Below are 72,089 nucleotides of genomic sequence, written 5' to 3' on the forward strand. Positions count from 1 at the left end.
ACTAAAAGAAAATAAGTTACTTGATTACTTGTTTTGAGCACACTTCATTATTTCATTTTAGTTCAGAATAGTTCAAATCTATGGATATTTAAGTGCTTGATTTCAATTACCAAACCAAAAATGGTTTACTTTATATTATACAGTATAAATACTTTATATGAAGTATAAATAATTTATAAAATCTAAAATATTGGATTAAGTTCTGTGAAAACAACTTATAATTTTATTGTCTATTTCTAGAGCAGAAAGATTATATATATAAATATATATATATACACACACATATATATAAGATTTTTAACACGTTAACAAGGTCATTACATTGTTTCCTACTTTGCTTCTTTTTATATTCACAGAGGGAGAATTGACCTGGCAGCATAGGCCAACTTACCATTTCTTGGTGTACTTGCAAATGACGCACATACTTTTAACTTGTTTACATAATGTGATTTATCAATACATTTTTAATCACAATTGTCTATGGCCATGCTTATTCCAGGACAATGATATCCAGGTGCAGACTTATAAAGATTTGCAATAATTATATATTTAGGATAGAACATTTCTCATACCAAATTGGAAAAAAGCAATCACATTTTTAATGCAAGGATTTTTCAGTGTAAGTATAGAGTAATATTACATACTTGGCTTATATAGTGCAAAGCACCACAAAAAAAAAAAAAAAAAGGCTAGTGAACATTTATACTTTCTAAACAATCTCAATTACAGTATTGCACATTTTAGTAAAACCATAAAATACTGAGCTTAATTACATATGAAAACTAAAAGAAAGAAAATTCCTACTGCCATTTGAAAGCTTAAAAATACTACTTTATAAAAAAACTGTATCAAAAAGATACGAAGTAATATCTGAAAAAGAATCCAGAAAATACCTCAAATTATTACAAAATGACATGACAAATACACAAGGTTACCTCTACTATCATGTCCGAAGTAGAAAATGAGGGAAAAAAAAGGAAATTTAATGATCTTCTAAAATGAAACCTGCAATCGCCTAACAGGAAAGCAATACAGGTAGAAGGGCTTTCATTGTTTGGGGAAAAAAATAAAAAACAAAAACAAAAGCCAAACTACTATAAACAGATAATGAATAAAATGAAAATGCCAAATGAACTTACTTGAACCTATCCTTTAGATTTATTAATACTTTTAAATATCTGTAAATACTATGGATAAACACTAGATTTTCACAGGCTGAGTAATTTTGCATTGCAGGGGGCAGATAAGGCTTCAAAATCCTTTCCCAATTGCTATTTTCAAAGTAAACACCTTTTTCCTATTAGCTAACTGTCATACCTATGCAACATTTTCTGAGCAGATGTCCAGTAAATGAATGATTGGACTTCTGTCACAATGCCACACATGAATAGGCCTTGTGTTCTTCCTTTATCTTCCTTACTTAAATAATATGTTGTTCTTTCTCACCCTATGGAGCTGTAACTCTGAATTTGTAGAATCTAAAGCTATTCAGAATGAGATCATACTTTATGCCTCTTCTATAACTCAGACAACAGAATTATATTATTAAAAATTAATTCTTAAAATCCTACTAACACAATAGTTTATCATAGAATCACCGAATGGCCTGGGTTGAAAAGGACCACAACAATAATCTAGTTTTGTCCCCCCTGCTATGTGCAGGGATGCCAACCACCAGACCAGGCTGCCCAGAGCCAAATCTGGCTTGGCCTTGAATGCCTCTAGGGATGGGACATCCACAATCTTCATGGGCAACCTGTTCCACTGAGTCACCACCCTCTGTGTGAAAAACTTCCTCTTAATATCTAACCTAAACCTCCTCTGTCTTAGTTTGAAACCATTCTCCCTTGTCCTATCACCATCTACCCTCAAACTGTCATACCCCCTCCTGATACTGGAAGGCCACAATGAGGTCTCCCCAGAGCCTTCTTTTCTTTAAGTGACCTGCAATTCCAATTTAAGTAACTTCAGACTCTAAAGACTCCATCATATTCCCACAGTGTTTATTCTATAGTGAGTATCCTCAATATAAAATTAAATCTTTTCAAATCTGGCAAATTTCATCTGATGTCCATTGATGTATTTAATCCTCTACTAGATGCAAAACTCTACTATCAGTTATCTCCTTTAGAAGTCTGCAAGTTTTAATTAAAGATTTTCTTAAACTTCTTTAGTCAAATCAGCTTTTATTTTCTCTCATTCATGGTGGGGTGGAAGGGATGGAGAAGGTATTAATCCAATTTAGCAAATATTTGGGAGAATCAGTAAATCCAAAGTATATGGAGAAAAAAATGGGAAAAAATATATAAACAAGAATACAAAGACCCAAATCTGAAAAATAAAAAATAAAAAATTGCTGCAAATAAATTTCTGCTTACAGCTAGTCAGTGGCAATGATCTTATATTATTTCATTTAGTAAAATCACAGAATCCAAATGTGTAATTTCATTACTGACCTCACTGTCAGAATCTTCAGCTGTTTGAATCTTTTTGTGATCATTTAAATCATTTATACAGAACTAAAATTTTTACTTACACATGAAACAGAAAAATTAAGCCTATAGCTTGTTCAACATACATTTATTTATATTTACCAATTTACCATGAACTAAAATACTCATTTGTTCCTTATCCTTCTACAGTACTTCATCTTTTTTTTTTTTTCTTTTTTTTTTTTTTTCCTTCCTAATTGTCATAATAAGCGTGCCCATGTAAGCTAATATGTATTGAAATAAAAACAACTTTGTGGAATTAAAATGCTTGAAAAAGTAGCCCCAAGGAACTGCTGAGGAAGAGGGCAAGTTTTCTTACTTTTTATTAGACATTTAGACTGAACTAGAGGTTAAAGGTTTTGTAACGTACTAACAACATGGTTTCCGCTAGGATATAGCTTTTGGAAGCCGACCAAAATAAATTTTAACTCCTTGTACAATTTTAACCCTGTTTTCTAAACAAACTTTTTTGCTCTATTCAATTCCTTCTATAAACTCATGACTTCCACAAAGACTGGAAGAAGTGAAATTGTTTTTATTTGCTATTCTAATTCGCTTAGAATATAATATTTTTACTTTCTTACAGCTCCATTCTTTTCCTCACATGAACTGGATTTCCTCTGCTGTGAAAAGCACAAACACACTTTAAAGTCATAAATAGTTATTACATGAATGTTTTAAAAATTGAGGCCCTATATAACATATATGTATGTCCTTACAAGCAATTTAAAACCGTATCATACTTGATCAAAACAGATTTAACATGCAAAAGATAATTACATAAAGTTATCTTTGAGGACTAACCCACCAAGAAAAGTACTGAAGTCTCACAATGACCAGAGCAATCACATTTCAACCAGAGGACAGAAACAGGAAATAAGTATAATATATATAAGTAATAAAATAATAAAATAAATAAAATAAAGTAATATATAAGTAGAAATTATATAGTTCAGATAGAGGGATAACATTTACAAAAGTAACGCATTAGCCTAATAAAGTAAGACATTCAAGAAAAGCCTGAGTGAACAGAAAGCTGTAAATTTTCCTGTTAAAATTACACATTCACCACATTTTTACATTCTTAGGGACTATGAGCCAAATGCAAATCTCAGCAATGTTTACTTATTTACATTTACCCAATTAGTAAAGTGTTTAATTATGAGTTAAATCAACAGTAAGATGGAATCACTTATTTAAAAATACAAGAGAGAATGGACCTCAACTGCAATTTCCCTTTTGTTTTTTGCTATCTAACACCAGTCTGCAAGGAATTCTCCTATTATATACAGAAATTTTCTCCCTTCCCAGTAAGTCTGTTATTCACCCCATGACTGATAATGTAAATATCTTGTATCTTGCCTTTCAACACACACACCGACACACACACACACACACACACACACAAATAAATAAATAAATAAGTGTCCTTCCTTTTCTTTCCCCCATAGTTCTACAAGGAAATATCAGAGATACGCTACTAGGTGGTCAACCTACTCATTCATTCAGTTTTTACCTAACAACAATGAGCAAATAACAGGCTTTAAGTAACAGGCTGGAAATCAGCATGGAAGGAAGTCATAATCACCTGTAACTTTCCAGTGAAACTGGCTCCAGCCTGTCCGAGAGCAGATGAAATTGGCAGAAAAAAACTTCCTTCAGAGAAGCACACAACATCTCAGCTCAGACTTACCTAAGACAGAGGCAGTCATGAAAGTCTGGAGACGCATGTGGTGCGGATGGGGCATTCCAAGCTATTTGCTTCTCGATTTCTTTTACTCATCAACTGAAACACTGATGAGAGAATCATGTTGCTTTGCAATCAATTATCTCAAGACAAATTTTAAAACTATAAACTGGTTCACACACCATCTTACCATAAATTTTAATTTCCTGACCAATGACCAAACAAGGAAGCCTTAGATTTTTATTTTTTTATTTTTTATAAGTATACTTAGATTTTACAGAGTCAGAATGTAGGGGATATGTGATACAAATAATAGTAATAAAAATAAAAATAAGTCAAAGAAAACATAATTTGTTACTTCTAACTGAACAAAGTATTGCACTACCCTAATAATGGAGCATTTACTTGGAAAAGGAGAGATACTAGTTATCTTTTCCATCTGAAGGGATATGCTTTAATTCCATTGCACTCTAGCCTCCAGGGCTGAAAATGGGGTACTACTCACTCCTCCTCCAGCAGTCATTTTATGTAGTCAGGAATCCAAGACACCTAGCACCATCACAAGATGTCTGCTTTATCCTTATTCCTAAGAATGCTTGATTAGCATTAGTATATTCACTCTTAAACTCTTTCAGATTTTGTTGTTAAATGACAGAAAGTGATCTTTGGTGCTAATTATGGCAGCTTCCTTTACCACTCACTTGCTAATTATTTTTTTAAAACTATTTCTATACTACTTCTAATTCTGCCCTTACTATTGGCAAGATGGCCCCTATAAGATTGCGATACATTTTTAAGTCTTACCAAGGAAGAAATAAGTATTTTACCAATAGAATATTTTAACAAACTAATTAGTAAGAACTTGAAAGCTATTAACTTATTGAAAAAGCTATTAACATATTTTCATTATACTATCTTGCAAATTAAATATTATCTATGAGACTAGAATCAGGTCTCTATGCTGAAAGAAAACCTCTCTGGTAAGAAGATTAATTAAAAAGAAAAAAAAAGAAAAAGAAAAAGAAGAAAAAAAAAAATATGAAATATACGATTGTGGTTGTTTCACCCTGATGGGCATCTAAACCCTACCACAACTGTCCTCTCACTCCCCCTCAAGGAAGAGCAAGAGAAACTAAGAGGGGAAAAAAAAAAAAAGGCTCAAGCAAGGGTTAAGATAAGGACAAGAAGATAACTCAACAGTTAACATCACAGGCAAAGCAGATTGGACATGGAAAGACAGATTAATATAGTTTATTGAATGTTAGTAGAGCAGTGAAAAAAACTAAAAGCAAACTAGAAACATGTTCCCCCCATCCACCCTCTTCTACTTCCTCCACCCAAGCCATGCAAGGGAATGAGTTGCAGTTATAAGACTCCTCCATGGTCTCTCTGCCCCTGCTCCATGTGGGGTCCCTCCCACAGATGCTGTCCTTCCCATACTGAACCCACACAGCCTTCCCACAGGCTGCAACTCTCCAAGCACAGCTCCAACACATCTGCATAATTTGGGCCCCTGCCTCCAGGAGTGCACTGCTCCACACAGTCCCCGTGGGCACAGCTCCCCCAGCCCTCCTGCCCCACCATGGACTGCTCTCCACAGGCTGCAGCTCCAGCAAGGGTGTCCATGGGCTGTGGCTCATTCAGATCGCATCCACTGCTGCCCTGTAGGCTCCTCAACGGCTGCACACAGAGATCTGCTCTTCCTGGTGCCTACAGGCACCAGGGAGACAGCCTGCTCCACCATGGGCCTCTCCTGGAGCACCTCCTGTCTTGCACTGACCTTGGTGCGGACACAGTTGCTTCTATTATATTTCTCACTCCTCTCTCCCATCTGCTGTTGCACAGCAGTGTTTTCCCCTCTTAAATCTGCACTCCCAGAGCACACCCACTGTTGCTCATGGCTCTGCTCTAGCCTCTGCTGACATGGGACAGCTGCTGGGCTCTGCTCACAGGGGCTACTGACTATGGCCACTTGCTACAAAAACCTTAACCTTGCCATGTAAAACCTATACATAACTTTACAAATTTCTAGATCTTTCTGTTATGCACAATTTGACTTTGTTCAATTCAAAAAAACTATTATTTCGGTTTAATAAATCAAAAACCCTAAATTTTTGTCTGGCATGTTCCTCAATGATTGTCCCAGACTGTATTTTTAAATGTTGACAATCAGAGAGAGAATTAGACATACGGATAGCAAGAAAAATCTCACATTCGCTTCAAAACATAGAGTACGCAATAAATGTTTTTATTAAAAATGTGAAAATATTTCAAATAAGTAAACCTCTTTCCTGATTAACATAAGGACTTTAAATAAGGCATATGGGATAAACCTATCTCAATACTCTGTTTTCACAAATCCTGCAAAAATCCTCCCAGTTTTGGCTATGTTGTGAATTTCTGACTATTATATTTTGCTTATATTCAGTAGGAACTTCATTCCAAAAGCATAAGTCTCTTAAAAATCTATCCCTGCCAAGTGTTCTGCAACTTTGAGATGAAGGAGCTAATCCAGCCTTTTGTAGCTGCTTCTGTTCCAGGATGTTATAATGCCAAAGACAAGAATAGACAGCAAGGGAACATCTCCTTCTGTTCATTCTGTTCCTTCACTAATTGAGCACTGAGAGTTCACAGATGACAAAAGCATAACAGAGGAAAAAGAGACCAAAAACAATTAGGCAGATTAGACAGACAACTGCTACTGGAGCAATGATGCAAAAGGTCAACGGGGAAAAAAAAAAAAAAAGAAAAAAAAAAAAAGAAAAAAAAAAAAAAAAGCAGATGAGGGAGAAACTAAGATGAGATGGTTTTAGACACATATTTACTCATGAAGGACAATGAGCAAAGTCAGGACAGAAGGTAAGGCAATGACAGCAAGAAAATGCCAGAAAAAACAGTAACACCTATGTTAAAGAATGATGCAGACAAATGTGGTCAGCTGAAAGGAACTAAAGTACAATTCTGTAATAATCTCAACAGTTTTCAGTGATCAACATAAGCACATGCTTCAACAACATCTAGAAGTTGTTCCAAATGCAGATGACTGCCATTAGTACTCTCTCAAATTAAGTAGCAGGTCTGCATTATCACAATGAATTATGTGAAAATCAATATAACTCCATATTATGAAAACTGTTTTGTATTTGTGGGTTTTTTTGAGCTGCCTTCACTTAAAAACTTAGCAGTTCATATTGATAAAGCTACAATTTTCCTAAGGGATCATTTTCTAACTAGAGATTATTTCTCAAATTACTTTTATCCCTTCCTTCATATTATAAATCACCGATGGAGAAGCATTGGTATTACATCTAAAACTGGCAAAGAGTTGAGCTAGCACCATAACAGAAGGCAAATATTTTTAAACTCTTTTCAGTGCTTTGCAGGAAATACCACCATCATTGCCCCAAGCCAATAAGCAAACCTGTTGTTGGATGAAAATTACTGAATTTATCCTTATAGAGAAAAAAACAGTTTTACAGAACTAACCTGAGTTACCAAGATCCTCCAATTGGACAGAACTGGTTGAAAAAAAAATCATCTACTTAATTCCCTTACCAAATAAAAAGTCATTTAAGAAAAATACCCTTCAGAGCAAGGCAATTTTAAAGATCAATACTGTAAAAGCAATCTTTGTATTTATCGTGTTTTTCCAGACTGGATAATCAGAAAGATAAGAGTGAGATTCATCTTGATAAGCGTGGCTCCATTTTTGTTTCATTTAATTTTTTAAGGCATTTCTCACTGGAAGAGTTATAAAATAGCATGCCTTCATTAGTTGCATACAACACTAAAGTAAAGTTTACAAAGTTTAAAGTTGATCTTTGTATAATCATTCAATATTATATAGACAGACGACAGTACCTCTGCTCCCATGAAAAATCAATTCAAAGGAGGACATCCATGCTTTGAGAAGCAAGTAGGCACACATAATTCTGCAAAGGTCTGAAGAACAATGGACACCATGAATTTGAAGTGAAAATCTTAAAATGTTAAGATACTACTAAAAGAAAGTAATTCCTCAAAAGAAAATAGGACAAATACCTAAATGAGAAAGAGCCTATCTTCCTTATCTCTGGCTGTTTTTCTGAAGAAGAATCTTTAGTCTCTTATCAGAGAAATGTTAACCGCAAAGAAAGAAATTTGTTGCACTAATAAGAACCATTTTAAACAGTAACTTTTCAGATTAAAACTGCATTTACAGAGATGCAAAGAGCTGCAAAGCTGAAAAGAAGGATTATAGAAAGAAAGGGTACTCTTCAGTTTAAGAAATATTTCTATTGCTCTCCAAGGAGATTTATTTCATCCACTATATAGCATGTGTCAGGAGTTATGCTGATCCTTCACTGGGAGCTAAGTACCCAATAGTTTTTACATTACCATGCACCACAATAGCAATCCTTGACATTGGTTATAAGTGTCAGACAGAGCCTTCATTAATTGTCATCATTTCCAAGACATAAAAGAACCCTCTCTTCTTGAATGTTATTACACAAAAAGTGTACGTTATCTATATACAGCAAGTGCAAAAATGCTTTGTACTGTAATAATAATCATTTAGAATATATGGGATAAAAAGTGTACTATTGTTAAACTGTCAGTCAAAACCCTTGTTATACAAGGATTGAACATCACATCCATCTATAACAGCCTTTTCTGTCAGTCAAATGTGTTGTTCTATACAAATGTAACATCCATTTGATTTTTAAATTGGCAGAGGCTGTAAAACATTATTCTGATGTGATACCAATGTGATCTAAGTCGCTGTTGATATCAGAATACAACAGACGTTCCCTCTAAAATCCAGTTCTCCTCCTGTTTTTAGGTGCCTGCATTACTCAGTTGATTCTGCATATACATTCACATGAATAATCACATGAATTTTTTCCTTCCGTTACAGGGCAAAGAATATGTTTGTTGATAATCTGTTCTAATTTTGAAATAAACTATAACTTTGAAAATTCCGTATCAGCTCAATGAAGTCATTATTAATATTCACCCTATGAAAAACAGCACACGTTTATCCATCACAAATCTTCACTCAGAACGATACTAGTCCCTTAATCCTAGTTATGAGCAACAGTGGCTTATGGAAAATGAGTTAAACAGCAACTGAATTTCTATAACAATTTTTCTGTGACATCAGCTTCAGGTGGAACTGAATGGGACAGAATATTCACTTATAAAGAGAACACAAAGTTGGACTCTTGTTGTCCCACAACAAAACCAAACACAAAAAGGAGAAAAAAATAAAATAAAATTGAATCACATTATAAAAGAACAGAAAAGAATAAATCATTCATATCCTTTTTAGCTTATTCCCAGGCATAGCTTGATGTCTGAAATTTTTGTAGTAATAAACTAATTTTTGTATATGGGATCAGCACAAGTAGAGAAAGCACATCAAATCAATTTCCCCAGTGACTACTAACAAATGAAACCACCTATGTTGTTCCATGTTTGAACTGTGAATGTACCTGTAATAAAATGTACAGGTTACCAAGAGCATTTCATGCTTTCATGTCTTTCTCTATTATTATTATTTATTAAGTTAATACAGGAATCGTTAGTCTAGAATGATTTATTATTATTCTCACAATTATTTGAGCACATGCACTGTAGCACACATTTCCCCAGTTAAAATTGGTGTCTTTTAATATATTTGGTATATACAACAATTCTGTGCAATACTATCTAATGACTGATAAGATTATAAAATCCTCAAGAGCTCTAAGGACAAGTTCAAGCAAATTGCTACTGAAATGACATCACCAATCTCTTCTCCACTTGGGGTAAGTTCAGATGAATTGCTACTGCGATGGTATCACAGATCTCTTTTCCACCAGTAACACCTACAGTCAAAAGTCAAGGGTTCCCATGCCTAAATCATCTGTTTTCAGATCACTGAAGCTTAAAACTGTTAACAAAAACAAAGAACTATAAAACAGAGAGGCTAACATGCAGGCTTATCCTTTAGCTTGACAATTCAGATACCTTTTTACAGAATTGGTATAAACAGAAACAAGCTTAGTGAATCAGCTGAAAGTTATAGATAGAACTACAGTGGATTTCAAAAATAGATCACAACTCAGAACTCCAGTATCTTGCTTTTTTAAATTAAAGTTTTTAACTTCTCACTAAGTTGCCTAATATTTCTGACTCAGCTAGAACTATACATAATACAATAACAATTTTAAGGCAATCGAGAGCTCGAGTACAATATTAAACAGATGTAATTAATGGAATTAATATTTATTGCATTATTTAACAGTATGTCAACTGAGACTAAAGTATTAAGCAGCTTGCATTAAAAACTTTAATGTCAGTTCTCTGTACAATCTTTCCATTCTGAGAAAAAAAAATGTATTAAGTACAGCACACTGCCTATATTCTACTAATTAGCTTGATGACATTCTAAATGGCTATCCATGTGATGCTGCCTACTGCTTTTAAATTTAAGATAGGGATAAAATAGGCATACTTATTCTCAATTACCATTTTTAATATTTGAAATGTTTTTTGAAAGTTGGTATACAATGCAGAAGTCTACAGAAGTCTACAGAATGGTTGAGGTTGGAAAGGACCTCTGGAGGTCATCTTGCCCAGTTGCCTGCTCAGTGTGGGGTAAAGTACAGCAGGCTGCTCATGTCTGTGTACAGTCAAGACCTGAAAATCTCCAGAAGTGGAGACTCAACAGCCTGCCTAGACAACCTGATCCAGCATTCAATCATCCTAAAATTATGGGGAATATAGTAAACTACTCAATTCACATCAGCCGTTATTCTGGCAAAAATTATTAAAGTCTCATTATTCTTGACAAAGGAAAAAAAGAATAGCTAAACCATTTTGAAGATGCTGATTACTCTCCTTAGAAAGCTGGTCTATGTATAGTAGCAAAAATGGATTTTATTTATTTAATTATTTTTTTTCCCCCAGTAGAAACTCCTTTAGCGAGAGGGACAGTGCTTAACACTGAAAAAATACATGGAATCCCGATGTCAGGTTCACCGTACGCCATCAAGGAAGGACAAAGAACCTCAAGTATACAGAGACACCTACAATCTTTGTAATTAGAAGGTATGCCTTTTGCAAGGGTTATAAAGTAGACCTATTACTTCTTTTTCTGGTTAAGCCTAAGTACAAAAACTAAAATAAGCTATGTTCAGCATTCATTTTCAATTTTCTTTAACAACATTCTATATATATTTAACATAACATTTAATTTATTTCTTCTTTAAAAGAGCAGTGGAGAAATAACTCCAGGTTACAAAGTGCAAATATACTTTTATTTTTTAAATTCACGTGATAAAGAACATTTTGATGAAACTGTACCACATATAGTATACATTACAGTCAAAAGTCAGGTAGCATATTTACAAAACCATTAACCATTCACATGATTTTTCTGGGCACATCCAGCTACAGAAAAGACATTAGCATCATAGTCCAAACAAAAGTTCACAGCTTTCTAATAAAGAATATGAACCATGGAAAGGCAAAATAAAATAACTACATCAATTAGAATAGACATGAGATCTATCTATTACCTCATAAATAGCAGAAGAGAATCACAAGATTGAGTTTATAGAGTGTTTTCATCTGACAGAGGAAAAACAGAAAACAAATTTAAGATGTGGAGTTTACCACAATCTTTCCCTCTGAAAATTAGATATTAAGACTCATTCTTTCCACAGCTTTATACCAACAAAGGAGACTACATTATGGTTGATTTTCAAACTTATGTATATAGTCATGGAAGACAACACACACACTTTAATAGTAACTGTCTAATTCTAATAATGATTTTGACTGATAAAAACAACAAATGATTTTCCAGACATAGCACTACTTCCACCAACCTCCTCCCACCCCACCCCCCCAAAAAAACAACAAAGATTTTTCACTACAATTACACTGTTTCATGAATTATAAAGCTATAAAAAAAGAATTAGTTGTGTCATCAGATCTACATTTCTACTAGGGCTTTTGCTATCTGTATTGGTGAGATACTTTGGGTTTTTTTTTTCCCACTTTCTGAGTTGTCATTATCATGCCAGTAGAACAGCGTTTGATGGACGAATCTCACACATTCAAAGCGTAGAACAGATATTAATTTATGTCTGTGATGCTACGAATCAAGCAGGTATTTTACATACGGGGAAATCAAAGAAAGGTGAAGTGCTTTGTCTAACGACACTTGGAAGAAATGAGTAACAATGCTATAATTAAAATTCAACATCAAAATTCATATTAATCCTCAAGACCTAACTGCATTTTTCAAAGTGCATGATTTGGAACATCAAAAAAAAAAAAAAAAAAAAGAATGATCAGATCAGTCTTCTTTCTCAATACTCACATAAATGATAAAACACTGCATTCATCTTCTTCCCCTGTATCGGTGTGAACAGTCATTTTTCTTAGAAATAAAATTCACAAAATCATTTGGATTTTAAAGAAATATTTATAAACAAATCCAGGTCACAATTAAAATTTAAGTTCTATATTTCATTTGGCCTATATCTGTATGTACTGAGTGTCTCAGGAAAAATCACATACATGCCAAGTATGTTAGTATACCAACTTATACCAGACTGATTTAATTAGTTTGCTTTCAATGCAAAGGTGCAGCACCTCAGCAATTATGAGATCGTTAATACAACAGAGCATAACAGCACCTTTAGAGGTCTTGTCTAACCTCTAGGCACACATATAACTCCCATTAAGGCTAATGGGAGTCACATGTGTGCAACCAAGGGAGAAGAGGCCCATTAAAACTGATACAACACATCCATTAATCTTCAGGTCACACTTAAGGTCAAACATTATAAAAATGTTTATGAACAGTACTTACTAGGTATGCACAGTGGCTACTTTGGTTTTAGGACAGACCTGTGAGCAGTTAAGGCCGTGGAAAATGTCTGCTTTAAAAGCATCACCACGTTTCAAGCAGTAGCATGAAAATTTGAAGATGCTTTTCTATAGCGAGAGAACATTTTGCTATCATCTCCTGAAAGAATTAGAAGGATAGGAGTGACAGGGAGGGTTAGACACGATAAAAACCTTGGACAAAGGTATGCTCTAGCTTTTCATTTTTCTTCCATCTCTCTCTCTTTCTTCATACTTCAGTGCTTTATTTGTGGTTTTCTGCTTCAGGAAGCACATTAACTGCACTGACTAAATTCCTAATCTGTGAAGTATGCTACAAAGACACTACAAATAAGATTTTGATTATTGAATCACTTGCAAACCACAACAATTCAAGCACTGACTGCACGGTGGAAGGAGTTCTTAAAGTGTTTCAGAAAAAGGTAATCTTAGTTTGCTACCCATTTCATTCTGCCTGTGTGCAAACTCTCTTCTTCAACACTGTAGAATAGTTCAGGCAAGGTTGGAAAAAGCTAAGTGTACCAGTTTCCAGCCATTTTGCCCACAAAAGTAGTCCAATCAGAAATGACTTCGCTGTCTTCACCCACACTGAATTCTAGAGGAGAAAGAGATTTCTCAGAAGCATGAGGTCAGATGACCTCCACATGAACAGAGCAGAAGGAACAGCAGGTGAGAATGCAATTGTTAGATGAGTACAGAAATGAAGACAAACTTCAGACATCTTTAGTGTTCAAGAATATAGGTGAGGAATGTTGTAGATGCTAACGAGGCTGACGAGGCTGCTAACGAGCTTGGGAGGGTTGTGGCAGCTGAACAAGATGATCCCTTTCACCCTGTGCATGGAATAGACATGCAAGAGGGAATTAAAGCAGAGTGCTTGGAATATAAGTTTAGCCCTGAGATGATGCAGCTGGTGGGTTTTGATATTCAACCATGTGTTAAGAAACTATGGAATATGCAGAAACTGGTAGGAGCCCTCCAGTGGGTTCGGGGTGCTTTGGGGATACCTGCTCGATTGATGAAGCCCTTGTATGGTCAGCTAAAGGGATCCGACCCAAAAGAACCCCAAAATCCGTCTAGCAAAATGGCTGCAGCTTGGCAAAAGATCTTACAGAGCTGCATGGAAGGATCGCTTGCACAGTGGGACACTGCTCGAGGCCTTGAAATGGCCCAGCTAGCTCAGTTGGTAGAGCATGAGACTCTTGATCTCAGGATGGTGGTTTGGCAGGATCCCAACCGTAGTTCACAGGCTGCTGTCTTCACAAACCGAATGGTCAGTGTGCAGATGCTTGAGGTGATGGCTGTGACGGTCGCAGTGCACCTCTGGCAAATGATACCCTCTAACACTGTTGCTGACTCCATCTTTGCAGCCAAGCTGTTGGCCCGCAGGGGCTGGGAGGACTTCCCAAGTTCAGAGGCTGCTGGAATTTTAGATGAGACCTTGGCCTCTCACACGGCTCCTGTTGCATCCTTACATGTGCATGGTCACTCTGAGGTGCCAAGCCTTTTTACCAGAGGTAATGTAATAGCAGATACAGTTGCCAGCACTCCTGTCTTTGGCCTAGGGTCACTGCAGATCTGGCAAACTGGTGTCATCTGGGAGCCTTGCTTGTCTCCCCGTCAATGGCTGGCTATTGCTGTGAATACCTCCTCTACTGTCATCACGGCCACTGAGCATGTCAGGTCTGGCTTGACTGCAGTCCGATACCATTTGGCAACCGCTGTTGCTATGGTCGGTTTGCCCAGTCACGTTGAGACTGACTATGGGTCCTGCTTCACTTCTCGTTTTACTCAAGAATGGTTGGTGAAGACTGACTATGGGAAGTGGGATAAGAGTTCTTTCCTTACAGGAGCAGTTGGTGGGGAGGCCGAATCTGGTACCTGAGACTGTTTTGCTGCTGTTGGTCTCGGTGATTAGTACCGCTCAAACAACAAGCGCGGGGACCTTCTGGATTCAGTCTAGAATTGTCGGGTCTCAGCCAACAGTAGATTCACACTTATCTGTATTTGCAACTTCACTTATCTTTTAGGATGTGTTCTTCTTATCCTATAGAGCGTGATTCTAGTTTCCTAGTCACTACATATCGATTACACGCTAATGTAATGATGGTGCATGTTGCCGTGTGCTGATGAGCTGATGGATGCTATCGAGGCTACGGACAGAAGACTTTGACTACTGTTCACCATACAGAGAAGATGCATCATGCAAGAATGATGAAGAATGGAAAGAAGAATGACGAAGAATGAAGAAGAATAGAAAACATCACGGATGAGAACTGTTTCTCGGATGGTTCCAGACATCAAAGGGACTATCTTAATATACACTTCATTTAGTTGTGGTATTGTTTTCTTTTGCACAAATGTAACTTGCACTACTCATTATATCGGATGAAGCTTTTAAGGTTTATATAAAGTTTATAGAGAGTAAGTTATATTAAGAGTAATATATTAATAGAGTAATAGAGTTATGATAAGAGTAATATATTAGTAATCGTAAGGATTGCATTAAGATCAATCTTAGTTTTGTTAAGGTTAAATTTGACTAAGTAGATGAGTAATTCAGTTAAGCTGAGTACAATAGTATAAGTATATTGCATAGAACATATAGAATAATATAAAATTTATAGTAGATTATACTTGGGATTTTAGTGTTCACATTGAAAAGGGATAAATTGTTGTCTTGGGGGGCGGGGAGATGTTGTAGATGCTAACGAGGCTGAACCTTGTAGTACAAGCATATAGGCGGTAGCGGGGCTTTTTCGGGATGTGACGGTGATAGTAAACCAGCCTCTTCCGTCCCCTATCTAGTGATGTACTTTGGGCGCGCGCATTTCAAACGTGCCCTAGGGGGCGTAGACGAAGTAGTAAGGTATATAAGGTATTGATTACTCCTAATAAACGCCATTTTGCCACCTTTCTTGATGAGTCACGGTGGTCCTTTTGGCCCTAGCGAGGGTTTCGCTAGCACCTGGGCAAGTATGGGGTTTGGATTATAATTGTGCACGGCAACAAGGAAAAGTGGCTTCATTAAGGTTACTAATAAAATATTCTGAAACTTGTCTTTCACAACTATTTTCAATACTCTTACACTGCACGTGAAATTCATTCAATTATTCTCTGGTTATACTTGTTACAGAATCTTTGTTTCAAGCACTGACAACTAGTTTATCTAAGCACTGCAAGCGTGCACACTGAGGCCTTACATAGCAGATGGAGATAGTCAATCTCTCACCTAGAAAATAAAGCTCCAAGGGAAAGCCAATAAATAGAAAGCCACAAACGAATGCTGTACAGTGTTTCAGTCTTGAGCTGCAGGTCACCTATTTACTCAGGGATATGATTTAGCAGAGGTTTTTTAGAGATAAGGTACTAGTTAGGCTGCGGTTGGACTTGATGATCTTCAAGGTCTTTCCCAACCTGGGTAATTCTATGATTCTATTGATTTATTGTGGTATGCCCACTGAATGTAGGGTCTCACTGCACGGAACCTTCATACACCAATATAGCTTTTTGTGCCCTGAACAAAAAGTGCTATATATATTTATAATTCAAACCTGCTTTCTAAACCAAAATCACAGAATCTTTTGAGTTGGAAGAGACCCTTAAAGGTCGCTTAGTCCTACTCCCATGCAATGAACAGGGATACCCACGGCTACATCAGGATGCTCAGAACCTGTCTCCAGGTGCAGAGTTGTCTCTGGAGGTGGCTCAACAACCACCTCTCAAGACAACCTGTTCCAGTGCCTCACCACACTTACTGTAAAAAAATATCTTCCTTGTCTTCAGTCTAAATCTCCCCTCTTTTAGCTTGAAATCATTTCCCAATGTCCTATCAATTACCACAGACCCTGATAAAGAGTCTGTCCCCTTCCTCCTCATAGCCTCCCTTTAGATACTGAAAAGCTATTAGCAGATTTCCCAAAAGACCAAGTTACCTAATGGACTACTACTCAGCCAATCATGCATTATGTTCAAACATTTTATACAGAAACAAAATCAGAAGCTGCAATACTATTTCAATACTCCCTTATATACTTTGCATGTTAATCACTATCTGAGAGGCCAAGAAAGAGACTACAATCTACTTTTAATACTTGCAAATATTACTCAGCAGTTCCTGTTCTTTTCACCTTTCCCCCAACACTCCTGTTGTGCTACTACCTGCATGTCCCCAGCAGCAGGTACCCTTCCCAGACAGAACAGAGAGGGCCTTTATGTCACTGTTACCAATGACCCATCTATCAGCTGTGCACCACACAGCACTGGAGTAAAGCACCACTGCCTGCAGTGCTTACAGACTGTTAACACTTTTTCATTCCAGTCTGCTATGTTCCTCCTCGCACAGGCCTGTGATCTGTCAGTAAGTGCTACATGCAGCCCTCAGCCCACCTGCACAGGCCGCAGCCGCAGCTCAAGCTGCTCTAGGCCTCAGGCTGCTCGGCCTCGGCTTCCTACGGGCCCCGCTCCGAGGGAACTAAGCACGGGATCCAGAGCAAACGGAGGCCGGAGCCCTCCGAGCACAGTTCCTCCTTCTCCAGCCTCCTGAATTGCCTCCGGGACCCAGCAGGAGAGCTCGCAGTCACTCACACGACTTCCAAAACAACCACCCCCAACAACAGCAAAAACTCCACTTTAACAGCGACTGAGTCGCCACGACTCGGCACAGCTGACGCTCCGCCTCCTGCCCTCTTCCATTGGCTCTTCGGCTTCATCCTTTGTCGCTTAATTTGCTCCGTGGCCTGTCAATCAACCATCCCCGCGGCGCGAATGTTACCCTGGTAGCCGTTCTAACGCGTCATCTCTATGCCCGAAGGTACTTCCTGTGCGGCCGCTCTAGGCGCTCACCTGTGGCATCTATCTCCTATGCTGCCGCCTCTCTAGGCAGTTGGAGCCAGCTCTGTGACCCGGCGGGGCGGGCTCGTAGGACGCTGTCCTTGGAGGCAGCCGAGTGGCGGTCCCAGCGGGGCCTCCGTCCGTGCTGGCCTTCGCTAGGAGGCCTGGGACAGAGCCGCAGAGGCCGTGCTGCCCGGGCCCCGCGGCGCAGGTCAGTCGGGGCGCGGGAGGGTCCGGCACGGGGTGGCTCTTGGGCCGGGTAAGCTCGGGGCCGGTGTCTGCTGGGGTCGGCCCCAGGCCCTTCTTGTAAACACTTCTCGTAATGGCCTCTCTGAGCCTTGCAGTTCCGTGAGTCCCATTGGTGTTCTTTCTGTGCTGCTTGCCTCGCTGCACAAGGAGGCTGTGAGTCTTCCAGCTAGGCCGAAAGTGTAAAATAAGAGAGGAGTGAGCCTTAAAACATGTTCTGTGGAGGGGACAGACCGCACTTTGAATTTTGGCAGAGATGGGTTTTTCATCTGGGTTGTTATGTTGGTGTCAGTTGAAATTGCAAAAGATTTATAGAAGACTTTCCTGTAACTATGATATACTTCAGTTCATGGCTGTTCTTTGCTGGGGGTGATAGTAAATCTTTTCCACATTTTTTTTTTAACCCAGTCTTGTGCAGCCTGCTAGCATTTAGTTGCCAACCAATGGCTTCTCCCAAAACTAATGCAGGTTTAGTCTGAATAGTCAAGTTATTTTGGCAGGAAGATGAATTCCAGTGCATGATACAGTTACTGCTGTGAACCAGAGAACTGTATATTTCTTTCCATCCAGATTTCTTGTATCGCCATCTGACTGCTGGCAGGAGGGAACAGTTCATAAGGGTCAAAGGTTGAAGTATGGCCACTAGCTTTGTAAAAGCTGATTCCAGTAAAATAAAATAAAACAAACTGTTAATTCTAATTATTTCTATTGCTGTTTTCATTCTTTACTCAGAGGTATTCTATCAGTGCTTTCTTCTACAGATGTTTTCTCTCTTTATATCTCGGTTTCATCTGAACAATTTTTCATCTTCTGCAGGGAGTCATCATCACTAGTTTATCTAATGAATGGGTTAGCAGGAAAACAGCTGAGGAAAGCATCATTGCTGGGATATGAGTTAGAACAGAAAGAAACTATTGAAGGGAGTAACAGTTCACACCTCTGAATTCTCTTGTTTAAATCTGTTCATGGGGCATGAAGTCATCAATTTCAGTTACTTGATCAGGAGTGCAGAGGATAACTTCACACCTATGGGATCTATAAATGAAATCTCTAGAAGATTTTTTCCATATTTTTTTTGTAAAAGCGGAATAGACCAGTAAGGCACATAATGTCAAGAGCATTGGAGGGATTTGACACTTACACTTTAGTGTTATGGAAATAGATGACTGTCATTATTAGAACACCTGCTTTGACAGCTAATGCTCTTATAGGAATACTTTTTGGAATTAAAAAGCCATATTATCTGTATATCCCATTTTGGGGAGAGTATTTCACCACTTAGATCTCTTCTGATGTTTGTGGACGGTGCTGTTCATGACATATTATGCCACAAATATGCTAGTTCAGAATAAATTCAATTTCTGAAAAGAACTTAAATCCTACTAATATCTTACTATCTTATGTTATAGTAATACTTTGAAAATAATACTTTTACTGCTGAAAGTTGTTAGAAGGTCATCTACCTGTGCAAATCTATTATTAAGAAAGAGCACTGTCATTGTTTGTATTTCTGATAGTGTTTTAATAGTTTGTGCATTTACACTTTAATTACACTCTAAGCAGCTGAAATAAGTTTTGAATAGAGTTTTGCCTTTACTTCTAAACCATTTAGTTTTTTCCTGACGTGATCCAAATGAGTGTTTTTTTCTTATTGAGGTCACCCTTTCTAGAGCTTAGATGGAGAAAAATAATTTCCATTAAAACCTCAGTGAAAATTCTAAAGTTGACGTAAGTGGGTAAACAGTTTAAAATCAGACATATAATTGAACGGCTAAATTTCTTTCATTTGTGTTAAACATGTTTTGAAACTGTGAAGTAATGCTGGTAAAATAAGACACTTCCAAATGAACTCATATTCTGGTCTCTCAAACCTGTTTTTAGAAACACTTAGAACAGCACGAGCGCATAAAATACCATCCTTTGAACTTAGTTAAGAAAAGTTTAATCTTTCAGATAATGGACCTTCAGATGCTATGTGAATGCTTTCACCAATTAAAAGACTGTCAGGTCATGTGAATGATATGCCCCATTTAATGTTGGGGGATTAATGAGGATTAAACTATCTGTAGAAAACAAGAATTTAAGGATTCAAACACTTATCAATGAAGTAAAACTGATTTAATTTCATTGTGTAAGGAGAACTGTTTATTTACAGATGATTATTTATAAATGAATGCAATCATTATAGAATCATAGAATTACCCAGGTTGGAAAAGACCTTGAAGATCAAGTCCAACTGCAGCCTAACCAGTACCCTACCTATAAAAATCCTCCACTAAATCATATCCCCGAGGACAGCATCCAAAAGGCTCTTAAACACATCCAGGGATGGTGATTCAACCACCTCCCTGGGGAGTCTATTCCAGTACTTAACTACCCTTTCTGTAAAGAAGTGGTTCCTAATATCCAACCTAAACTTGCCCTGGCGCAACTTGAGGCCACTTCCCCTCGTCCTGTCACTTGTCACTAGTGAGAAGAGACCTGCCCCACTCTCACTGTGAGAACCTTTCAAGTACTGGAAGAGAGCAATAAGGTCTTCCCTCAGCCTCCCCAGACTAAACAGCCCCAGCTTCCTCAGCCTCTCCTCGTAGAGCTGATTCTCCAAGCCCTTCACAAGCCTCGTTGCCCTTCTCTGGACCTGCTCCAGTACCTCCATGTGTTTCCTGTGCTGAGGTCCCCAAAATCGAACCCAGTACTCGAGGTGAGGCCTCACCAATTAATGGCTTTGTTGGCTGGTAAACTGTAATGTAATTTATTAGATTAATTAGATTAATCAATATTAGATTAATATGTGTAGATAAAGTGATCTGATTTGCTAGATTCACTTCCAGCTATTGAGCATTCTAAAAATTCTAAATGGAGCAAAATCAACTAGTCTGGTAAAATAACTGCTTTTGAGTGTCTAACTTTGTTTCATTCCGAACTGAATGTCTTTTGAGCAAGGAGAGTGCTAGTGAAGTAATTTTTTGTTGTTGTTTGCTTGAGAGGTCTGTGCCTTTATCTCCTTTAGGACATATATATATATATATATATGTGTGTGTGTGTGTGTGTATATATATAATTTTTCCTCCTGAGTCTGTACATGTCACTTCTTTTTGTTATTGAAGGAAGCGACTCACAGAAAAGCTTTGATACTTACTGTGATTCAGGACATGTAGGAAGCAAATGTTTCTTTGATAGACTAAATAAAACTCAATTAAAACTTGCAAACAGTTATTGATAATATATAAAGACTTCCTTAGACACTTTGTAGAATGGAATGGGAAAGGTAATTTCTATACTCCTGAAGATTTTTGACACTGTTCGTAATCTGAGGACCTCCGTTTGTGGTTTTGACATCAAATGCTGTGGTGCAAGTCAAGAAAAACATTTGATCTTCTCCAGTGTTTTATCTCTCATAGTCTTTTATAGTGACAGTTCTGAAAACTGCTGTAGATTGCAGCAACTCGTCAAACAATTGGGAAGGAAAGAATGAAGCACGTTTGCCTACAGAGTATCAATATCATATCTCTGTATAGCAATCAATATAGATTATGTATATATTGTAAAATGAATAAAGATGTAGATAATTGAGGGAGAAGGAATGATGTCTTGTAATCGGGTTATCTAGATTTATCCGTGATAGAGGCTGCTGCCCCTAGAAGGGGAGAAATGAACAAAAACAACGGCAGCAATCTAAGGAAAGAAATTATTTTACTAAATACGAGACACAATATGATACAATATAACTACAACTACTATATCAAACAAGGCAGAGAAAAAAGAAAGAGAGAAAAAGAGTCCCGGAGAACCGGGGGCCTACTGCAATCTCTAGGCGACAGGCTGGAACGTTGCTGATAGAGCGAGACAGCAGGGATGGAGCGCTCCAAAGCGAAAGACAGGGCGAAAAGAGGGACGTTCCAGCCTGGGAGCGAGATTATATGTGTGTCCTCCTCCTCTGGTGATTCATCTCTGGCCGCGTTGTCCCCTGGGATATGTAGTTTCCTCCAAGGGCTGAGTACTCGGGATGCTGCCATTCCACAGATCTGGAGCATGAACCTTCCACACTTCCACATACCCTCTGTTACACTTCCACATACCCTCTGTTACACTTCCACATACCCTCTGTTACACTTCCACATACCCTCTGTTACACTTTCTTATACCACCAAAACAGTTCATACCGCACATGATGTCATGATGTAGAATATTGACAGCACAAAACCATGACATTCCACCCCTTATTCTACATTATTACATCATGGTTACACAGATACATGGAATTACTGACTGCACTCCCCCAGCATCAATTTGCCCTGTGGTACACACTGAACATCCCCATCCTTCTGCATCACCCACCAGGTGCACCCAGGTCCCTGGGCAAAAACAGTTCCACGGACAGGTTTGCCATTTCCAGAGGCTGGAAGGACCCAAACAGCTTTTCCCAACATACTCTTCACATGCACAACAGGGACTTTATCTCCTTCTATGGTGTGTAGGGGACTAGATCGGCTAGGACCATCGCGATTGACAGATCCTCTAGTATTGACCAACCAAGTGGCTTCTGCCAGGTGCTTCTCCCAGTGCTTAAATGTTCCACCACCCATTGCTTTCAACATCGTTTTTAATAACCCATTATATCGTTCAATTTTACCAGAGGCTGGTGCATGGTAGGGAATATGATAAATCCATTCAATGCCGTGCTCTTTAGCCCAAGTATTTATAAGTGAATTTTTGAAATGTGTCCCATTATCAGATTCAATTCTTTCTGGGGTGCCATGCCGCCACAGGACTTGTTTCTCAAGACCCAATATGGTGTTTCGAGCGGTGGCATGGGGTACTGGATATGTTTCAAGCCACCCAGTGGTTGCCTCTACCATGGTAAGCACATAGCATTTACCACTGCGAGATCGTGGCAAGGTGATATAATCAACCTGCCACGCCTCCCCATATTTATACTTCTGCCATCGCCCTTCCTCCCAGAGAGGTTTCATCCTCTTGGCTTGTTTGATTATAGCACACGTTTCACAATCATGAATAATTTGCGCAATAGTGTCCATAGTTAAGTCCACCCCTCGGTCTCTGGCCCACTTATATGTTGCGTCTCTTCCTTGATGGCCCGAGGTCTCATGGGCCCATCGAGCTAGAAATAGTTCGCCCTTATTCTGCCAGTCCAAGTCAATTTGAGCCACCTCAATTCTGGCTGCTTGATCTACTTGGTGGTTATTTTGTTGTTCCTCTGTTGCTCGACTCTTGGGCACGTGGGCATCTACATGACGCACCTTTAGGGCCATATTCTTTGTTCGGGCAGCGATGTCCTTCCATAGTTCAGCGGCCCAAACAGGTTTACCCTTCCGCTGCCAGTTGTTTCGTTCCCATTGCTGCAGCCATCCCCATAAGGCATTGGCCACCATCCATGAGTCAGTATAGAGGTAAAGCACTGGCCATCTCTCCCGCTCAGCAATGTCTAGGGCCAGCTGGACAGCCTTTACCTCTGCGAATTGGCTCGATTCTCCTCTTCCTTCTGTGGCCTCTGCAACTTGTCGTGTAGGGCTCCACACAGCAGCCTTCCATCTGCGATGTTTCCCAACAAGGCGGCACGATCCATCAGTGAACAGGGCAAAATTCTTTTCGTTTTCCGGAAGTTCATTGTATGGTGGGGCCTCTTTGGCGCGTGACACCTCTTCTGCTGGTGATGTTCCAAACCTTTTACCTTCAGGCCAGTCCATGATCACCTCTAAAATTCCTGGACGATTGAGGTTCCCCATTCTTGCTCGATGTGTAATCAAGGTAATCCACTTGCTCCAGGTGACATCGGTAGCATGATGGGTGGAAGGAACCTCCCCTTTGAACATCCAGTTCAGCACTGGCAGTCGAGGTGCCAGGAGGAGTTGTGTTTCAGTTCCAACTACTTCGGAAGCAGCCCGAACCCCCTCATATGCGGCTAAGATCTCCTTCTCAGTTGGAGTGTAGCACTCTTCAGACCCCTTATATGCTCGACTCCAAAATCCCAGGGGTCGGCCTCGGGTCTCTCCTGAGGCTCTTTGCCACAAACTCCAAGTGGGACCTTTCTCTCCAGCAGCAGTGTAGAGGATGTTCTTTACATCCTGTCCCGTCCGTACTGGCCCCAAGGCCACGGCACGGGCTATCTCTTGTTTTATCTGCTCAAAAGCCTGCTGCTGCTCAGGGCCCCATGTGAAATTGTTCTTTTTCCGCGTTACGTGATAAAGGGGGCTTACAATGAGGCTGTAGTTTGGAACGTGCATCCTCCAAAAGCCCACCACACCCAGGAAAGACTGTGTCTCTTTCTTGTTAGTTGGTGGAGACATGGCAGTGATTTTGTCGATCACATCTGCTGGGATGTGACGACGTCCATCCTGCCACTTGATACCTAGGAACTGAATTTCCTGGGCAGGCCCTTTTACTTTGCTTCGCTTAATAGCAAAGCCGGCTTGTAGAAGAATGTGAATTATTTGCTTTCCTTTTGTAAAAACTTCCTCTGCTGTATTGCCCCACACAATAATGTCATCAATATACTGCAGGTGTTCGGGAGCACCACCTTGTTCCAGCACAGTTTGGACCAGTCCATGGCAAATGGTTGGACTGTGTTTCCACCCCTGGGGCAAACGGTTCCAAGTATACTGAATACCCCTCCAGGTGAAGGCAAACTGTGGCCTACATTCTGCAGCCAAAGGAATGGAGAAGAAGGCATTAGCAATGTCAATGGTGGCATACCATTTGGCTGCTTTTGACTCCAGCTCGTATTGGAGTTCCAACATGTCTGGCACAGCAGCACTCAGTGGAGGTGTTACCTCATTCAGGCCACGGTAGTCTACAGTTAGCCTCCATTCTCCACTGGCTTTACGCACTGGCCATATGGGGCTGTTAAAAGGGGAATGAGTTCTACTGATCACTCCCTGATTCTCCAGCTGACGAATCAAATCGTGAATGGGGAGCAAGGAATCCCTGTTAGTGCGGTACTGCCGTCTATGTACTGTCTTTATAGCAATTGGTACTTGCTGTTCTTTCACTCGTAGCAGCCCCACAACAGACGGGTCCTCTGACAGGCCAGGCAAAACAGACAGCTGCTTAATATTGTCTGTATCTACAGCAGCTATTCCAAAGGCCCATCGATAGCCCTTAGGATCCTTGAAATGCCCCCTTTTGAGGTAATCAATACCCAGTATACATGGAGCCCCTGGACCAGTCACAATAGGATGTTTCTGCCAGTCTTTACCAGTGAGACTTATTTCGGCTTCTAACACAGTCAACTCTTGAGAGCCCCCAGTCACTCCAGAAATATGGATTGGTTCTGTCCCTTCATGACTGGAGGGCATTAGAGTGCACTGTGCGCCAGTATCCACCAGTGCCTTATATTCCTGTGGTTCCGATGTGTCAGGCCATCGAATCCACACAGTCCAATAAATTCTATTATCCCTGTCCCTCCCCTGACTGAGGGTAGGGCCCCTCTATTGGTTACCTGTGATAACCGGAGCAGCTCTACTGGTGGTTGGTCTATTCTGTAGTTCTCTCACCCGTGCTCGCAGTACAGAAGTAGGCTGGTTATGCCACTTCCTCATGTCCTCTCCACAGTCACGTAGGTAGCGCCACATGGAAACACGTGGTGGAATTGTACTGTTATTCCTTGCTCGAGCTGGGAAGCGTGTGCGTCTAATTGCCGAGACTTCTGATCTTACAGGTGAGGAGTAGTGTTCATCACCTTTAATTAGTTTGATCAGTTCCTTTAATAGACTTCCTTGATCGTTCTGATCTTCATTGGACACTGCTGATACCTGTATGGGTTTGTCACGATTGGTCAATGGAAATAGTTTCTCGTGCATCTCATCCAGCCGGTCTTTTACTTGTGAGATGGCAGAAATAGTGGCGGTGTACAGTGGGGACAACTGATGTTCGAAGTATTGAAGTGTCCTAATCAGTTCACTAACTTCGGGCCTTCTGTTGTGGTCCACATATTCTTTACACGTTGTTGCCAGTGATGACGCGTATTTCTCTGGTGCTGTACTTGTAAGTTTCTGCCATATGTCAGGATCGGTCTTCACATTCTCAGGATCACGTTCGTTTAAATTCGCAGGGTTGTACAACAGTTCCACCATGGCCATTTCCCTCAGATACTGGATACCACTTTGGATTGTATCCCATTTAATAACGTTAAGCTTCAAAGCTGCCTTGTAGGGGTGCCTTACTTTCACGGCTGCTAAGAGTCGCTCCCAGAGGGTGGCATCTTCATCTGAACATCTGCTAATCTCTCTGTCGATAGCTGTGTCTCCGGAAATGTTTCCTAGCTGGCGTGCCTCATTACCATCTAGTGACAGGCTGTGGGCCCCGTTGTCCCAGCAGCGAAGCAACCAGGCAAGGATACCTTCGTTTTGACGCCGTATGAACTCCTTTCTTGAGCCTTGGATCTCAGTCAGCTTTAGAGGTCGACGATAAACAATTTCCTCCTCATCAGCCTCTTCTTCACGCCTCTTAGTCTTTCTTTTTGCCTTTCTCGGTGCCGATCCAGACGAGGTACCTTCTTCTGCTTCCTCTTCTTCTGCTCCTCCTTCTCTTCGTTCTAGACGCGTGGACACCCGTCTCCATTTCTTGCCTTCCACAGGGGCAACTGATATTGCTACTGATGCCTCCCGTGACTGATTAGAGTCGACCTGGATATTATCTTTGTTGGTCTGAATCTCAGATCGGAAACTCTCTCTCTCCAGAATAGTATTATACAGAGCACGGTATGCGTAAGCCAAACCCCAAATAATGTTTACCTCCTTAGATTTCTGACCCAAGTACTCACTTAATTTCTCAGGGTCCCTCAGGTGTTCAATAGTGAAATCCCACGACACTGCGGGTCCCCACGCTTCTAAGATCTTTCCTAAACCTTTCCATATTCCCTGCCAGTCAGCATTCTCTGGTTTTGGAGGAGACTTCTGCATAGAACGAATGTATAGGAATACATATACATTCACTGATATTGATAACATGAACATGAGTATGAGACCAAGAATTAATATTACCTCGGCTGTTGAAAAGCGTACGACAATCTGAGAGTACAGCCTGTACACTGGATTGAACATCGTGGTGTCTGTTAAATTAGCTATTCCATCTGGAATGTATGTGCCGACAATTAAATTATACCACACTGCATATAAGTACCAGGCAGGTGTCTCCATCACGGTTCTTATTAGGTTATATAGATACAGAATTCCGCAAAAAGAAAGCACGTATGGACAATATGTTGAGAGGATCATGATTGCTTTCAATCCCCTAAACAGAGCGACTGGAATGAAGAGTGGGTTCATAGCTGATAGTAGCTAGCAGGCCCTGTGAAAGTCAGAGCTAACTAGCTGTGCTCTGAGAGAGCAAGAAATCTCTTTGTTTTCTTTACAAAAGCAAGATAGTAATGCTCAGAGTGAGCAGCTAGCTCAGACTGTTGACAGTTCGTCTGGAATTTCAAGGTCACGCTCTCAGTGAGCAGCTATGAAAAAATAACACTCCTGTAACAAAGCTTTTAGAGAGCAAAAAGAGAGTTGTTCTGGAAGCTAAAAAAGCAGCAGATCTAATCGAATCAGATTGCCCGCATTCTCCACCAAGATAATGTAATCGGGTTATCTAGATTTATCCGTGATAGAGGCTGCTGCCCCTAGAAGGGGAGAAATGAACAAAAACAACGGCAGCAATCTAAGGAAAGAAATTATTTTACTAAATACGAGACACAATATGATACAATATAACTACAACTACTATATCAAACAAGGCAGAGAAAAAAGAAAGAGAGAAAAAGAGTCCCGGAGAACCGGGGGCCTACTGCAATCTCTAGGCGACAGGCTGGAACGTTGCTGATAGAGCGAGACAGCAGGGATGGAGCGCTCCAAAGCGAAAGACAGGGCGAAAAGAGGGACGTTCCAGCCTGGGAGCGAGATTATATGTGTGTCCTCCTCCTCTGATGATTCATCTCTGGCCGCGTTGTCCCCTGGGATATGTAGTTTCCTCCAAGGGCTGAGTACTCGGGATGCTGCCATTCCACAGATCTGGAGCATGAACCTTCCACACTTCCACATACCCTCTGTTACACTTCCACATACCCTCTGTTACACTTCCACATACCCTCTGTTACACTTCCACATACCCTCTGTTACACTTCCACATACCCTCTGTTACACTTTCTTATACCACCAAAACAGTTCATACCGCACATGATGTCATGATGTAGAATATTGACAGCACAAAACCATGACATGTCTGAATCCAATATTAACATTTATCCTGTTGTAGTAGTCTATCATGTAGTATTTCAGAAGTAAAGCATGTAATTACATATTCTTTCTCCAATTTTTCTTACCTTTTACTAATTTTCTTTAATATATTCAAGTCATTTTAAAGCTGTGAAGTTGAAAGAACAGGGAGAGAAAGGAGGGAGAAGATGAAGAGCTGTCTAAAGGAAAACTAGTCAGTTAAACCATGGACAAATCATTCAGCAGTGTCAGAATGTGATGTAAATAGCTTATTACTAATGGTTTGGGTTTTTTTTTTTCTGTGTTGGTTATAATAGCCTACATTTTTCTGGTGTTGCTTTGTTTGTTTTGTTTTGTTTTTAATTCCATAGCGCTGCATTTGCAGTTTTTGTGATTATTTACTGAGATCAGAAATAAACATCATAAGTCTGTCAAACACTGGTAAACTTCAGACATAAACGTGGCGTCATTAAATTAGCTTGTAAACATGATTTGCTCTAATATCAATAAAGAAGCAGACAAGCATGAATAATTTAACACTGAAAAATAACAGAAAAAATGTTCTTTAAGTATTATGAACTTGTTCTGTATTAGCTGTAATTGAAGAATAAGATGTTACAATATCTTTTGTATGTGATTTCTAAAACTTGTTCGATATTTAGTGATTTTTTTTAGTGTTTGTATCTTTGATTAAGATTGTGTAGGTAATATATTTATAATAAGGAAGTTCAGGATGTTTGTTTGTCCCAGTTTAGCTTGCATCACTTCTGAGCTGTCCCTCAGTAGAAAGCAATACAATCTTGTTCTCATTCAGTTAGTTAGTGATACTAGTGCAGTATACAGATAGTGGAAGCAGGGACAGGAGAAGTATAGAGGCATTTGCTGAGCAAGCAGAGATGCAGTTTGTAAATTCAAAGCCTGCCTGGTGCTAAATTTGGTAAGGGAAGCCGAAAGTCACAGACTTCTGTATTGGTGGCAAAAAAGAAAAGGAAAATTGTGAGCCTTCTGCTGAATGAGGTAGAAACCCTGGTGACACATAACATGGAAAAGGTTGAGGTACAGGGTGTTATGTGCTCTTGGCATAACTGAGAGAATACTTGAGCAAACTAACATACCACTGAGTGCTGAGAGACCTGGTTAATGTCACAGTGAGTCTGCTCCCATTTATATAAAAGACAATGGTAACTGGAGAAGTACCTGAGGAGAGGAAGGAGGCTGGTGTCACTCTTGTTTTCAAGAAGAAACCGGGTAGCTGTAGACTCACCAGCCTCACCTTGATCCCTGGAAGTGATCTTGGAAAACATTTTCAGACATATAAAGGTCAAGAAGGTGATCAAGACTAATACACATATATTCACTAAGAGGGACAAAGTCACATGACAGACCTGATAGCTTCCTATGATAAGTTTCTAAGAGAGGGAAGACACCAGTTACGGTCTACCTAGACTTCAGTAAGATTTCTGATGCTGTCTCCCATAATGCCGTCATAGAAAATCTTTTTATGTGTAGACTGGTTGAGCAGACAGAGAGGTGGACTGAAAACTGGCTGAACAGCCAGGCTAAGAGGATGGTGAGCACTGGTGCAAAGTCTGGTAAGCAGTCAATAAGTAACTAGGGGTTTTATAAACCCTAGGGTTTAGTAGTGTGTTAATTTTCATTAACAATCTAGATGATTAGGCAGTGTGCCTTCTGTAATTTTGCAGATGATACCAAACTGGGGGGTGTGGTGGATATACTAGAGGGCTGAGCTGCCATTCAGAGTGGCACCGATATGCTGGATAAATCTCCTGAAAGGAACCTCATCAGTTCAACAGTGTGCAGTCCTGATTACTGAGGGGAGATAATCTTGTGTATGATGAGGGCTAGCCTTCTGGAAAGCAGCTTTGCAGAAAAGTTCTTGTTGAACAGAAGACAACAATATGGTCTTGCATGAAGGTATCATAAAGATATGATAGGTTGAATTAAGTGGAGTATTAGCAGATTGAGGAGGATGGTCAAGGCTGAGCATTTTTTCAGTCTCCTCAACACTGGTAAGGCCAGACCTGGAGTGTACTGTCTCCTTGGCTCCCCAGCCAAAGAAAGATGGGGGAGCTTCCGGTGAGGGTTCAGTGAAGGGCTACAAATGATGTTATGGGGCTGGACCAGTTCACATATGAGGAAAGGTTAAGAGAGCTAGGACTTATAAATCTGGAGAGGAAAAGGTTTAGGATGAAACTCATGGATGCATAGGATGCAAAGAGAGCAGAGCTAGGCTCTTCTCAGTGGTGCCACTGAACCGGACAAGAGGCAGTGGACACAATCTGTAAAGTGGAAATTTCCCTCTGAACTTGAGGGAGGCACTGTGTGAATGATGGAGCACTGGCACAGATTGCCCAGAACTGCTGTGGAGTTGTCTTTTTTGGAGATATTCAAAAGTTGAGTGAAAAAAGTCCTAGGCATCCTGCTCTAGATCTCTCTGTTGTGTTGGACATCGTAAGTTTAAAATAAACGTGCTGATCCCTATCTGCTTTCCCCTATTATTACAAAGTCCAGAATTGTGTTGTTTGCTTTCAATAAATACACAAGTGGTATTTGTCAACCCACTAGTGGAATTTTAAAGAGATATTTTAAGAAATTCAACAGGGGATGTCTCTTTTTATTACTTCAAAATGACAGATTAAAAAACCTCCTTTCCCAGAAGCCTCGAAAGAGGCATGTTTTTCCTTAGCTCACTCAAATCCATCCTATAGGTGTATGTTGTTCCTACACATTATACACTTAGTTCTGTACAAAAGCTAGATAATGTGTGTAATTAGCTGATGTTCATTTGACCAGTTGAAATCTAGAAAATTTTAATGTATATTTCCCCCTAACAGTGATTGGTTTCTAAATGTGAACTTTCCAGGCACAGGATCTGAGTTCACAAAATTTTTAGAACATAGCAAGAGTGGCTTTAAATTTTCAGTGACTTCGCATCCATTGTGTTTATATCAGAGTCTGCCTGGGAAAAAAAAACTGCCTAAAAATGTTCTCTCTGCAAGTGTTTATCTCCACAGTCTCAGTGTCTGCTAATATTGGTCGTGGAACTGGGAAAGAAATAATTCAGGTCCAAATTTTAAGAAAACTTGAAAAACACATTCAAAGATAATATTTAAAAACAGGGTTATTAATTCTATCAACAAAGGAGTAGACAGGAGATATCACAGTAGGGGGCTGGCACAGGGAAAGGGACTTTTTCTGGAAAGGAAATTAACAGACAGCCATGTCTCTGTGGGGCATTACTAAAGCATGAATGGGAATCCATGCCGGAATTGCAGAAAGACTGCGGAGTATGTTAGAGGTGATTGTGTAATAAGGAAGTTGCTATTCTTCCAAGCCCATGATACGTACATGCAGCCCTACTAGTGGATTCTAAAATGCTAATGAAGTTACAGGATTGAAGAGTGTGTGGTGAAAGCATATCAGTCTTCTCACTTGTGCTTAAAGTTACTGTAATTACTAAGTAATAAAACTGTCAAGATTTGGGGACAGTGAATATGTCTAATTTTCCCAACATCTATATTAGTCACTGTATATGCCAAACATTTCAAACTACAGTCATATCAGAGAGGTAAGAGTTGGGAGGAATTGTATAGAATTCCTTATGTAGAGTATCCTCTGACCTGCAAGACTTCATGAGTACAACAGCTGACTTGTATAAGTAATTCTTTTGTTTTAAGTCTCATAAAACAGAAACTAAGTTTTAATTATTCCGATTTACCGTGTTTTCATGTTAGCTTTGCACATTCAACAAATCTGGTTTGTAGACTGAAAGAGCATTTCTGCTAGTTGTATTGGTTTGTTTCTTTTTTTATCTCACAGTGGACTAGTAGCGGATGTGAATGTGATGTTGAGATGCAGAGGCAGCCAGCTTTGTGGTTACCTGTTTATTTCCTGACCCCCCTGCTCTTCTTACTTATACTGAACAGATCTTACCAGATGCTGTGCTCACCTGTTTGTCTACCAAATGTGGAGAAAAACAAATTGAAACAGGATTGTTTTCTTTTACCTTAACATACTAGAACAGTTCAGCATGTTCTAGTTCAGCGTGTTGGTGCTAGTCTATTAGAAAAAGTGGCAATACCTAGTTGAAAGAAGATGGGATGGAGTGACTTAGCTGTTAGGAATCACATCATCTTTCTTTTCTTAAGAACTGGAGTTTAAAAAACTGGTACACAAATGTCGGGTAAAATGCTCTTCATCCTCCCAAATTAATAGTTCTTGCTTCTAGCTAGATCCAATTAATCGTGTTCTGCTATATGAGAACAAAACTTAGAACTGACAGTGAACTGACTTATCTTCCAATTAATGAAGGACCTTGGCTTTAACATAGTGTAAATATGTTGTGGTTTAGTTTTGTATGCAGTATTCCTTTTAGTACAGATGCAGACAAAGGTTAATTATGAGTTAGGTACACATTACTGATTTTGCCATCTCGTCTAGTACATATTTCCAGTAAAAGGTTGAAAGACGTTGTGTTTCTGCTGTGCGGTGTGTGAATCAGCATTGCAACACTTTCATACCACTAAATATTCATAACTGTGCAGTTTGTTTGCATATGTACATAAAAAGCAAGAAAAATGAAATAAAATCTGAGCAATGACTGTTTATGCAAAAAAAAAAAAAAAAAAAAAAGAGGCTAAGGTATGTTTCATGGAAAATTTTGGGGTTCTGTTGCCTGTATTAAATTGTATCTGAGTATGTGGAACAGGCATTGCTTCTGAATCCCTTCACTACATCTTCTCAATCTTCATCCTGGCATTGCCATAACTGTTGGATGATCCATGCAGATCAGAGAGGTAGAAGCAGAACAGAAACAGCAGATCTGTGAAATGGGAATTTAAGCTAGGTAATGTTTTGGGTTTTTTGTTTTTGTTTTGTTTTACTAGTATCAAACGGAAGAAAGATAAGGAGGCTGTAGAAAAGTTGCATAAAATTGGCATTGGCACTGTGCATGAATACATGAGATCCAAAGCCTTTACAACAGTGAGAAAGAAATATTACATAATTCAGTACACATAAGGTCTGCTTTTCAGGTAAGTAACAGTAACCTGCACATGAAGAGTTATGACCATAATTGCCCACAGTGTGCTAGCAACCATTTGTCCATATTCTCTGAACCATTCTGGAAAGGAGCCACATACCTTTGTTACAGTGATTTGTTTTACCTATATAACACAAAGTATGGCACATCTACAAATCCTTCTATCCTTTTCACTTTTACACACGCAGTACCTTAGAGACTTTCATTTATCTGTCCTTATAACAGAACCTCGTATCTTCATCACAAACAAAATCTCTTAAAACACAAGGATCTCCCTGTCATCTGCTGATGTGATCATCAGTGGCTGAGAATTACTTTTGTAGCACAAAGGATTTCTTGCAATAATACTGGTTTAGTCAGAGATGTTGCCCTTTCATTGCATGGGGCTGTTCCTTTCTAGTTAACCATCATAGCCACAGCTCTGTCAAATGCTCCAATTGAACCCTTCATGATTTTGATTTATCAGCAGTAAATGCAAGATAGGTTTCCAGACAATTCTTGTTACCTGCTGCTATTTTTGGAGAAGGAGCATCAATACTGTATAATGGGTATATATTTTGGCTCTCCATCTTACTGATCTGCCTCCAATTGTCATGCAGCTTATTGTGTTAAGGCTTTGAGTTTTGTTAATCATCAAATTAATTGAAAGCAGCAACAGGTAGCTTTAATTTAGTACAGCAGGGAATGGGAATTTACACATGGAACTGATACATCCAGATAGAGATGAGTTTCCAATTTGACATACTAAGGAAAAGGATGACAAAGAAAAGGAAATAGGATGGGGAAGAAGAGGAAATGGGGTATGAGGTAAAGAATAGGAACAGAGGGAACATAGTATATGACTTGTTACATGGTTGTCTTCTTAGTTATTAAATTAAAAATAGGGCCATATACAAAAGATTGGAAAGATGATGTTATCTGTGCTCATTATGTTTCAAGAAATGTAAAAGTACTGTGAACTTTTATTCCCTTAAATGCAACATCACAGACTTCACAAAGTAATAGCTTAAATATTAGTTGTGCAGTAATTAGAAACTCTGATTTAGTTTTAGTTCTTTGCATTTAAGGTATTTTAAGAGTGCTTGATTGACCAAAGATTTTTCTTGAGACCGTGGGAACTCGTAGCATTCAGTATATCTTTAACACAGGCCAATATATTTTCAGTTGCTAGCATTTATTGAGAGAATGTATTGCATTGATACAAGATTTTCAGCTTCCATCAAATACTGACAGAAATGACTGATGTACAGCTTGTAGAAGTGCAGTACTCTCGTACTGCTCTTCATTACTGTTGTATCAATTCTAGCTCTTCTGAACTGGTTTTGATTTTGTGACTTGAAGCCTTAACAATTTGGCTCTGTCAGATTGTTTATGGAAAGATAAGTCAATGAGCTATCGTTATGTTTTCTTGCTGTCTCCGGGCATTCATCAGTTGTTAATCTCTCGTATTCTGTTTTATGAAATCTGAATTTACTGAGTTAAAGTTGGAACAGCAGCCTAGAATTTGAATGTATTTTTGTCTTGTGCTCGGTCTTCTGACATTAAATGTTAATGTTGTGGTTCAATGCTGGTAGACAGTTAAGCACCACACGTGCTCGCATCGCCCCTCCTCAGCGTGACTGGGACAATGGAAGAAAATTAGCAGAATGAAAACTTGAGTGCTTGATATAAAAGTAGCTTAATATGAATATTATAAATAATAATAATAATAAAAAGATGGTCATGCGTGGATTCCAAAGGGCAAAAAGTGTTCTTGATGTCCCATCAGCAAGTGAAGTTCAGTCATATTCTGAATCAGTTGCTTCAGAAGACAAATGCCTTTGTAATGAATGTCTCCCTTTCTCCTTCTCTTTGGCCTCACCCCTACACTTCTGGGCATGATGTCTGTATGGTACTGGGTTATCCTTTTGGTCAGTCTAAGCTGGCTGCATCCCCTTCCAGCCTCTTGCCCACATCCTGTCTACTGACCTTTGTAGGATCTTGCAGAGTCAGTCTGGGTGCTGTGCCAGTGCTGCTCAACAAAGCCAAAGCGTCGGTGCGACATCAACATTTTAGCTCCAAGTGCAAAGCACAGCATTGTATAAGCTCCTGTGTGGAAAGTGAACTACATCCCAGTCAGACCCGATACAGTAGCATTCTAGGATTTGTTACTAGTTGCTTGCTCAAACTCCTTAGTTTAAAAAATAAATAAATAAAAATCACTTCTGTGGGATTCATTCAGTCTTTAGTTACTCAAGAATATCAGAAATAAATAATGTCTCCTGTGATTGCGGTGTGTAGTTTATTTTTCAATTAGTGTTAGTTGTTATTGCAGATAATCAGTTTGTTCTTCACAAAATGACAGCTATTTAGCTGAAGGACGTAGAAATCCAAACAGTAATGTAACCTTTTGTAAGGTTATTTGAAGTACTCTTATGGTTATAAGTTAGTTTTACAGTGATTAAGAAACAGTACAGTTGGGACTCTCCATTAAACTTTGTTCTGAGAATACCTCTCTCTGCTTTTGAGGAGAGAAGGAAATGAGAATTAATGATAAAACTACTGGTGAGGAATCTCAATCTTCATCTCATAGGAAGGATGACAAATTTAGGGAAAAAATTTTAGGTACAATACTGCATGTTTTCAGTTTGTTTATTTTTTTTTTACCCATATAAGCAAACTGGGGAAGCATTGCATGGTGATATTATCAGAATCAAGTTGGAAAATTACAGGGTAACTATCTGTCCTGTCAAAATGAAAAGGCACTAATGAGATGGATGATTGAAGAGAACAGGTACTTAGAAAAGTAACTTATGTTACAAAGTTGAAGAGGGATTGAAAGTTGTTTGTTTTATTTATTTTGTTTTGTGTTGTTTTGTTTTTCTTTGAAGATAAGGTCTAAATCCAAAACACTCTTGGTGAATTAGAGAGAATCTCTGAAGTCAATGAAATGAAATGCAGCACGGGTGAGTTTGGAGCACTGCATATAAAAGGAAAAACTCAGATACATGAATATAAATCAGGAAATAATTACTCAGTAAAATGACAGAAAAGGATCTGAAGATACTGTAGACCTCAATTTACTTATTAACTAAGCTGCTGGGGGAAAAATATATGTATATGTTCTGGAAGATCGTACTAGACATGCTGTAGGAAATGGAATATTGTCTAGTTTGGTAAGTCTGCTATAAGTAGTTGATCTCACCACTTCTTCCTCTTGAGAAAATCCAGGCAAACTAGAAGTTATTTGCCATTGTTGTTATGCTTCTCTTCTGTGAAATGAAAACCATCTTTATTTTTAATAAGAATAATTTATAATGAATGAAGGGGGGAATGGAGGGGGGAAATTTCCCTAATAATGATGATAAAAATTACAAGAACAGGCAGGAGAAGTTCTAGATTGTGCTTTCTCTGTAGTTAAACATCTGTCTATGTATTTCTGAGTCCCCATCCTTGAAGTGCTTTCCGATCCTATCCATCTCTTCAAGAGTACAGTGATCAGACTTTGTGTTTTGGTTGGCCATAAGAGATTATGTAAAATAATTAAATCATGAACTCATTGAGGTGATTAAGATGCTACTTCTTTTATGTTAAATACTGTTTTAAGTTAGAGCAGAAAGGAACAAAGTTGAGTTTTGATTTAATAAAATATATTTTTATTTGGCTTTCATAGAAGTACTTTCTTAAATCATACTTAAAAAATACTATGACACCTATGCATATAATGTGTCTGTCTTTTAAATTTTATGCTAGAAAAATGCGGAATGAGATTCCACTAGTGCTGTGACAGTAGGCACCCTTTGACTACTCATCCATAGTGGAACAGCCCTCTGGAGAAAAAAAATGGCACTCTAGAGATTACTTGGATTTGTGTGTTTCTGCAGGCAAAGTTTACGGACCTGTAAATTCAAATGTGGAATTTTTCTAGGCATAATACATTGACAAATATGCCTGCTGGTAATACATCTCATACTGATAGTCCCAGAACAAGTCAATAATAATGCTTGTATTGATAGCAGCAGTGCAGGGGATGTTACTTGGTATTATAGCTAAAATCCATGTTATCTCTTTAATCATAATTACATTAATATTGGCAGGCTGTTGACAATGCTCACATTACTATTGATAGATTTCTGTCAATAACATGTTAACAAATAAAATATATTCATTTGTAATTTGTACAGTGCTCAATAACAGCATTAACGTATACCAGGAAAAATTCCTGTTTCCTTGGTGATGTGCAATTTTTTGCAGTTGTTGTATGAAGTGTTGTGCTGTACAAGTAGGATTGTTGACAGACAAAACATAGGTTAGTTAAGAAAGAAAAGTTCACATTACCTTTTTTTTTCAGAGGGGTCAGTGGGGGTTCAAACTTTTAGTTCTATTAAGCAATACCAGTGATGGTGTAAAATCAAGAGAGAAAGTGTTAAGTAGTAATCATTAGTGTTTTGTCTTAAGAATTAATTAACAAATTAACAGGCCTGGTTTGTTTTTTATCTTCACCTAATTTTGGGTTGTTCAATTCTGATCATATTAGTTATGTGTGATGCCATTGTGAACTGACTCTGGTCTCTGGTTATTGAATCTACAAATCTGAGTTTTTAAGTTGCCAATAATCTAAAAATAATAAAAGCAGTAAATTCCGACAAACAGGATTGCACGGGCAGGAAACTAGCATCCTTTTGATGGTCTGTTAAGATCACCATAATATGGAGTTTAAATAAAATGAACTGATGCTTAGAGTTTGTGTTTCTGGTATGTTTTAGGAGATAGGACAGATTTCTCATTATTCGTATGGATCAGAATTTGTGAAAACAACAGAAAATGAAAAATCTAACAGAATTTTGAGAGGATGTCATTTAGAGGAAGTACAAACTGAAACATTTTTTAGTTATTTTATAATTATTATCCCTTAAAGAAATGAACATCATAGACACCAAATAGAATGAAAATTCCCTAGAAAATAGGGAAAAAGACAGAATTCATGCATCTTCTCTGAAATAAATAGTTGCTGCTATCCAGATCAGTAGGGCTTTTGGAAATATTTTTCATAGGTGAATATGCATTTCAAATTTCCCCTTGAAATGTTTGTGTTTTTGAAGTAAATAGGTAATGTGTTTCAGGTGGAAAATCTTCTGTATAGGTACAGTAAAATCTTCAATCAGTTCTGAAGCAAGTATAGTCTACAGCACAATTCTTCAGCATGTATGTAACAGTAAGTATGCTAACAAGGGATTATGTGTTAAAGCTATATGGATATAATCTTTAAGTAACTCCCAGGGTCTTGTTAACAGCAATAATCTGTAGCAAACTTGCTGTGCTTAGCAGCAATCAGAAAGACTGGGAACTATGTCCTATTTTATTCCCTAAATTGAGAATTTGTGACTAACTGTTGATCAAAAAGAAAGGTTTTTGTACGTAGTAATGTTATAAGAATAACTTAAAAGATTTTAAAGGAATTTTTTTAGATTTCCTGTTTATGTTTCTGCTTGTCATCCTTCCTTTTTTGTAGTTTGCATAAAAGTGTCTTTGCAGTTGAATAAAAATGCTGCTTAGTAATTCAGGAGCATTAAATGTAACACAAATAGTATATATGCTATTGATTCTAATTTTAGGAAAGGAGACTTGTTGGATTTGGGAAAAACTTGAAGATTGACAAATAATGATTGGATTATTGGTTCAATAGAGGCTTCAATTTTCTGTAAACAAAATATAGTCCCACTCTAACAGTTAAGCTCATTGAAGTTATTTCCTTCTATAAAATGTCAGGGATGTTAATATGTATGTTGCTCTGAAATAAATGCCTTCTATTTGTTTCCATGGAAACTACAACAGATACAGTGAGCACAGTAACACTGTGTGATTGAGCAAGTTCTCAGCTACAGAACCCTGTCTTTCAAATTAGTCACCGCTATTCGCTGTACATTTTCACCACTGGTGAACAAGAGCCTGCATGCAGCACTCAGAAACATCTGTACCAGTGGAGGTTGACCCACTGTCACCATTGCTGAAATGCATGACCCACCAACACAGTGTGCTCACACACAGTGTTTGGTCTCCATAAACATTCAGCAAGTGTCAGTGGTTCTCAGTGGGTGCCATTTTTTCCACATGAAAGCATTCAGTTGCACACCTTGGCTTCATATGGACTTGGAGATATGAGAATACTGGGGGTTGGACTTGATGATCTCTGGAGGTCCCTTCCAACCCCTATGATTCTGTGATTCTGTGAATACTGGTGGGAAGATCCAACCTTGAGTGCCATATCACCAACACCTTCCTCTGATGTCATTGGCCAACACAGTAAAAGATGACGCTTTTACTTCTGGAGCATCCCTCCTACAGAGAGAATCACAAAGCAGTCAATAGCATCTAGCCAGAGCATGAGCTGCATAAGGGGCAACAGAATACTGTGGAGGGGAGGGCACAGTGCAGTGATAATTCTGCCTCTTGCACCCATTCCATGTGCTTGGTTGAATAGATATCCATATGTATTACGTGTTCCATGCACTTGTGCCACTTGGCAAGTAAAATGCAGTGCTCACAGATAGTAATATTTAAAACTATCTTTGCCCATTTAAACATTGTCTTGTGACATGTGCAGTCTGGAGAAATATGCTGAATACTCATGCTGACAAGCTTTCTGATTTTCAATATCTTTAAAAGCTCACTCAAAGCATAAAATAATTTGTGATGCTTTTAATTAGTTTTGCGATAAATATTTGATGTGTCTTGCAAAAGCAAGATCTAATATTCCACAAGTTTAATGTTTTTGTGGGGTTTTTTTGTTCTTCTGTTTTAATAATAATAGTAAAAAAAAAAAAAAAAAAAAGTAAGAAGTAAAATAAGTTTTGTTACTTATTATATACACTAACTATATTTTATATGTGGCCCAAGACAGTTCCTCTTCACTCAGCACAGTCCAGACAAGCCAAAAGTTTGGACACCTATGCTCTAGACAGTCTGTTCTAGTGCTCAAGAAGACAGTTTTTTCCTTACGTCTTGTAGGAATTTCTTATATTGCAAGACATGACCAATTGCCTTTTTCTTCCATTGTGCATCTCACTGAAAGGTTTGACTTAATCTTCTCTGTAACCTTTAGATAGTGGAAGATAACAATTAAATTGCTTTTTTAGCTACCTTATCTTCAAGTTAAACAATCTGAGTTCTTTCAGGCCCTCCTCATATATCATGTATTGGGGCTTCCCAATGATATTAGTGTCTGGACTCTTTTCAGTTTGTTGACATTTCTCTTCTACTGGTGATAGAAAAGAGACAAAACTGGATGCCATTGTAAAGCCAGCACTGCCAAGCAGAAGGGGATAAGTACATCCTTCAGTCTGTCTGCACTCCACCAAGCATTACTGTTTTGAGGGTGCACTGATGACTGTTTCCAGCTTGCTCCCTAACAGGATTTTGGGGTCCTATTTTTCAAAGCAGGCATCCCATCAATCTGTCCCTGGACTATAGTCATATATAGGATTTCATGTGTATTTTGTGAACTGTTGTGCTTCTATGTGTTTGACATATTTTCCTTGAACTTCAGGAGGTCCCTGTTAGGCTATATTGCATTTACTGAGGTAATGGAAAAAAATCTGCAGTTACCCTACTTATCTTATTTATATTTAATCTACAACAGAAGTATCTGATAGCACTTGGAGTAGCGGGAGACAACTGTAAAAAAATGATCGAGCTGATAGCAAATAGTGGATAATGGACATAGAAGTTCTTTGATGAGATGGCTATTTTGAATCCATGTAAGCTTTTGAAGGGGGTTTATATGTGTTGGAAATTGTGTAGAGTGAGAATGAGAGTAACTGAAAGGAATGAAATTAGCAAGAGGGACTGAGGTATTAGAAGAAATGAAGAAGGCATTAGATTTTATGGGCCACAAATAACTAGTGTGAGACAGGAGGGACAGGTTCTAGAGCAGGTGGTTAGTGATTAGGGGTCCTGAAATGGTAGTGAGGTAAGAAATAGAGGGTAGTAGGGTCTATAGTCCACTGAGGCTGAACTCACTGAGAAGTTATGGAGAGGTGCAATAGGGACTGGATTGTTCCTGTGACCGCAAAGTGAAGGAGGTAAGTTGTTGTGGTGATACTGAATAGCACTTTCCAAACAAACATTAGGCCTTATTACAGAAAGGACAAGTGTGTGACATAGGCTTGGTGTACCTTTATATAGTAGCTTGTTGAAGGAGGTTGATGGCCCAGAGTGGGTTGCCTCAGGCTAACTTCAGTCATATTTTGCTTGCTAATAAGGATGGAAGGGTTTCAAAAAATCATGTGGGCTATCTCATGCTCTACCCAAGTATCCAGTTGTAGTTAATTGGAAACCACTGTTGTACCACACATTAAGAAAAAAAATTGTATTTCCTATGAGCTTTGCACAGAATTTTCCTTAAGAATGTTTGTAGGACATATTTCTATAGGCGTAGAAAAAAAAGGATAATGCAAAAAGTGTTGTATACTGGGTTTTGAAACCTTCGGTGCATTATTTCAGGACAAGGTTATTGCTTTGGGGGACTTTTATGTATTCTTAGCAACATTTGCAACCTTTCATGTATAGGGTCCTATACAACCTCATTTATTCAAATTATTTTTGTCTTATAGCAGGTTTTCCTCTTATAGAAATCGAAGCATTTACTTTTGTACTTTCTTCAGAAGATTGTTGTCTATCTGCTATAGGAAAAATCTCCTTTAGAAGCTGAAATACATTGCACTCTATCTGGAATATACCCCTTCTCCTAAATCTGTCTTCTATCCATATTTTTTGTATGTAGTCTGTACATTTTTTAGTATTTCTAAGATTATACTTTAAGCTGTAACTACTGAAGTATTAGTGGACCAATATTTTCTATAATGTTTTTCCATTAAATATCTTTGGGTTTTTTGTGTTTTTTTGTTTGTTTGTTTTTTGTTTTTGTTTTTTATTTATTTATTTATTTATTCTGTTTTAAGGTCCATCTAAGTTTTGCAATTATGCACAGAATTTTTCATTTTTTTTTTTTTTTTTGGTTTACACAATGAAATGTTAGATTTGTAATGTTTTGTGGATATCCAAAGGCGATTACACAGTTCTCCATAACCAAATAAAAATGTTACTGTCAATGAGAAATAGTCTCAGCATAAGTTCTTTTGAGAGGCAAGTGTGTGCTTTTTTGTGCAAGTCATGCTGAAAGGACTTGTGGTAGTTCCTGATAGTATATTAATAACTTAAGAGGCTGTTTTGCTATTCCATGTTTACTCCTGATTTGTTACACTTCTGTTATCTCTAACAATAAAAATAGGTAATGCTCTGTTACGCTAAAATCTATTTGTGTTTATTCCTAGAAAGTTGGGGTTTTTTTTGAGAAGAAATGGCATCCAGCATTGGAAATGAAAAGACTATGAATCGTGTGCTCAGAATAAGTCAACTTGATGCTCTTGAACTAAACAAAGCCCTGGAACAACTAGTGTGGTCCCAGTTTACCAGCTGTTTTCATGGATTTAAACCAGGGGTGTTGGCTCATATTGAACCAGAAGTTAAAGCATTTCTGTGGCTTTTACTGTGGAGATTCACCATCTATTCTAAGAATGCAACTGTGGGACAGGCTATTTTGAATATTCGGTACAAGAATAACTTATCTCAGACAGAGAAATACCAACCTCTGAGCAAACACCAGAAGTTATGGTATCTTATTTTCACTGTTGGTGGAAGATGGCTGGAGGAGAGATGTTACGATTTATTTAGCAATCGCCAACTGCAATCCGTCAACAAAGTCAAGCATTATATTAACTTTGGAGCTGGACTTATTAAACTTTGTGGACTGGTAAATTTTCTGATTTTTCTTCAGAAAGGAACATTTGCAACGCTTACTGAACGCATTCTAGGAATTCGGTCAGTCTTTTGCAAGCCACAAAGTGTTCGCCAGGTGGGATTTGAATACATGAACAGGGAGCTGTTGTGGCATGGCTTTGCTGAATTTCTCATCTACTTGCTACCACTTATTAATGTACAGAAACTGAAACTCAGAATTTGTTCTTGGTGTTTCCCTATTGCCAATCTTTCTAATAGTGATAAAACATCAGCAACTCACTACAAGGTGTGTTCACTGTGTGGGGAATGGCCTACCATGCCACACACCATAGGCTGTTCACATGTTTTTTGTTACTATTGTATTAAAAGTAACTATCTGTTTGATATGTATTTTACCTGTCCTAAGTGTGGCTCGGAGGTACACAGTCTTCAGCCACTGAAATATAAAATTGAAATGACAGAACTGCATGTCTAAGAAGGAGTTTGTTCTGTTCTTTTACTGTATGTGAAATATATTTAAAGATGAATGGGAAAAAAATCAGAAATTTCTGTAAACAGACAGCTTGAAAGACAGCTTTGGAAATTCTTTAAGTCTTTTCTGGTGTTATTTTTTTTACTGAGTAGCGGTGCCAGCTTGCATCTGAAGAAAGGAAAAGGAGTTCACAGTTTCTGCTTTCTCAGACTACTTGATCCCAGTTTGGTACCCCTGTGCTGTCAGTTCTCTTCTTAGATCCATGGTCCAGCAATCTATCACTTCCTAAGTTCATGTTGTATTCTTCTCTCAAAAGTAGATGAGAAGATACTCACTCCACTTTGTGGATTTTCTCAACCTTGTTGTAAAAGCTTCTGCTATTGCCAACGTAGCCATATGGATTTTGTGCACAGGTCATCCTAGTCACACCTACACAATAGCTTTAAATTTGAATATTTAAAATTTGAATTCCCAGTGTAATGCACCACTGAAAGCAAGCTATAAGATGAAGATTTACATCAAATAATTATTAATAGAGTTCATCACATTCAGTCACCACAAGGCATATTCTTTTTCTAACTTGTAATTGCTTTCTTATAAGTAGATGATTAGCTTCAAGTGATCCATTTGTCAACAGACAAAACATTAATTTGTACCCACCCACGATACAACCATCTCCTGATCAAAGTGCTCCTTCTAGATCTTCATGAGACAACAGAACCCATTTTCTCACCTATATGTATCCCTTTGATCTTCAGTGATGCATGTTTGACTGCACCCTGCTTCTTTCCTGTCAAGCTGAAGGACCCAGTCCATCATCTATTGAACGTGGAAGCTTCCTGTGGTAGCTTGCAATTCTTTCTTTGGGTATAGTCAGGTTAGGTGCCAGACCTCAATAATAGCTATGTACCACACAGAAAATAGATCAAGCCCAGATGTGTGTGTGTAGATGTACCAAAAAGATAGGTAACTGTTTCTGTTTTGGAGTTACTACTGTTTGTTGTCTCTGTTGGCTTCATAATGTTTTTATTCCCTTTTTAAGGCTTCATCCACTTACTCTCTTTATGTTTGTTTGTTTCAAATCTGCAGTCCTTTCTTAACAGAAATCTTTACCCAGAAGTATGTCATTAACACACAAACACATTTTGTCCTGCTTTGGCTCTTAGAATTTGTAACTGAAGCAGAATAATGGTATTAATAAAAATGCTGGAAAACTCTTCATATGTTTTGATTTGACTGAGAATTAACAATTATTCCATGTTTTTGAAGTCATTTAGATTAAAGGAGTTGCAGAATGCTGATTCCCAGTTCCCACTAACCACCACTCCATATGCTGTAAAAGAGATCTTGTCTTAAGTAGTATGGAAGACTTGAAAGCAGGAGTTCCAGTGTTCTCCAAAAGAAATTATGGAGTTAGTGTCTGATTTCTGTATTACCTGGAAATATCTATTCATTTTTCAATAAATGTAAGGTGTTATGGGGGAGAGTGGTCTGGACAAAATGGTGAAAATAAGACTTTAAGAAGATGGAGCAAATACAGTCCGTACTGCGGGATTTCCTTCTTTGAGACTAATTGCTATTGTCTGGGATGCATCATTCTTATGAAAACCAAGTTAGCAAATAAAAGATGCTTCTTAAAAGGAGGTTCTGAAGTTTGCTTTTATTGCAATTATTTTTATCTTAAGACATGTTTTTTGTTTGTTTGGACTGTTTTTTTGCTTGTTTAATATTTTGAAGGCTAGAGGCTACTTACCATACCTATTTGAAAGCTTGGCCCTCAGGCCATTTCATGCTTTGGCATTTATTAGACCAAAATGTGAAGTGGGAAACAAGTTTATAGTTACTATTCATTTTTAAAAGTTTATTTGATTTTATGTTGCAAAGCAACAAATCGGCAACTTTTCCACCTTTCTGTGTGTTCACTAGGAAGCTATCTTGTCACGTACTAAAAAGAAAATACTGTTGCATGGCTACACGCAGAGAATAGGAGGCATGTATTTGCTGCCATGTTAGATATTAAAATTGATGGTTATTTACTTGCAACTGAAATCCAAGGGAGTTTTTAAATGATGCTTCATACCTTTTCAATGCCAACATCTTGGTCATTTCCAATTAGAATTAAGTAGATCACAGATCCTTTCCTTTACCATCACAGGTTTTTTCACATTGTCATTGAAATGCCCACTTCTTAAAAATCATTCTGCAGTCTTAATGGCATAGATCCCCCTCGTTCCAGGGGGACCACTTCCAAGGCAGGATCCAACCAAAGCCTGACAAGCTCACTGAATAAATAGTTTTCTAACAAAAGAAATTTGTTCGGGGATCCCAGTTAGCTTGGCACACTGGGACCAGAGTAGTATGTAAACATAAGCAGAGCATCTGCCAAGGCCAAGCAGTGTCCATTCCATTCCCTGGAGCTTTTCCCTTGGGTTTTGTACCTCTGCTTAAAAAGCCTTTTAATGCTTACTGTGCACAAGCTCAGTCTGGGTAGTAGGTGTAGGCAGACATATTTTGGAATAGTTGTTACAGATAGTTGTGAGAAGTAGCTTTTAGTACAAAATCCTCAGTTTCACATCTCTAGGCCCAGGTCTACATGGAGAACTGAATGATACAAGGTACAATAAAGTTGGCTGGTGTGTCATCATTTGTCTCAAATAATTGGTACACTTTCAAGGAGATATTTCAAGGTGCAGAAGACTGTTCATCTGCAACCAGCATTATGCTGTATTTTAAGAGATATAAAAAGGAACTAACTGTGCATTGGAGTGGCCCAGGGGAGAGATTGGCTCTTCTCTCTTTTGCTATTAACCATATTCACTACCACTGTTTGTCTAACCTTTGACTGCAAAACTTTGAAATTTGATTAAATTGACTAAAAAGTTCCCTCATATCCACGAGGTTTAGACTGTTTCAACTTTAGAGATCTTACCCAAATAATCTCCAGGACACAATCTGCAACCTTGCATCTCCAAACTGTCTGTACAGTTGGGAATGATTCATCTGAAGCCATAACTGGCAAAGATCCTTCCCTCAGATATATTGACTTACTTAATGGAGAAAAAATGTGATAGCTTAGTGGTTCTGTAGAAGTCTTCAGGTATCACAGAATCACAATGATTCTGTGATAGTCATAGTCATAGTCATAGTACCTAAAGATAGTCTTCAGGTAAACAGGTCTGATTCACTGTCAAGATTGCTAATCTGCCTCTTTAATTCACAAATCAGGTACGTAAAGACAAGATGCTGAGACAAAGCAAACAATAGGGCTGGGAGAGTAGAAGGGTGCCTGTCAACAGTAGTCAAAGACAGTAGTGTTTGTGGCAGTTTTGACTCTTACAGTGGAATTTGTATTAGCAAAAAGTTTTAAAACTTGTGGTGCCTTAAAACAGGTTTACTACTGGTTGCATGGTTACTGTGAAGGAATCTTCTCCTACAGCTCTGATCTTTAAAATTTCTTGGCAGTTTTTTGTGGCGTGATAAGTGACAGCAGTGAAGTTGTCATTCTGGATGTTGGTACTGAACCTGTCCCTGGTAATCTCCATCTTTTAGATACACTAAACCGGAACAGGAGCTGAACATCTGGTTGAACATACTATGGAAAACTCAGTTATCTGGATAAAAATGCATGGCCCATGGGAAAAAGATAAAAAATAAAAATAAAAGAACAAGCAACATGGCACAAACACAGCAGCTAAGTAAGCTTTTATGAAGATGCTTTTGCATCGATGAAAAGAAGGTGCCAATCTGTCTGTACTCAAGTAGGTAACAGTTTCTCATTTGAGTGACTACCACAGCCGTATCTGAAAAAAAGTCTTATAATCAGTAAAAGCCCATGTGATGTAGTCATAATGTTTATTGATAACCACTAGCTTCAGGCTCTTTTCTAAAAGATCCTAACAAAGACAGTGGATCCTGTGTATTGCTTCACATAATAAGGTCAATTAGCTTAAAGTATGTTTCAAAGATTCAGAAAGCTAATAATTACCATTACTTCAGGGTAGCATTCACAGTGCTAACAAACCATCCCTGATACGTTCAATATTATTCAAAAGATCAGAGCCAGACTAAAGGCAGTGAGAGGTACTGGACACAGGAATCAAAGATCTATAGAACTATGGTATTAGGATAAATGATACAAGGATATCAAAGAGGGCGTTTTACATGTGAAAGCTTTTGCTGCTACTGCTATCCATTACGTATACATAATGGTTCCATGTAGTGAGTAGAATTTCTCCTACAAAACCAATCTTTGAATGGCCAGAATAGGTTGTGAAGAAAAGAATGAGATGGGCAATTAGTCAAGTGGCACAGCTTCTATTGCATGCACTGTAGAAAACAGGGTAACAGTTAAGTCATGCTCAGCCAACAGTCTCCAGGTCTGCAGAAGGTATAGATGGAGCTGCATTGAGCTTTCTCAATTGCACCTTTACACAATCAATATAAGCGACAGCAGCAACTGTGGTCAGTGTAGCAGCTTCAAAGGTAAGGCACAAAGGAGTGCAGGTTACTCGTTACCCCACTGCTCAGTGCTACTACAGTTTATCTTCAAAAAAAATATAGGCACAGCCAAGGAAGGGTGGGACATTAGCAATACTTCTAAACCACAGGTTCCTCCAAAAGTAATGCCTCCTATTTATTTCCATGGGAGCTACAACACTGTCAAGACCACAATAGCACTAGTTGATAGAGTAAATTCTCAGCTGTAATAAAATATCCTTCAACATAGTTGCCACCAATAGCCAGTTCACATGGATGAATTAACGGAAGCACTCTTCATTTTGCGATGTGAGAGCTATGCATGGCTTGTCATTTTCTGCCATCCCTGCTGAAACACTTCACCCACTGTCTCACTGTGCTCACATTTACAGTTTGATCTTCATAAATGTTCAGCAAGTGTTGATGAATGTCAGTGGGTACCACTTTTTCCACGTGGAGGAATTCAATGACAAACCTTTGCTTTATACACTCTTCCATGTCAGATGCTCTTCTGTCAGACTGCCCCTCTGCTGCAAAGTACAAAATGTAATGGAATTTTGGTGGGAAATTTCATCCTCTACAGCCATTCCACCAACATCTGACTCTGAAGTCGTGGCCCAACATAATAAAAGAAGGACCATTTCTCTCCAGCCCTCCTAGATGTTAGACAAAGACTGAAGAAATCTGAAGGAAACCGCACTTAAATTTTTCAACTTATGTAGCAAACACAGCTTTTGCTAAAGAACTGCAAAGTGAATTAGTCATCAAAAATAAGTATATGTTAATTTCTTATCACCTACAGGAATATCTGGAAATATTAGGCAGGATCAAACCATTCAAGCAGTTACATCTTCTAGTGAAATTATATTAAGCTATCGAAAATAAAATAAAATAAAATAAAATAAAATAAAATAAAATAAAATAAAATAAAATAAAATAAAATAAAATAAAATAAAATAAAATAAAATAAAATAAAAAGATGTTAATAATCAGACTCTACTCTTGTTCTTATCATTCAAGGTAAGAATAAATCAATTATGTCAGTTAAATTATTATTAAAAAAAAAAAAAAAAAAAAAAAAAAAAAAAAAAAAAGAGAGAAAAAAAAGCCCACAACCTAATCATAGATATACAACTGTTCTGACAGATTTGATTCTGATAAGTTATTTTTTGCAATGGTCAGTTCTAGCCCCCCAGGTATCAGTTAAATTTGTGCTTAAAATAAGTTTAATGATTTATTTTTTATAATTTTATTTCTGTACTGATATTTATTTCATTATTTTTGTCATTCTCAGGACAGTTGCTTAAGAATTGCAGTTTTCTCATGTAGTCAAGATATTACAGAAAGAAGCATCTTACATGCAAACACAGTATGCCCATAGACAGTACAAGAGGAGGGGCATGCAAAGAAGAACAGGCACTTGATTACAGAGAGGTTGTCACAAATTGCTCATAAGCATAATTTTCTTCGACATTTCAGATTACATCTTGAAGCAGAAGCATTTTTGGGGGGGAAAAGTATTTATTTTACTTTAATGTACGTTCACAAAGACAACAGTGTTATTACAGCGTCTGTTGTTTTCTCATAGAGAATGGATGAAAACTTTAATTCTATTACAGAAGTAAAAGCTCTTCTTTTGGCATTTTGTAGGCAGATGATATTCTGCTAGTGACTGTCTTTTTTGTAATGTGTTAGTCTAAATTCTGAATTCTATTATTTCACATCTACAGCAGCTCAAAGTATATTTTTTATAAACAACAAACTTCACCTCATAAAAATTCATTACATAAGGGCATAAACAAGTACTTTTCCTTCCAGTCATTGGCAGTAAGTGATTCATCAGTTTTCCACAGAAAACCAATTTCATTGCAGATGTTCTGTAATTTCCAGACTCCCTGAATTGTAGAATCATATCATCCAATCCTAGTGCAAAAGAAATGTGGGGAAAAAAAAATAAATAAAAAATAAAATAAAAAAAAAGGCTGGGGGAGAAAGGCTGTGCTTAGTCTTTTTAATAGGATTGAATATCATTTGCTGTCTCATCAGTTTTGTGAAATAACCATAAAGTAATCAGCTTGCCATTCTTTCCTATCCTATAGAGGCTATCAATTTACTCACAATGCTGATTCCATACTAAGTGCATAAGTGAATAACTTGCAGAAGAGAACTGTTTTTGTAGTTAAACAAAATGGAACTGGTTTACATAGTTGTTTCTCTTCCTTCCCTCATTACTTTCTTATTTCCTTTACTCCCTTTCTCCTTCTTTCCTTCTTTCCTCATTCCCTTCTCTCTTAAACCTGTGATTAGGAAACTGGTAATGCATTAAATGAAACAATAGTGAAAATAATACTTCAAAATACAGAAATTTTCCATAGTTATCAGTTACTAATTCAGTGGTTTTATCCCAGAAATACCAGATGATACTAAAAACTACTCTTTGCAAATTACAGAATTCAGCATAATTCTATTCTATGCAGCATATAAGATCTGTCCAACTACGTTTCCAACTTCAGTTCTGATAGCTGAAGAAAGGGAAGGAGACAAAGGAATACATTCAGATGAAAGCAGAATGGGAAAGTTTGAAACAGAAACTGGAAGAGTATAGAATCATAGAATCACCAAGGTTGGAAAAGACCTAAAAGATCATCCAGTCCAACCGTTCACCTATTACTAATAGCTCCCACTAAACCATGTCCCTCAACACAGCATCCCTGGGCAGTCCATTCCAGTGCCTGACCACCCTTTCTGCGAAGTAATACTTCCTAATGTCCAGCCTGAATCTCCCCTGCTGTAGCTTGAAACCATTCCCCCTGGTCCTATCACTACACGAGAGAGGAGGCTGATCCCCAGCTCACCACAACCTCCCTTCAGGAAGTTATAGAGAGCCATGAGGTCTCCCCTGAGCCTCCTCTTCTCCAGGCTGAACAATCCCAGTTCCTTCAGCCACTCCTCATAAGGCCTGTGCTCCAGATCCCTCACCAGCTTTGTTGCCCTCCTCTGAACACATTCCAGGGCCTCAATGTCTTTCTTGCAGTGAGGGGCCCAAAACTGGACACAGTACTCGAGGTGCGGCCTCACCAGTGCTGAGTACAAGGGAACAATCACCTCTCTGCTCCTGCTGGAAACACTGTTTCTGATGCAAGCCAGGATGCCATTGGCCTTCTTGGCCACCTGGGCACACTGTCAGCTCATGTTCAGCCGAGCATCAATCAGTACCCCCAGGTCCATTTCCTCAGCGCAGTCTTCCAGCCACTCTGCCCCAAGCCTGTAGTGCTGCCTGGGGTTGTTGTGGCCAAAGTACAGGACCCGGCATTTGGTCTTGTTGAACCTCATCCCATTGGCTTCAGCCCAGCTCTCCAGCCTGTCCAGATCCCTCTGTAGGACCTTGCTACCCGTAGCAGATCCACACTCCCAGCCAATTTGATGTCATCTGAGAACTTACTGAGGGAGCACTCAATGCCCTCATCGAGGTCATCAGTAAAGATACTGAAGAGGACAGGCCCCAGCACTGACCCCTGGGGAACACCACTCATGACAGGTCGCCAGCTGGATTTAACTCCATTTACCACCACTCTCCAGCCAGCTCCTTACCCAGCCAAGAATGTACCCATCCAAGCCATGGATGCTTCTGCAGGAGAATACCATGGGAGACAGTGTCAAAGACTTTGCTGAAGTCTAGGTAGACCACACCAACAGCCTTTCCCTCATCCAGCAGATGGGTCACTAGATCATAAAAGGAGATCAGGTTGGTCAAACAGGACCTGCCCTTCATGAACCCATGCTGGCTGGCCCTGATCCCCCGGTCATCCCGCACATGCAGCATGATCTCCCTCAAGACTATCTGTTCCATAACCTTCCCTGGAACTGAGGTCAGGCTGACAAGCCTGTAGTTCCCCGGATCCTCCTTACAACCTTTCTTGTAAATGGGAGTCACGAGTAGCAGAAAGGCATACAGCAGGAAGCAGCAATAATTATTTTCCAGTAAGGAGACTGAATTTCCCCGTTGAGGCCAATACAGGGTTGAATTTGGCCTTTACAGAAGAAGCTGATAGTAGCAAAATTCAGAGATGAAGCCAGAAAATGAATATATTCTTACACTGCTTTGTTCTTTTAAACATGTATATGTGATGGATATTTGTCAACCAACATAGAAAATAGGAGGCACTTTCTTAGATAGCATTCTTTAATAATTACCTTTTAATACTTGGAGATTTAAACATGCACAGATAGATAATACTGAAAATATTAGGGTGACAAAGTAAATTCCCTAGATGTCAAAGTTTATTTTGCCATCTAAGGGTCTGCAGATGACACCAGCTAGTACATGAGTCACTGATGGCCAGCACTCTGTTTTAAAAGCTTTCCATGCTGATATTCAAATTCACTTTGTTGAGGTATCATAGCAATGTCATGCACAATCCTAGTCTGAGCCAGAACTCAAGCAAAATCATCAGCTTCATTACACTGTGCTGTATAATACTGATAAACAATCATACAATCATTTGTCTTTCTCAGCAAGTATCCAGGTATGTTTCTCATAGTTTAATGTCCTTCAGGTTGAAATGGAACCCAGTATTGTCAAAGAAGAAAAAAGAAGACAGAAATTAATTGGCTGTCTTCATCAATGAAACGTGTGACTACTTTGAAGGTGGTGCTGCAGAATTACTTAAGTCTTTATAGCTGTCTATTTCTCTTTTTGTTTTGTTTGTTAATCTTAACACAGCTTGAAAAACCATTTCTCCAGACAAGTATGACTCACTGAACTATTTCAGAGCAAGATTCAATCTCGTGTCTACATCCAAAAAAGTGGTATATAGCTTGATGTTGACAAAAGTGATGAAAGTCCTAAGCGAGAAAATGTATTTTCTAAAGACTATGAAAACAGCAAAGTTTTCAGCTTCAAAATTTCAGCAGAGTTAGTAACTACACTATGTCTACAATAGCAAACTGAACATGTCAGGATCTTTTTTTTTGTTGCTGTGACCATGGTATGCACTTGCCATGGATTGCAGCTATGCTCACAGATTGTACTGGCTAACTTATATCAATAATAGATAAAAGTGGACTGAGGACTCATTCTGCCTTATGCTAAACTCCATGGAAAATGAACTTAAGTAGAACTTAAGGAGCTAGAAACAAGCAACAACTCCAATTTTGACATCACTGATTCTGAAGAAGAATCTGTGACTCCCTGAGCTGGTCCTCTTCCACCAGGATTACATCCTCCTTGCTCCAGCCTTACAGCGTGATCTCTGGGACACAGAATTCCTGAAGGCCAGTCACACCAGTAAAGACTGAGGCAAAGAAGGCACCTTGGCCTTTTTACTGTCCTGAGTAACTAGATCTCCCATCTCCTTCAGCAGAGGGCCCACATTTTCCCTGGTCTTCCTTTTGCCACTGATATACATGAAGAAGCCTTTCTTGTTGCCTTTGAAATCCCTGAGCAAATGCAGTTGCTGACACGGTGTCTCTGTTTTCCTCCCAGGGTAGCTGTCTTTGTTTCCAGGTTGATAGCTTAGATATACAAAGATAGGGTGAACATTGATGTTGGCATTAGGTCTGCATTTCTTGTGTATACTTTGAGATAAAGCAATGGACTAAGTGCCAACCAAAGCAAAGAGAACTGTTTAGTCCAGAATTAGTGTGGTGAAGAATGAGAAATTGCACACTAATAGTAACAAAGAATGGATTTCTTCATGTGTATGTGTGTATCTGTTCATATCAGGTGGTTTATTAACTTTTTTTTTTTTTAGCTTCGAATGTTTGTAACATCATAAAATTTCCCATTCTCCTGAAAGCAGTGCAGCTGTCACCCAGGGTGACACTTGACAAAAGCTAAGGGACTTGGCAACTGGGAACAAGAGACATACCACATGCAGCCTGGTGGAGCTGAAGAGAGCAACAAATAAAATGAAAGTTGATTTTTACTGGGGTATTGAAAAATCCAACTGTATTAAGTTTTTTTTTTCTTTCCCCTTAAGATGCTTTTCTGAAGCTGTCTGTCTGAAAAACAATCAGCCTGCTAACTGCAGACTCCAACTGAATATGTGGGAAAAGATTTTTCTTTCTATGATGTAGCTTGCACTGACATGTAGAATGAAGGCTTAATAATGTACTTTATCATTAGTCCAATGAAATTACAGATATCAACTCTTTTAATAAATTAAAGTTATACCACATGGAAAAAAGAATTAAACCACATACAAAATTAAGGCTATCTTCATTCTTCTCTGGTCTTAGACCCACTGAAATTAAAAGGGCCCGTTTCAGAAAGTTGCTAGGAGACCATAATCACAGGTGTCAGAATAATACATTTTTATTTAAAATAGGAAATGTAGATTAATGAACATACTTAAGAGATAATGAGTAAAGGTATTGAAAGCATCTATGTTCTATCAAATTTCAGGTGAAAAAATTAATTTATATGTTGAAAAGCCAATGTGAATTGGAAGTCTTCAAGGTAAAGCAAACTAACACAGTTAGAACTGAAGGATACATAAGTACTTGATTAGAAGCCCCCAGACACAGCACTGAGAAGAACAAGAAAATTTTCCAGTTTTAAAGGTCAATAAGACTAAAAACAGAGAATGGGAAAATAAATGATATAGCTATTGTAATTTCATGTAAGCATTTTGTCGGAGCTAAGGTAAGAAGAGCCAATGTCCTTTGAAGACAATTAATAGATTTAAAAGTAAGTTACTGAAATAAATGTTGTATATACAACATATTTAAAGTAGAGAGTACTAAGCAACAAAATAAATCAGTGGTATGAAAAATCAGCTCTGGTGAGAAATTAACCTATTGAATGCTGAATAAGAGTACTAAGATTACTTAAACCAAAGGTAACAATGGTATCTACTGCTGTAGGATCTGTTGATTTAGTTTGTGCCATGACAATTTAAACAAATATTATATAAACCCAAAAATACTAGCAGAATATTTTGCACGTAAGATTTATGATTCTTGTGTTCTGGGAATCATATGTTCAAGAATATTCTGTATTTTGGAATCTGAAACATCAAGATATGTACTCTCCTTTCTTACTTTCAGATGTAAGTAATGAAGTAAAATAAAAAATTCATCATGATGACCACCTTAGCCTCACATGTATATTCTTAACGATTCACATCAAAGTCGTAACATGGAAATAAGTCAACAAGGACCATAAAAAATAATAAAAATAATTTTAATAATAATAACAAATTGCTTCTTATAATCTAAAAGACTCCTGGAGGAGACAGGAAATAAGATACTGGTCCAGTATCTGGCTGCCAACCACTCCTACTGATAAAAGCAAAACAAAACAGAAAAAAGCGATGGATACAGATCTTGGTAAGTCTCTTAGGGAAAAACATGTTTATTAACACAACAGGAATCACAAAATTGTCTTGAAATAATGGTAGTTTGAATTATACCGATAATTTCATTTTTAATGTGGGATCACCATCATAAAAACAACAGGGTAATAGATTTCTATTCTATTGCTCCTAATAAATGGCAAAGCCAGACACTTTTTTTTTTTTTTTTATCAAACTATCACATAGTTAATTCTAACGTAAATATTTCCAATAAACTATAATATTCATAGGTTTAATTCTAAGTGAAGCATATATTATTACCAATAAAAAAACTGTAGTTGCATGCAATGAGAAAACTTTCATGCCTAAAGCAATTACATTGCAGGAATAATACATTTTTGGTGACGTTAGCTGAAATGACAGCTACTTACACAGGGAGAGCATAACATGAAATAGTGTTTCACTTAAAACACAGACTAGATTACTTCCATTTTAATTGTTGGCTCTTGTTTGAAAAATTGTATAAGAAAAATTTTAGAACAGATAGTTTTCCAATATCCAGTTAATGAATGAAATAAGTAAAAAAATGTTTTTGTAAGTAACTATTTTTAAGTAATAAGAACAGCAAGTGTGGTTTGTGTGTCAGAAAAACTTTCAGTTAAAAAATGGTTTATATTTCAAAATTTTAGGGTTCCTCAGTTGCCTTTAACAACTCCTACAGTTCTGTTACGTTTGATCTGAAGATACTTCTGATGAATTGAAAAGGTCTGGAACTATAGATTCCTTCTTTAAATAATGTCTTGATCGCCTACTAAAAAGAAAAATGAATAAGAAAAAATATACGGTTCAGTATTGCTTGATAGAAATTACAGACACAGATAAAATATATTTAATTGAACTTTGAAAATATCATTATTAAGTCATTTTTATATAGCATGATATAACTCAAGAATTTCATTTTTTTATTCACATTCCAATTTACCAGCATGTCACAGATTCTTACATTAGGGTATGAATTCTAAATTACTAGAAGTATAGCATGGCTAATCAGCTAATAATTAGCAAACTTAGTTCCTTTATATAACACAAAAGAAAAAGCAAGGTAATACGCTGTTTAAATAAGTGCAGACATTTTCTTTTTGCCCCTTCAATAAATTATTGGTTGGAACAGAAAATAGTTCTCTATTCTTAGGAATCTTCAGAAACCATTTACCAACTATATTTCATAGCTACTATAAAGAAGACAAGAATATGTTGAATGTAGTGGTTTCCAAGAAACTCTTAAGGAATGATTTTATACTATTGTTTAGCTTATTACATATAAAATTGCTAAATAATAAGCAAGATATATGTCATTATTCCTAAGCGTTAATGATCAGGCTCTAAAACAATATTCAATAACGTGTTATTTCTGCGCTTAAGCTCAAGGTAGTGCCCCCAGAATTTCTGGGCATCTCTCTATACAGGTACTTACATTGCTACAGAAAAATAATTCTGATATTCTGGTACTATAGGTGACCCAAAAATACATCTCTTTCAGGAGAGATGAGCATGAAATTGCCTGGTCTTAGTCTAAGATAATAGGGGATCTGTGAAGCAGCTGTACTTCTGCCCATGTCTCCTGAAAGGCCTGTTTCAGCAGTCATGCACCAGATTCTCTAAGCATGCACTGACAACCTTGAGTCCAGTACAATGCAGGTAAACCTGTCTATTCACTTTTACATCTTGTGGTTCAGAACTTGAGGGGTATTAAATATCAACTTCTACAGATGGGAAATTAATCTTTCAACAGTAGGAACTGATGGCATTCAGTTGGCATATCAGTGAATATATCAGGCTCTCTTTTCTTTTTTCTCTACTGGACCTAAATTATATTCTGAATGACTCATATGTGAGAGGTTCACCTCAGAACCTAAAATTTCATTTTGCTGTTTGTTTATAAAAAAATTAGAAATTCTTATGTCACTATGTTCAGCTCTGAGAAGCACTAAAGATAAAATACTTTTTGCAGTCTTAGTAGAGGCCAAAACATTTCCATTTTTGCCTATCATACAGCACTTTACTCACTTTCTGGTCCTGAGATCAGAAAACAGTTCAATATGTAGACCTTACTATGTTATGTAAGAAAATTATCCTATTCTTGAATAACAAGATCTTCAGTTTACATAGTTATTTCAGTAACTTAAATGCATCATTTTTCTTTCTTATTTTCCTTATAGCTAACAACTGCAATACCAATTATCATGTAGGAAAAAGTAGAGTTTAAATGAAGAGCTATCATTCGTACTGAAATCTTCTCTGTAAATAGACACAGAGCATGCAGTATATAGATCAAAGATAAGTTGTGGTGTATGCATACATACACAAACACTTTAAAATTTGTATCTGAGGACAGAGATTTGCAGTTGTGCAGTCCCTTCTCCACACGGCAAATTTGCTCTGAGTCTTTATTCACATCAAAATGCCCACAGATGCATTGAGATTCTCACTGAACAGAGACTGGGGTTGCGTTTCAGCTGAGCAGTGAGACAGTGTAATAAAAGTGAATGTGTCTCTGTCTGCCATTCCGCTCCCATCTTCAAAGATGTTGACAGTGTTCAACTATTATCTTGAACAATATTTTTATCCTCCTAAACACTACATGAATTTCATGCATAAAACTGAGTCATATAATTTTATGCCTGTGAGATACAGAAAGAGTGACACAAATAGGAACTATATAGTCTTAACCAGTGTATGGATCCATCAAAATAGTTTTACACAGGTCACCAAAAAAAGAATGGAGCAATGAACTTTACAAATCCGTCCTAAGTCCTATCCAGACATTTGATTTTGATATTGCCAATTGCAAATATTTATCTATCTGTGAGGGATAGGAGAGAGGAAAGAGGGATTTTCAGTTCAGACTATGTTTTGTTCTTAGTGATAGCCTTCTATCACAGATCCCAATCAGTTGAAAGTCAAAATGCAACTTTGAGGTAAATTTGGGATTGATCCCCTTTTCTACAAGGCACTTGGCTGTGGGGCAGACATAATCTGTGTCGAAGCACGAAATCTCAGCGGGCAAGGGAAGACCCTGTCAGGGAGAAGCTGCCAGGTCCCATTAGCCCTCCTCTTGGCAGCAGTGCTCTGACATGGCAGAGGTGGTCCTAGGAGTGACTGGAACATCCCCTGTACATGCAAAGGCAGCCCCTAGGGAGCACAGTGACTGAGGAGGGCAGTGAACAGGACAGGCAGAAATCTTACCATCAACACCAAACTATGGGGAGGAATCATCACTGTGGAGGGAAAGGATGCCATCCAGAGGGACACTGACAAGCTTGAAATGTAGGCCTGCACAAACATCATGAAGTTCAGAAAGGCCGGTACAATGGACTGGGGCAATCCCAAGTATAAATGAAGGCTGGGCTGAGACTGGATTGAGAGTAGCCCTGAGGAGAATGTTCTGGGAGAGCTAGTGGATGAAAAACCTTCTATGAGTCAGCAATGTGCATATGCAGCCCAGAAAGTCAACTATATGATGTGCTGCATCAAAGGAAGTGTGACCTAGCAGCTCAGTGGATGTGAATCTCCACTTTAACTCCATTCTTTTATGACACCATCTGGAATATTGTGCTCAGCTCTAAGGTCCCCAGCATAATGAGGACATAGCCATGTTGGAGCAGGTCTAGAGGAGGACCATGAGTACTTATAAATAATAGAATCATAAAATCACAGAACCACAAGGTTGGAAAAGACCTACAAGATCATCTAGTCCAACCATCCTCCCATCACAATTACTACCCACTAAATTACTAAACCATATCTCTTAGCTCTTCGTCCAGATGCCTCTTGAACACGGCCAGGAATGGCAACTTGACCACCTCCCTGGGCAGGCCATTCCAGTGCCTGACCAGCAAGTACTTTACACTAAAAAAATTTGGGTTTGAGTGACCATAATCTACATTCTTAAAGGAAATGTTTATCTCATAATTTGTTATATATATCGCATCTAACAAACAATAACAAACAATGCAACTGAAAGAGTATTGTGTTGTTTTGTGGTTGTTTTTTGTTTTTTGTTGGTTTTTTTCAAGTCTAGTTAATACTTCTAAAAAATGTATAATGGATTTTTGTGTTGGAGAAGTAAAAGACTTTCTCAAAGGGCCATATTTTCAGAAAGTGTCAGACATGAGGTTTCTGACAAGTTCTTCATAGTTCTTCAAGATACATGGAATCCATGGTCACTTTTGAAAATCTTCACGATCTCATTTTAAAATTTTAATCCAATTTCTTTTTTTGGAACTGCAGTCATCCTGTGAGTTTATGTTAGCAGTTATCATTTATGAAAACGTATGCTGCCCCAATTTCACAGGTCCTTAATTACCCATCTCCTCCCACAGAAACCATTAGCAAGTGATACATGATAAGCATTTCTTAAAATATAACATGGAATGCAAAGCAATGTGTCAAGCTATTCAGAAACTATGCATATTTTGGTGACTCAGAACAATGCACAGAAGCATAAGGAGATTAATAAAATTAAGAGTTCATACTCATTCCCAGTTTCAGTTGGTCTTATTTAAATTCTGGGCTGTCCTAAGGTTAAAAATAAGCCTTTCTTGCTTAAGCTTTTAAATTGTAGCTTTAATCCTTTGTCTCATTTAAATTTGATAGACTATATTCAAAGCAGATGGACTATAAATATTCATGAATTCTTTATTTATTTATTTTGTGAAATGGTACCCATTGCAAACCAAAGAGGTCAGAAAAATGCAATTTCATACCTTTCCACTGATTATTGAAATGTTTTCTACATGACCACATGAAAAAAGATGTTAAGTTTTGTTTTAATATTTGAACTTAGTATTTCTTCATAGAAAATCTCTGGAGTAAGTGTTCTTAAGGAGTACATCAGACTGGTACTGGTATTATACCTGGTGCAGTAATACAAAGAGGGTACATTAAAGGAATAATAGTATTACCTCCTTATGATTTTAGAACAAGTCTGAATCAACGTATGATTAATTATATGAATCGTATGTGAAGTAAAATTCTAGGTGCAATCAGCATAAGCAGATCATGCCAGGGAAATGTTGTATCTCTCTTGACTAATGTAACAGGTTTTCTAAGCAAAGAAAATGCTGTAGCAGCAGATAAATTCAGATTTATTACAAAGTAATACCTGTAGGAAATTACTTCTTAAGTTAGTGAAGATACAGGTAGGAAAAGACTTCAGCTTGAACTGTTAGGGTAAAATATTTAATGCAAATTTTTTTGTAATGATACCAAGTTGGGATGTGTTAGCACAGAAGAGGTCCAGACTACCAGAGCAAAATGGAAAACTAAGAGAGATGGGACAAAATACATAGGATAGAAGGAAGTGTCATATAGTACTAGTAGCAAGACTTCAGGGCTTATAGACTGGAAATAATAAAGAAGGAAATGCTCACTACTATTAATCAGTCACATCAGATTTGTGAACCACTGATCTGAAGAGGCCATCAAAATGACAAATGTGATCTCAGGATGTGGCAATTAAGTATTTGAAGTAGAGAAAGGAAAACAATAATACTACTGTAGAAGGTTTATTGTAATCTCACCTGAAGTTTCTGCCATTTATCTACCATAACACTGTACAGAAATAAAAGGTATAGAGAATTTCACATACCTGCCAAATGAAGACAAAGGCTATCTTTAGCTGCACCTACTATGTGCAGATATCTCACTTTCCTAAGCCTGTAGCTGTATTTAATGCCCTAATGTATTATTAAAAATGTAGGTCGTTCCAAAAGTAATGCCTCCTATTTATTTTAATTGACACCATGGCAGAAACAAAGAGCACAATAACACTACTCAAGAGAGAAAATTCTCCACTAAAAACCACAATTTTTCAGAACAGTCGCCACCATTAACAATTCATTTTCACCAGCAGAGAGCAAGAATGTACATATTATCTCAAGAACGGAAAGTATACCTGAGTGGTGTTTAAGCAGCATTTTGAGTCTGATCATGAATAATATAAAAGTTCTGGATACCTGAATATGTAATTAATTAAATAATATTCCATGGAGCTGTAAATATGCATTTCTTCATAAAGATTATCATTCTCTCATACAGAAATATTTAAGAAATAATTTATGTTCCAGCCTTCATCAGTGGAATTTCAACACAATTTAGTGAGTGTTAGCAGTCCCAGCAATTATCTGAAAGCACTAGCATGAACTGTTATATTTTAAAGCATGTTTTTATCAGGAAATACATCAAAAACAAATAATCCTCAGGCCGAAACTTTTAATACTGCATAGCTTTTTCTCCCATGAATCCATGAGAGATTTACCTCGATAGCTCCTATTAACACAAGTAGGAGTTGCAAGTCAATCCCCTATACATTATTTGAAGAACTTATCTCAAAGCATGGCCCAAAGCAAATTTTTATGATCGCTTAGTACCCTTGGGAACAGGGCTTTATAATGGCAACAACAGAAAAAAACCTCTAATCTATACTTTAGTGACGGGAATAAGAGTACTGTTATACATTTTCAGTTATTATGCTGCTGAACTTGAACTCCAAATTGTTTCCTTCTTGAAGAAATATTTGGAGTAGTTTTATAGAAATAACTATTATAAGGCTTTAAAGTTTCTAAAGTATTTTAGTACTATCTCAGATTTCAGCCTCTTTTTCCATTCCTCAGTCAAATGGCACAATATGTAACAACATACATTATTAAAAGAAGTTATATAAAACTCTTGAAAACCACCATGTAAAACAACAAACACTCTTGCATGTATACCTTTAAAACAATGTTTTCCTAGTATCTATACATTTATTCTATTACTAGCTATTTTTGCTGTGATAAAGGATCTGACTAGTTCTTTGGATAATTATCTATGTTTTAAAAACTTACAAAAGGAAACAAGAAAAAAACAAGGACTCTTAAGCTAAATGGCAGAAGTAAATGCTCTGGAAATTATCTTGTCAATATTGCAGCCCAACATTTAAAAAACAAGGTTGATAAAAGCATCTAAATTAGAACTCTGTTTAAGTATGGGTATTTAAAATCTTTAGACATGGTAAATATTGCAGTTCAGTAGCTTTACAAATTTTGCTAGATTTTAACAAATAGCAACAAAATATTAACTCAGAGTAAGAGTTTCAAAGGTTCAAACTAGGTTTTTCATGGTTATATGGTTTGGTTTTCCAGGGTACCTTTGGAGGAAGCTTTTTTAAAAGAATAATGGTGGAGTATTTCATTTTTCAAGTGGGCATATCTATTTACATAATCTTTGCAATATCATGAGAAAAATCAAGAGATTTGAATGTAGTGTAATTCTCTTGGATCTCACATACAGTAGTAGAGTTTATAGCCTGAGAAATGCCTTGAAATTCTTTTCAGTCAACATCACAGAATCAGTGAACAGCTGAGGTTGGCAGGGCCCTCTGGAGCTACCTGGCTCTACCCCTGCTCCAGCAGGGACACCCAGAGCAGGGACACCTCTTGTGTCCATCACCTCTTGTCCTGGCACAGAAAATACCATGACTCTGTCCTCTTTGCACTCTCTCCTCAGGCATTTATAGCCATTAAATTCCTGAAGCCTTCACTTCTCCAGGGTAAACAGTCTCATTTCTCTGAGACTTTCCTCATCTGAGATTCTGTAGCCTCTTCATCATTTTCACGACCCTTTGTTGGACTCTTTCTAGTAGATCTTCATGTCTCTCTTGTACTGAGGAACCCAGAAATGGACACAGTACTCCTGGTGGCCTCAATAAGGAAGGATCACCTTCTTCTGCCTACTGTCAACACTGCTTCTAATGCTAACTTTCTTTATGGCAAGAACAAATTTTTGGTTCACAAATGATGTCCTGATCCTTTTCTGCCAGGTTTCTTTCCAGCTAAGTGTACACCAGTATGTATGGGCAACGCTTGCTTTCTGAATATTCAGAAATCTCAGTGAACTCTACAATGTGTATACAGAGCAAGAAAAAATCTTAACCAATTAGAAAATGCAATCTGTGTGATATTGCAATGTCAAGTCTGTGCAACTTGCTGAAATCAGAAAGGAAAGGATGCAAAAGCATAAATGAACACCTACTAGATTCTATGAATTCTATCTGAGGATGCTGGAGAAGAGAAACAAAGGTATTGAAGGATCACTGAGGCGTAGAGGGTTAACAGGAACTGTCCTAAAGTAAGTTGGCTTTGGAATGCTGTTTTCTGCACACGAGATATTCATACCCAATAAGTGTTACACACACACTGTGAAAACAATATGATAACACACAGGATGAACACAGAAAAGTATCTGCCCATTGAGACATTTACATGCTGAAACTATCTAAATATCTTTCTGGAAACAAGAAATAGTTTGCAGAAATTAAGAATCTATACTCTATAAAAATGACTGTCTACAACAACAAGCAATTATAAATGGCATCAATGATGTTCGTGGGAAAAGATTTAGCAGAGAAAGGTGTAATTGAAAGACTAAGCTTCTTAGCAGCAAGCTCATTAACTGCTGTTGCTTCATCTAAATTTACCCATATATATATATATATAAACTCAAAAATGCACTACTATTGCCAATTACCTCTAAATAAACTGCAGAGAATTGTAGAAAACTTTACATCATCAGCTACTAGAGGCTGAGGAATTAGAGATGGGTTGAGAAAAATTGTGCTTATTTGTACTAATTAAATTTGTACACTATGCAAATGGATGCTATATTGAAAATAACATCTCCTCCAAACCAATCTTAATAATTCATTGATTTAATATAAGGAAAAAAAAAAAAAAAAAAGAAAAAAGAATAAAAAAAACCACGAAATGTTTTACATCCCTCATAAAAATATATCGGAATGAATCCAAAACTGGTCAAGACTATTCCAATTACTATGGAGTTATAGCAGTGATGAATTGATGAATTTGTACCATTTATCTGAAATAATAAAATTTAACTGGAAATTAGGAAAAATGATATTGTGAGAGTGTAAACAACTTTCATTGAATATTCCTAAATGTAAATTTTATAGGAATTGGACACACAGAAATGTCCTGAATAAATACACCAGAGCAATACATTGTTCAGTTCCCACCTGTAAGCATATTGATACAGCTGACCTTCAGTATCCTCTCCATCATTATTGTTCTTAAATTATTTTAATCTAGGTTAATTGTCTGTACAACAAGACTGTATTCTGAACAACAGTAAAAAAGCAACCAAAATATTTGCTCTACATTCAATAAAAAACTCATTGACTTCTTTGTCAAATGATTAGCTCTTGGTCTTAATGATCTTAGAGATCTTTTCCAACATAAATAATTCTATATGCAGTCTCTACTTTATCTAACACATACATGAAATGCTGCATATGTTCATCTTAGGCATAGGTATCTATCTCATTTCACTTCCTTACTTAATGTTGTATTATCTTATGAAGCTTAATATGTCTATCAGGAAGCTTACAGATTCCAGGACTTTTCTTTAATAGTAACCATACCATTTTCTCTCCTAGCATAGTTGGCAGTCAGATGAATTATTCAAAATATTTTGTCTGAATGAAGATGACTAGACTCTTTATCATGAAGTGTTTGCACTTATACAATGTGTCGTACACTGTTTATTTGTTTGTTTGTCGTTTTTGTTTGTTTGTCTGTTTGTTCTTTAAATTATTGCATTCACCTAAAAGAATATATAAACAGTTTCAATTCTCACTATATTTACATGAGTGGAAAAAATCCTATTAATCCTGGCTATAGTATCAAAACTATTTCATAATATGGCCATATTCTGATTTCATTTATACTACACTCTCCCCAGAAAGGTTGCCCACCAAGGGATTAAATTGAGAAAGAAACCCCAGATCACTATAATGAAGCTGATGTTCGTGTATATACCATACTTTTTGGCAAGGCAAGATAAAGAAGCCTCTATCTATTTTGAATATCTGAATGAAGATATAACATATAAGACAGTCTGTAGTGAGTTTTCTACTTAAAAAAAAAAAAAAAAAAAAAAAAAAAAAAAAAAAGCATTTTATAATTATTTGAAACTTAGTTCCAGTATTTCTTATACCTGCAGAATTACAGCTTATTTATTATAGTTTTAGGGCCCATCACACGTTAGGTTTCAATGAACTTGTACCAACTGATGTTATTCTGCATGTCAAGTCATACTGATAGCATTCCATCTCTAGGATGTTACAAAGCACTAGGTTTTTGGGTTTTTTGTTGTTTTTTTTTTTTTTGTTTGTTTGTTTGTTTGTTTGTTTGTTTTGCGGTGTTCTTTTCTACCTTCTTAGTGCAGACTCAGAAATTGGTTCTCATAGATATAGCAACAGGAAAATCAATTCATATTCCATGCATTTCTAACAAAAGACAAAACCAAAAGAAATAGAAAATTCTGCACTAATGCACCAACTGTCACTGTATTGACTCAGATAAGTTATGCAAAATAAAGAATTTCCTTCTGGTACAAAACTTGCATGATCTCTCAGTCATGTCAACTTGCTGCCAAATCTGACTAATTTAAGCAAACAAACCAACCAACCAATCAACCCACAAACTATATTTGATATTTTCAGGTCATTTCAGAAGCGACAGTGTTCATCCAGATTAGTGTGGTATATGTATTTTAAGGAATAAGATGGTTTTGTTTTTTAAGAATTTCTTCTCTACATTGAACACATTAAGGGAGAGGTCTTTTTGAAGGAGAATATAACTGGAATCATCAAGGACAGTGTGTTAAGTTTTATGGTAGGTACTCACAAGGGACTGATGAGGCCAAGATAAGATGTCCTTAGTATGCAGAAGCCAAGTCTATGACTCTACAGGGATCAGCTGTTTTAAGTTTGTTTTATTAATCTAATATATATTTACATATATCCAGAGACAGGAAAGGATTTCTGTTGCCATTTGGTTTTTGACAACTGGTCTGCTATTTAGTTCTCATACATTCTTTCATTAGTGTCTTGGACTTTGCAGGAAAAGAAGACAAGACAGCAGGAATGTGGTTTAACTAGGCTGTGACTTCATAAATAACACATCTGGGAGCCATCTGGCAATGACTCGTCCAGTTCAGGTCGTACTTCCTTTGTAATGCATACCACGTGGTGGCAAACTGCCATCAGCCCCCTGCCCTGCTAACATGGCCTTAGCATCACTCCTGGGTCCACGGACATCCTTCCCCCCTAAAGAAGACTCAAACAGAAAAAGAGGCAGTCTCTCATGTCTGGTATATCCACAGCCTTGTTTCCAGTCATCTGTTTCCTTCTCAGTTCTGATTACACTTGAACTCCTTAGTAATATAGTGCTGAAACAACTTTTCTACTCTAAATAGATTCTCACACTGTCAATCATTGCTTTAATTAGAATAGCCGGCACCCCTTTCAAGTCAGAAATTTTAAACCGAACACACAATTCAATTGAATACATACTCCAAGTGATACTTATCTGATTTTTTCTTTTCAGATAATTTATGTTAATCAGATTTTTTCTGTGATCACCTAAACTTTCTGGTGCAATGTCCTGAAATCTTATTCATTGTAATAAGATCTGGTTGTGCTTATTACCTCTCATTTTAATCTCAGTTCTGTCCTTATTTTATGCTTCCATTGGATATAACATGATCTATCTTGATCCATTCAAATAGCCTCTCCTTTATCCTGAATGAATGAAAGCTATCTTCTGACTCTACAGTATACCACTTGAGTTGGGCTAATGCCTACCTGAATGCTAACAGATCTAATTCCTGAAAAAGTAGCTTCCTGATGGAAGCAAAATGCAGCTGATTAGCCTGATTATGTATTTACAGCCTGACAAAAAATTCTGAAAAATAGGCTGAACATTAATATTACTGAAACCGTCTCCTCCCTCCTCGTGTTTCAAGTATTATCTCTCACAAGCAGACCCTTTGGCATTTCAAGGCCAATGTCTTCATTAGATACTACCATTTTCATTTCACATGAATAAGAATCAGTTTACTGTGACAATGTCTGTAATAAACATTCTTTGACATTTTCATGAAATTGAGTATTCTTTCTGAATTAACTGTCTTCCATGGGAAGCAACAGTGGCAAAGCATCAGCTGAACTCTGCCACATATAAATAGTTTGACTAAGAAAATCTCAGTGTAATAACTAAATTTACTTTATCGCCCTTATCATTTTAAGAAAATATTCTCAGAAGGTAAGAAACCTGAAGAGGCAAAAATGGCTTTTCCTAATTTTTTCAACTGCCTAGTCTCTACTTTTATTATATTTTGCCAGTTCTTGTAAAAACGTGCAACTATCCCACCTCCAGATCTATTTAATGTTTGAATAACCACCTTGCTGGCCATGAGAAAATTCTCTATCTCCTGTGTATCCCTTGGTTTACTCTGCTAAAATCACCTGGAGTTTTCACTAAAAGGTAGAATTAGGCTGAAATCTGGTTTACAAGTTGCTAGCTCATCAGTATATGTAACACAGTGCCAGAACAACAACAACAACAAAAGCAACAGAAACATGAAGGGAGGCATCATTTCACAGGCTCCCAAACACAATTTTACTGGTAAAACTGATAGATTTCAGCACCCCTAGTCTTTTGAATACACACACACAAAAAACAAAAAAAAAGACAAAAAAAAACCAGATAAACACATGATGAGCATTTCTTCTTCCTGCCTTCTCACAGCAGCTTTCTCTTCTTAACACCGTATACTAATCATAGGCAGAAACTGAGAAAAGAGATCTTCTAAGGTGAAATAGAGACATGCATATATATATGTAGAATATCCTCAAGGGAAACCACTCATTGGATGAAGATGAACTCTCTGCTTTACCAATCATCTACAGCACCTTCCTCTGGTCTCCAGGCTTGAGAAGAGGCTGACTGGCCATAGAGAAACTGTGCTAAGAAGATATTATGTATAAAAGGTAGAGTTTCTGCTGGCCCAGAAATTTTCCTCAGCAACTGAAGATGTGGAATGGGTTCTTGTAATGGGTAGTGCATAAGCTGTTTGTTAGAATGAAAACAGAAAAAATAATTCTCTAGCCTTTTGGTACAGAAGCTTTCTTTTGTTCCTAGAGCTTTATATAATAATATCATTCCCTAATTGCCACTGAGAGAATGTGCTTTGAGTTGCAGACTGATGAGAGGAGTAATAATTAAGAGGGCATACCAAGTACATACGCCTTAAGCAAAAGTAATTTGCAATACTGAATTAATGTATTCTTTATCTATCAGTGATATTTGGTGCCACATTTGCTTCTGTTATTGTTTTGGGCATATTTATTTGTTCTGACTGATTCTGTCTCCCCTGAGTGTATTATTTCCCCAGTCTCACTTTCTTTTTTTTCTTTTTTTTTTTTTCTTTCTTTTTTTTTTTTTTCCCCTGAATAAATTTGAAAATAAATATGCCAGAAGAATGCCTCTCTGTCATACCCTGCACATATCCCAAAGGTATTTTTTTCATTGTTATTTACCAGAATGGCATACAATAAGTTTTTATAACCAGCAGTTGTCTGAGGTGGAAATTTTTTTAAATTAAATTTACTAAAAAAATTCTCCTAATTTTATTTATCTAAATCTTCTCTTCCACTATTTTTATTTTTATTTTTATTTTTATTTTTATTTTTTAATATAGTTTTCTCATTATTTCAACAAGGGTTTTTATTATGAGATCATTTTAATTGGTTTGAAGATAGCACTCTACCAAAACATCTTCCCATAGATCTTTCCATTTTACAGACAGGCAAAGGTAAAAATTGCAACAGGACTTAGCTGTTGAAATACAGATTATTGTAACACTTGTAGTATCCAGCTTTCATCCTCAATTTTCCAGTGTGAGACACAAGTGGGCTGGATTCTTAGTGGTTGACTTAAGGACACTGAGTGTGGAGAGTCCTCCACTTCAGATAAGGATATATACCTGTTGCCTATACAATGTCCCTCACAGAGACATAATGCAGCATGAACTTAGACTACCCTAAAGTGCTTCCTTCTATTTTGGAGTCACATCTGGAAACCCTTTCCTGAATAAGGCACCTATGCCAAGTCAATCATTTTCTGAAAAATAAAATCTGTAGAGAGGCTTTGTTTCCATTAAACCCAGCTGCCTAGTGGTTAAAGCATTTGACTACTTACACTACATGAAGGGATGTGGATGATCTATATTTAACTATGCCCCACTCAGAGTATACTCCTGTTTGTTGGGATACTATGCTAGCCATAAAGATAAAATATGTTTTGGGGTAAAATTCTTAGTTGCTTTTAAAGCCTTTTTGTATAAACTACTTACATATTCACTTGGAGCAAGAAGTAGGAGCTGGATTTCCCTGATGAGTGATTTAACCACCAGGCATCCTAACTCTCTCTCTGGCCTAATGAATATTTCATATTTTATTCTGTGGAACAACATATTATGCAATCATTCAATTAAACACTGTCTCATAATGCATATGCACAAGGTGTTCTTCGTGAAGAACACCACTGAAGCTGAGAGGCTTGTTTTGTAAAATAAAAAATCCTGTTTTTCATTATTAAACACTACATCTTTATTACTTTGCTGCTGAGCACAGAGCTCACATTTGGAAGCAGAGTATCAAACAGTTGTTATTAAAAAGATCACTAGACCCTAGTCAGCTTCAAAAACAGAATGGAAAGATCTGGAGCAAGAGGATTGTAACCCTTCTCCAATACCTGAGGCAGCCACAGAATGAAGCACCTGTTCTGAAAGACTTTGGAAAGACAAAGCCACCTTCCAGGGGTGGAAGACAAAAAAGCAGTTCAGAGAGCAGGAATATAAAATGTTTGGGTATAAGAATAGTCATCTTGTAAATGGAAGAAGGATAGATGACAGAAGACAAAAAAGGACCAAGGAAAAAGGGAGCAAAAAACACAAATGTCATGGTTGAGAGAGTAATTCATTACAAAGACTTGTTTTGTTTTGCTATTTTGTTCATGCTGTTTCCTCATTCTCAGAAAAGAAGCTAAAGGAAGAGGAGGAGGAGAAGAACTGGAGAAGATAGTTAATGTGAGAAAATTACTTGCTGTTTTTCAGGAACACATTCAGCCTGCTCCTCTTCCAGTGACCACTGAGGAAGGCTGGAAAGGCCTAAGAAAGGAGGATGTGTTGTATATTTACCTTGGCAAGAATCAAAAGCAGTAAACCTTGAAAAAATTAGTTAAATTACCATACTAAACAGGTATTCACTTTTACTTAAGGCTTGTACAGTATTACTTAAGACAGTTTTAATGTCATCTGCAAAGTTTTGACAGACATTTTAATAGTGAAATCAACTGAAATGCATGGCTGATATGCTGGAAAGATTAGACAGTGACAGCTACCTCCAGAACCTGATAAACATCCCCAGTGTTTATGGAGCTTCCTCTAGGTCACAGTCTTTGCTGGACACAAACCACATGTGAGTCAGTGGCAAACTTCTGGGATTCTGCTGCATGCCAGTGGAGAAAAATGTCAAGTCTAAGTTCTGCTAAGAAAGCATTTTTCAGCTTGGGAAGTTGTTAAGGAGGAGATGAAGTTAGAAAGGCAGAGGAAAGATTTTCTTTAGAAGGAATCTGAGGCTAGAGATTATTCTGTCCTTTACCTCTCTATTTAAACTATATATCCATTGCTGTGACATGCCCCTACTAAAGGATCTGATTCGCTTTTTGAGGAGTTTTAATGCTTCAAGAGTGAGATTTATGTATACAGCAATTTAGAGGACAGCTATATATGTGCGTTTCCACAAATATTTTGTTTATGAGGTAATTAAGGCTTTCTGTTTCAAAAGAAAGGGATATGTTAATATGAAATTTTAACCTTATAGAAGTTATAAAAATTGTGAGAATAGCATCAGCTAAGTTCAAACAGGAGTGGTCTTGTTCACAGGCAAATTTTTATAAACTCAGCTATGTTTTGAAGAGATACAAAAATTTAGTATGTAAGTCAGTTTTCTCTGTATTTTAGCTACTTAAATATTAGTAAATAATGGCATGAAGTCAATATCCATGCTCTTTACATTTTCATTCCCTTACCACCTGCTTTAAGTCATATTATTTTTTCAAAATACTCTGCTTCTAAAAGTACATACTGATCCTACACATTAATCCTTGATATGGACTCCTACACCAAACTAGCTGGGCCAAACTTCCTATCCAAATAAAGCTATCCAAGGTCAAAACTGTTACTGTTCAAGTCATTCACTCAAACATACAAAGCTGTACTTTCAAGACTTGTGAACTCGGACTAGAAGAGCAGTAATTCCACAAGCTGTCAACTCTTTGTGAGCACTGCACTTCAAGTTTCACACAATTATTAAGGGCTTCAACAACACAAAGTAAAAGCAAAACAGTACAAAACAAACAAACAAACAAACAAACAAAAACAACAACAAAAAAAGCCCACAAACACAGAACCTCACATATTTATGTAATTTCAGTCATCATTTAATGAAATGTATTTTCTTTTGAGATAGTATTTCTATCTACAAATTCCAAATTTGAAGCATTGATTACTTATGTAATCAGTGTGTATGTAGAATCAATGAACACAGAATTTCAGAGGTCATACACAAGAGCATTAAGTGTTTTGCTGGATACTTCGTAAGCTGTGCTACCTACAAGATTCAATTAGAGTACTCCCCAAAGTAACCAAAAAAACCCAAAACTCACCCAGCACAATGA

At 37.6% G+C, this 72,089-nt stretch overlaps 1 protein-coding gene across 2 annotated transcripts; it reads left to right on the plus strand.

Annotated features, from left to right (window-relative positions):
• The first annotated feature begins 17,676 nt into the window (after positions 1–17,676).
• On the plus strand, positions 17,677–45,302 carry PEX2 (peroxisomal biogenesis factor 2). Of its 2 annotated transcripts, none has more exons than XM_072328680.1 (2): positions 17,677–18,106; positions 42,735–45,302. In XM_072328680.1, exon 2 carries the CDS (start codon positions 42,761–42,763, stop codon positions 43,673–43,675), a length of 915 nt encoding a protein of 304 aa, XP_072184781.1. In that variant the 5' UTR covers positions 17,677–18,106; positions 42,735–42,760; the 3' UTR covers positions 43,676–45,302. The 2 variants fall into 2 exon arrangements, with proteins under 2 accessions (XP_072184781.1, XP_072184782.1); XM_072328681.1 differs by lacking the exon at positions 17,677–18,106 and adding an exon at positions 33,297–33,415.
• Positions 45,303–72,089: the final 26,787 nt, after the last annotated feature.

Source organism: Excalfactoria chinensis, chromosome 2 (genome assembly GCF_039878825.1).
Source record: "Excalfactoria chinensis isolate bCotChi1 chromosome 2, bCotChi1.hap2, whole genome shotgun sequence".
In the NCBI taxonomy this organism is placed as follows: domain Eukaryota; kingdom Metazoa; phylum Chordata; class Aves; order Galliformes; family Phasianidae; genus Excalfactoria; species Excalfactoria chinensis.

What these genes read in the sequence shown, in the direction of transcription:
- PEX2 (XM_072328680.1), top strand. Translation starts at nt 42,761, where the DNA reads ATGGCATCCAGCATTGGAAATGAAAAGACTATGAATCGTGTGCTCAGA.